The sequence below is a fragment of the Helianthus annuus genome, chromosome 12 (assembly GCF_002127325.2).
Source record: "Helianthus annuus cultivar XRQ/B chromosome 12, HanXRQr2.0-SUNRISE, whole genome shotgun sequence".
Lineage (NCBI taxonomy): Eukaryota > Viridiplantae > Streptophyta > Magnoliopsida > Asterales > Asteraceae > Helianthus > Helianthus annuus.
The window spans coordinates 40409919-40482007 of record NC_035444.2 but is presented as its reverse complement, the minus strand read 5'-3'; the positions used below and the strand labels follow the sequence as shown (position 1 = coordinate 40482007).

The following is a 72089-nucleotide window of genomic DNA, read 5'->3' as shown; positions in this document are numbered from 1 at the left end:
TCGGCAGATACACAGAAAGTACAAGTAGCAAGTAAATGGTCACTCACGTCCTATCATGGTTATATACGAGTCAGGTTCGTATGTAGCACGTATATAGTAATCACGTATAGTCATGGCAAACACGTATGCACGTAAGCAGATAAGGCATAGCATGCGTGATTCAATTGTCTAAGTCCAATCATACCCGGCCCAATGACATAAGCAGCCCAATAACAAAACGGTTCAGATTCTCAATCGGCCCAATTAGTAAACGCATACAAGTCCATTAATAAACAGTTCACAATTCAAATCGTTGGGCTCAATAGATTGGGCCCGTGACAGTGAAGGCCCAACAGTGTGCGTGTAAACGATGGTCTCGAGTCGCAACGGAGATCTCGAGTCGCAACCGGAGATTACGAGTCGCAACAGCTGGTTGCGAGTCGCAATGGAGATCTCGGTTCATCATGGTCTGGTTACGAGTCGCAACGGGACTCGCAACCGTGGTTGCGGTTCGTGCGGTTTGGTCTCGAGTGGGGTTCCGACTCGCAACTGGTGATGCCGAGTCGCAACCGTGCGCATGTAACAGCCTTCCATAATTCTAGTCAATTAACCCCGTGATTTCAGCTAACATCCTTGGCAGTTTCGAATTCAGATCAAACATGACAATTATCATCAATTACCAACCTTTATCAGTTTCATAATATGGTAATTATCGATCAAACAAGGGAAAGCAACATCAATTTTCATGAACCCTAATACCAAACGTAATCAAGAACACTTGTCCAAAACAATACATAACGGCCGATTCTTATGAACATCATTATTATAATTCGAACTAAATAATCATCACGGCAGTTTAGCAAGCATCATCAAATCAATTTCCAAGTTATTGACATGCAAACCGATCCACAAGATCGTCTATATACGGTTCATATTGTTTGACATAACAATCAATCATACTCGTTCAAACCAAAGCATGTAATAACAACAACATTCAATTACTAAAACACAATCAAACACTAACCGATTGGATTGAAGGTAGAGGATCGATTCGTTTCAAAAGCTTCAAAGTGTGTGTGTGTGCCGTCGAGTTCCAAGCAAGCCGAGAGAGAGAGAGGAAAGCTTCTAGGGTTTGTGTGTGTTTGTGATTTGCAAAAGTGGTAAAACAAAACCCCTAACTCGGTTTTGTGTGTTGCGAATGGGGAGTGGGCCGAGCCCAACTCGGGTATCAAGTGGAGTCCGATTTCAAGTGTGGCCCAAAGGGCTTGTGTGACCATTAAACCTTGTGCGATCGGGTTTAGTGTTTGGTTTGGGCTCGATAAAAATAAACATAACATACACACATAAGGCACATAACATCATAACATTTATTAATTCAATGTCACATAAGCACGTAACGTTACATCAAGCAAGCCTAAAGTTCGAGTTGTCACATAACCCCCTTACCACTACACCCTATTTTGATATAACGCCCCATAAAGCCACTCTCTTACGCATTTCGTCACGTGTCGTATAACGCCCTCAAATGGGGCTTGACTACACAAGGTCTTAGGCCATGGGTATACTTTCACGCCTCTTAACTACACGTAGGTGTCACATCACTCACTTGACCCTTTTCACATCACCTCGCACCAAGGAAATGTTTTAACCTTCATTAACGCCCCATAAATTAATTAAATACATATATATAACATGTTCTGTGTGTGCAAATTTTCCAATGTTTGATTTCCTCTCTCTCTTGTAGTTAACTTTTTAACACGTGAAGCTTTTAATGCTCCTTAACACCCTTAAGGCCATGGGGTATGGGGCTTGGGTTGGGGCGTGGCCCCATTGGCGTGGGTTTGAAGCCGGACGTGGGGCGGGCTAGTAAGTGACATGGCAGGCTCTCAATGGCCAAACCAAACTCATGCCCCCAACCCAAGCCCCACCATACCCCATGGGCGTGGGTTTGAGTGGTGGTGAGGGGGGGGGGGGGGCTCCCATTCCACGTGTCAACAAATGCCTCAACCTAAACCCCACCATACCCTATGGTCTAAAGAGCGATATAACAGGTCTTAACAAATGCCAGCTAGGATTAATACGTAACAAATTATAACCAAGGACCTATTTCAACGGCTCTAAAGATATTATCCTATCCATCAACAAAAAAAAAAACAACAATCGATCCATTGAAGAATAACCATCTAGTGGTGGGACCGGACCGGACCGTGGTTGGTCACCGTCAACGACGTCATACCGCAGCCTCGTTCGTATCTTCTTCTTCTTGTTCTCCTCCAATCGCAATCATATACTTTGAATTCAATTTTATTCGTAAAGAATTGTATTTGTGGATGATTTTTCCCAATTGTCTTGTTGCTATTTTATTATTATTTTCTTGACCAGTTGTTACCTTGTTCGATTCGATTCATTTAATTCCATATTCGTACGCCTTTTAAGTTTTTAGCATTGAGATTTCCGTACATTCGCAAGAACCCTAGATCGGTTGTTGTTTGATCGATGGTGAAGGAGACGGAGTATTACGATATTCTTGGGGTTAAACCTACCGCAACGGAATCTGAGATTAAGAAAGCTTATTATATCAAGGTTATTATTATTATTATACATCTTTCATTAATTCTTGTAATAATTATGCGATTTTGTTTGATTTCTTATTTTACCTGCTATTTGTGCCCTAATTTAATGAAATTTCAATTTCAATTAACTTTAAGTAATTTATATAAGTTTGGGTATAAGACCTGTGTTGATAAGAAATCAAGCCAATTGCAGCACATTTTGTTTGTAAGAGAACATTAGGCGTTCCAAGGCGTTTAGGTCTCGAAAGCCGAGGTGAGGGCTGCAAGGTGTTAGTGCAACAAATAAGCTTTATAGCCTTTATGTATAACCAAAAGTTGCATCTATCTCGTCGCTTTTATGTATAGGTCATTTGATGAAGTAAATGTTCGTAATATCTTCGTCGTTTTGGTCAGTTTTACATATCAACCTGGTTCGGTATGACAAAATTCTGACTCAGATATTCACATGTACATGAAGGTGTTATTTTGGTCACCTTGCCTAAGGCGTGCATTTTAAAACCAAGGGCGCGTGAATTTTATTATTTGTTGGCAAGCTCTTATTTCCTTCCCTTGCAACATTTATATAACTGTTCTTAGTAATTGAAGCTATATGTAATCCAAGCTCCAGTTTTGGTATATGCATGATGAAGAACTTGGTGTTCATAAACTGTTGAAACCGACCAAACCTTTTGTGATTTTGTACGGTCTGTTCACGGTTCAGTTTTGGTGGTTTAACGGTCCGGTTACGGTTTCTAACTTGGAGTCAAACCGAACTAGTCATCTAGCCCTTTTTAAATTTATTTGGATTTACAGTTATGTATATGCATTAAATTCATGAACCATCTTTATTGTTTTATATTTTTTAATACAAACTAATAATTTTTTTTTTAAAAAAAAAAGTTCAAACTCTCAAACCGCCAAAGTGGTCGATTTGGCTGACCCGGTATATAGCGGTTCAGCTCAGACAGATGGGACCGTGAACACCCCTAGCTTCATGTACTTCAAACTAGGCTGTATATAGTTATGCATAGACTGTTAGACCTAACATTACATGAAATCAGGCAGGATAATAAGTCCTTATTGGGATCTTATACTTGTATATATACAAATAAGTGATTTATGATGATTGTATGATTGCCTGTGTATTCTTTTCCTAATTAGCTTGTTTACAAAAATAGCTTCTAGATTCTTGCGAGTAAATACGTGTGAGCATAGTTTAATTATTGTCGTCCACTCGTTGTTAACTTGCTATACTTGGAGAATTGCAGGCGCGCCAGGTCCATCCAGACAAAAATCCAAATGATCCTCTTGCAGCACAAAATTTTCAGGCAACACTCCCGTCTAACTCTTATTGAATATGTTTTCTTCAATATATTATTTTAGTTAAAGATTTTGTATTCTATAACAGGTTTTAGGAGAAGCTTACCAAGTATTGAGTAATCCTGATCAAAGACAGGTTTACGATGTTCACGGGAAATCAGGAATCTCAACGTTAGTTTTGTGGTTTTTAATTATAGATTATGGTACCTTGTGCTGTATAAATGCGTACATTCATATGTTATTTGATCAGTGCTGAAATATTTTTTGTCTGTTAATTATAGCGAGGCAATCATTGACCCAGCCGCTATCTTTGCAATGCTTTTCGGGAGTGAACTATTTGAAGACTACATTGGCCAGCTTGCGATGGCATCCATGGCTTCTTTGGATATTTTCACCGAAGGGGAGCAGATTGATACTAAAAAGTTGCAAGAAAAGATGAGGGTACGTGTGAATATAGAATCAGGATCAACTATGAACTTAAATGTTGGTAAGAACTGATCAAAATTCACAAGTTGAATCATATAGGTACAAATTCACAAACTTGACGAGATTGTATTTGTATCTTGTTGTTGAAGTGTTTGGCATAATTTTGTAACTTTGTAAATGACAGATCTACATTTTTCGGTTGTTGCAACAGACTGCAAAATCAGATGCATATTTGAATTTGTTTATTTTTTAAAAGAAAATGCTTTAAAACTCTTGTAAAACACTTCAACAGAGGTATGAAACTATGAATTATGAATCGAAATTTCAACTTGTATCTTGTATGTTTCAGATTCAATATTTTGATTAGTTTATATGGTTTTTTTTTTTTACCATTATTTGAGTTCTTATAGGAACTGTCCCCTGTTGTGAACACACACACATATATATGGAATGGTTAAAATGAGAACTAGTTTGAGTTGTGAGAACTCGTGAGAACCCTACTTCCAAAAGTGTTTTGAAAAAAAATTTTGACGATTTTTTTATGAAGCTTACATGTACATATCGAAAAAAAGCTGGCTCGTAATTTTTTTTTCCGGTTTTTATTTATAGGTGTGCTAGTTAGATGTTAATTTACTTTTGTGCAAAATTTGGTTGCAAAACTCACACGGGAAGTAAAATTCTTGCAAGTTCTCACAACTAGGAGGAGTTCTCACATGAACTCTTCCCTATATATATAGAGAGAGAGAGAGTTTAAAATACAATAGTCCTTAACGTGCGATGCGTACGTTAACCTTACCCTATATATATATAAAGAAGGGGGGGGGGTGGTTTACTATATAACCAATTTTAAGTAGAGAATTGCGAAAACGGCAAAAACACGTGTCGATTGCTTTAACTGTGATACGTAAGGCACTTATGTAACCGCATAACCGTCTCTCTCTCTCCCACTGCTGCGGTACGTACAAGCACTTAACTAGTTCTTTACTTAAAATTGATCCTCTATTGACCACACTCTTATTATACACACACACACACACATATATACATATATATATTATATCTATATATATTATCCTATTCAGTAGCATACATCAAGCAGTAATATATTTTTTAAAATTTATCTTGTGGCTATGTAAATTTGAATCAGTTAAGTGTGTGTATCACAGATTGTGCAAACGGAAAGAGAAGAAAAGTTAATTACATTACTTAAAGATCGTCTCCATGAATATGTGCAAGGAAATAAAGATGATTTTATCCGTCATGCTGAAGCTGAAGTATCAAGGCTCTCCAATGCAGGTATATTATAAATCATTTAACTAAAAAATTAATGCCAAGTTTTTGTATATTTCTAACTGTAAGTTATGCCCGCCTTTTGTAGCTTATGGTGTGGACATGCTCAACACAATTGGATATATTTATACTCACCAAGCTGCCAAAGAGCTTGGTAAAAAGGCTATTTATCTCGGTTTACCGTTTATCGCTGAGTGGTTTAGGAACAAAGGCCACTTTATAAAATCACAAGTTACAGCCGCGACAGGTACATCTGGTCTATACTCTATATGTTATCATATGTTTGTTTTATTATATTTGTATAATAGTATTAAACTAGAAATTTTACCCTGCACATTGCGATGGGAGTTTGATTATCAGTACATTACCAACACTGGGTGTAGCAACTGAAAGAGATAACGTAAAACCATGGGGAAACGAACATCGAAACGTCAACATACGTATTCAGAAATATCACTGAAAGTAGAAACAGTAAAAGCAAAAAAATAAAAAAAAATACTGGTTCTCATAATAGGGATTCCGGTAACGATATTGTTCGGTTGGAGTCGGTTTGTTTGGCACGTCAGCAAGGGAAAAACACTAAAAGACAAAATACGAAAAGGAATAAGGAATAAAAGTAACGGGACTGAAGATGTATATTAGCAAAGTTAAAGTAGGGGTCTAAACATGTATATAAGCAAAGTTAATTTACGAAGGAAAAAACTTTATTAAAGTAGAGGGGCTAAACTTGCATATTAGGAAAGTTAAGTTAAAGGGTTGTATAGTAAAAATAATAAAGAGCGGGGGGTGTAATTAGAAAAATTCACTAAAAGACAAAACCCTTAGCTACTCTAAGGGTGGGTTGTGTTTTAGTATAATAATCATTAATCTTTATGCCAATTAGGTACTTTTTATTTTTTATTGTTGCGCTTTTCTTGTGCCGGGCATGCGCTTCTTTTGCGCCTTTGATTTCCTAGTCTGGCTTATTACCATTATGTAACATTATATATTTTTCATTTTGTGTCACCTTTTGCGATTTTAGGCGCAATCGCTTTAGTTCAGCTTCAAGAAGACATGAAACGACAGTTGAGTCAAGAAGGGAAGTACACAGAAGAGCAACTCGAAGAATACATGGAGTCACACAAGAAGATAATGATTGATTCTCTTTGGAAGCTTAATGTGGCAGATATTGAAGCCACGGTTTCTCGTGTCTGTCAGATGGTTGTATCCATTTTCCCTCATTTTTTTGGTTTATATAAATACGCAGATGGTACTCATATTTATATCATTTTATGTCTGTTTCAGGTTCTTCAAGATCATACCGTGAAAAAAGAGGAGCTTCGTGCGAGAGCTAAGGGATTGAGGATCCTTGGTCGGATCTTTCAGGTGTTATTATGTGTACATTGTCGTTATGGCAAAACGGGTTAGCTGGATGGGTCGGGTCAAACAATTTTTACCATTCATAAGTAATGTACTTGAGATGGCTGATGTATAAACAATTATTTTGATTTCAGAAGGCAAAACCAGCCGTTAATGGGCATGAAAGTGAACCAATGTTACACTCTGGTATGCATAATCTGAATGTTGAGGATACAGATGATGCTTCAAAAGCTGCAGAATCTGGTCAAAGTTCTCAACCCACCATGGTACCACAGGTATATTATTCACTTCTTTAACTGTTAAAAACATGTTTTTTTTTCTTCCTATTTTTACATTATAAGTTATTATATTATGTTTTTATTTTTATTCTAGAGTCCATATGTGGAAGCTCCCCAATTTCCTGGTGTAGAAAATTATGATTTTCCTATGCCAACAGTACCCCCTGGGGCCCAGAGATCTTAGTGAAGTTGCATGGTTGAATTGGGATGGTATGTCATGTGTTTTGTATGTATAATTTTGGTAATGAAGTTGAATTTGCATGTATTTAACTGAACACATAACTTTCATATGATTTTTAATTTGTTTATTATAAGAACAGAATGTATTTTCTTTTCCCCCGGACTATGCCTCACAATAAAGCCATGTAAAATTGTACAGTATAATCTGGACAAATAAACATCTTGAGAACCATAAAAGAATATTCGTTTAGTGAGATTATTTATTTATCAAGAAAAGGTATTTAGTTTTGGAGAAGATGAGATCATTCATTTACATGGTTATACCGTATATTTTGAATGAACGGCAAATTTGCGTGTCACGAGCGGAACCACCCGATTATATTTATCTTTACTAGGCAATAATGTCTATACATCAATTCAGAAGAAAACCCAATAAATCTGGGAAAAAACTCTCTGATTGAACCAGTGCCTAATGGTTTCTAAGTCTTATCCCACACTCAATATGCTAGTATGCTATAATGCCTTAGACAATATTTTTCCATTTTAAATGATATTAATATTACAATAAGCTTTTAAACAATTTTCTTTGAACGGCAAGTTTCATTTATACTTGTGAGACTTGAACCCATGACCATCTCCAATTCAGGTGCTCTTTAAAAGTTTTGCTTCTCCCGACCACCAACCCATGGTAACTTTTAAACCTAAGGTGGTAAAGATTGTTGATATTAAATTTCATTCGGGTCTTTCCGACTTAATTTTTTTTTTTGGAAAGGAGTGGATCAACCGGTTACCTTGGTCGCCTCTAGGCGTACCCGCTGGCCCGGGATCGAACTCGTGACCTATGGGTAAACCTTCACACCTCTTACCCATTGGCTCTGACTTAAGTAATTGATCAGGTCGTTGGGAGGGACTGCCGTCCGATCGGACAGCCATCCGATCGGCTTGCACTTGGTTTCACACTTAAACATTTTTCCAAATTTCAAAGGACTGGACGTCGAACGGACTGCCGTCCGATCGGATTGCCATCCGATGGAACGACTATCCGATCATGTGACGTTGGGGACTTTGGTACTTGATCAATGTCAAAGAACAGTAGTTCCAACGGATTGCTACCCGATCGGATTACCATCCGATCGAGTGACAACCCTGCTGTGAACTTGTTCTCACTAAGTGTCCTGCCAATCGGGTCGCTATCCGATCGGACTGCCGTCCGATCGATCGACCTGAAGGGTAGAGATACTTCTCTGTTTTCAAAATGCTACAACGAAAACTTCAAAGCCATCATACACAAACACATCCTTACCAAACAAGATGTCAATCCAAGAACGGATTGACATCCGATCGGATTGCCATTCGATCGGATTGCCATCCGATACTTGGTACTTTTGCACCGTTTTACGCGTCGCTCATCGTTTATGCTATCGTTAACTGTTCAGGCTAATCTCTCAAGTGCTTACTTCAATCCAAGGCAATGTTTATTAAGTTAAACGCTATCTGTGAGTATACTCGATCCCTTTTTGCTTTATGCACTTTTGGGTGTTACATACGTTACTTATTCTAAATCACATCGATCACACAACGCAAACACTATTTATATGTTGACCACTAATGCATGTTATACATGACTCGATGAATGCCTGTTTGTTATGTTTACACGTTGATTGCTGTCTACCTGCCTTAGCAACGATAGTACTATAGTTTGGACTCAGCACCTGTCGTGGACAGGGGTTGTTAAGGACAATACTTCACGTGTTCGCACTGGTGAACATGTGATGTGCACTCGCTACTCGCAGTCAAATCGCAGTCATTGGTATTGATAGGATCTTTGTCGATAACTTACATGCTTCACATTATGCGTTGTACATGCTGGTTATGCGTAAACGATTTCGAACCCTATTATACTATTAAACTTGTATGCTCACCTTTACACTATGTGTATTGATCTCTATTTTAACGTATGTGACAGGTGTTTAGGATGCTACTTTCTAGGATGCTTGCTATGTGGAATCGAGTTAGGAAGAGTCTAGAAACAAACAAACAATTTATTTAAATCTGAGTTGTCGAAACATGTTATTTGTTTTTGAGATATCGTTGTCTGTAATAACTTAATTTGCTTGATGGGTTATGGTATGAGACATAATATTAACTATCTGGTAATGTAGTTGTTATGGAATTTCTCTTGAACAATCTGTTTCGCTCAGTGCCGCGCCCCGATGTTTCCGTCATCGGTTGGGGTGTGACACGCGCACACATGTTGATTCACAGCTATATGGCACAACTATCTAGCTTCCTGAGAAGGTTTCCTTTGTTTTGCGCGGCAAAACTTCGAAGTTTGAAAAAGACCATCTTCTGACAGGTTGGTGGCGAAAGCGACGGTTGATGTGATCGCTAACACAATGGTAAATTTCCATCAAATTTTAAGATGACATATGAAGGGTCAAGTTAAAATGCCTAATTTTTTTTTGTCATTCTCTTCCATTCATACCTCTTTTCCCTTGATCAATGACATTTATGTATAATAAATCTATATTATATATTAGATTATTTATAAATAATAAAAATATAAGCTTATGGATAATAAACTTACCACTTTCATCAAGAATATATATTCAAAAATACATTCTATTGTATTTGTTTATTTGAACCAAAATTAATCAAATTTAACATAAAATGTGTTGTGTAACTTTAGAGAAGTTAGTTAATAATTTAGATGTAAATTGTCGACCGCGCTGCAACATACGGGTTTCCCACTAAATAAAAAAATGTTGCAGTATACTATATAATGTTTATCATAAGGATTTCCCTATTTATCATAAGGGGTTCCCGTGCGTTGCAGCCGTGAAGCGTGTGTGCTTTTATATATACACACACAACGTATATACGACTTTTTAACATTGTTTCAATTTGAATTATGTTCTCGGCCATATTGTCGACTCCGCCGCAACACTCGAGTTCCCTACTTATACACACACACATCTATAGCTAATAAATCAGGTGATATATGAGACCAAGATTATTTTTCCCCTCTTATTTAATAATTAGATTCAAACAAACAAATAAATTTTTTTACCTTTTTTTGAACGAAAAAGGTTATGTAATCACCAGTCACCACTCCTAAATTATACCAAGTTTATCACATGCCAGGAATTAAATACCGGTCTACATAGCCTCTAAATCCTCATTTTGAATTTAATCAAACTAGGATTTTTTTCCGTCCGCGCTTCGCGGCGGGGTTAATCGGCCTTTAATATGAAGGCATCTACTTAGGCTATGGGGTATGGTGATGGTCCCTCCTTGGAGGATGATCCACCACGTAGATGCCACGTAAATCGGGTTTGAGAATAGAGGTAAGGAAATGGGGGATGAGCCGTGTGTGAGGGGAGTTTGTCCTGTAGTGGACTGGCTTGAACGGCAAGATCCCGACGATTTGGACGCTGCCGCGGGGGGGGGGGGGGGGCGGTCCAAGGCCGAAGCCCACACTGTGATAGTTGTACCCATGCATGATAATCAAACTATGAGCTCATAAATGACCATCAGAACTTGGTCATGTCATGATAATCAATCAAACAAACCACATGTTGTGTGGATCATCTCAAGGTAATCAACCAAAACATGAATTTATCTACACAAATATGGAATTTAAAGGAAGAAACATTTTGTAAATTAAATCTTTCTTCACATACACATACTATTTACTTGAACTGTTTGTCTACAAAAAGCAAATCAATGCGTGGGATAAAGTGGAACGATACCTGCTTGTATTAACACACGGGTCAGTACCTTGCAATCAAATAGTGTTTTTTATCTACCATTCTTTCATTCTTCTTTCCTTGCTGCAAGAGTTTGGAGGCTGAGTCAAGTTGGGTGATTCTGTTTCGAGTGGAGAAGGGAAATAATCAGAGATGGGTTCTCAAGATCCTTTCTGAGTCGTTTTGACCATTTCCACCTTCCATGTTATAACATTGATACAATCTCTAGCATTGGTGGGCTCAAGTTAGCAAGAGGCTGAACAGCCGAATACACAATAGAGCTACCCGAATCGTTTGCATAACATCCCTTTCAACAAAACCATCACTCTTCAATCTTGTATCTATTAGGTCAACCATTCTTGATCTTTCATACAACTTTCATGCCTATTTTCAAAAAAAAAAAAAAAAAAAGAATAAAGAAATAAATAAAGATCTCATTTTGTTTCTTTAGATTAAAACTAAATTTGTAAATGGGATTGGGTGCTACATATTTGGGAAGGTATTGCATTTCTAATGGTAAACTACGTTCTGTATTCTCCCTCTAGCTAATGATTTTAAGCACTAAAACCAGAAAACTGAATATCCTATACAGATCACAAAGCAAAGGCATTACGATTATTATAGGTTGATATTTTATTTAGAGTAAATTGCCAAAATCGTCCCGGAGGTTTAGTCACGTTTGCCAATTTCATTCAAAACAACTTTTTTTGAACCATATTGCCCTTCACTTTTGGGCTAAGTTATCATTTTCATCCGAACGTCTAACTTTTTTGTCAAGAAGTAACTTATATGTTCCAGCTAGCTACTATGGTGCTCACATAAGCTTAATCCTTAAGAAAAAATCTGGCCAGCCCAAAATCTCCAATTCTTGGTTGAAATATTGTCATCAAGAAGTATGTTACTGGCTTTATATCTCTGCATAATCCTGATGCGAGAGTCATCATGGATCCGAGTGCTCCGGTTTAATACATGTTTTCCCTGTTTACAAATTCACAAAAAGTTATAAAGTATGTTGGTATTTTGATAATCATGTCTAATACATTTACTCTCTATAACTTCGATAAAAAGGACAAAGAAAATGCCACCGGTTATAAACCAATTTTCCCTTGTATTAAAAATTAACTTTCCAAACCCAAAACTATTTTGATAAGTTACCTAATCCGCCTATTTTCCACCTTTAGAAATGTGTTTTAAAGTCATGTACCATATATAGTGACTTATCATGATTCATGAACTCACATTGAGACATTTTATTCAAACACATATGGGTCAAAATACATCAAGTATTGCATTACCAATAAAACAATGCCTCCGATTGAACACATAATCCCTTTTATATATTTTTTTTTCTTTTTTAGTATAAAGTGTGTTTCATTCTAAAATGAAATTTTTACACATTAAAAATAATGTTCTCTGTCTTATAAATTTCCTATTCACTTATTAGTGTATCATTCCACACAATATCATCTCAACGAATACATAGTTAAGCAATCAATATCACCACAACATACTTCTGTTAATGTTAGTCACTCTGTAAGCATAAATAGGCTAACTATATTACCATATAAACTACATTGCATATATATGCAAAATAGAAACGGTAGTGAACAACTAACCTGATCCAGGAGAAATCACTAAATTTGTCATTCATTTGCATTTCATGACATACCTGTTGCCCATAAATGCCAAATAAATCATTAGCCATTGAACTATTCATGTTTTCCCGTAACAAATCTCAAGAAAATAGAATAATCTATTTAATATATTAATAAATAACCAAATGTAAGTGTGATGTCATAAAAAACAAATATACATAAGAATAAGATGAACAAAACATATAACCTGTACGTATGTATTTCAACCTTCTAAATAAATAACTTATTGATGGGTAAAAAAGCGAAAAAAACTTGTAGAAAACGGAAACTACAAAACCATTCGACTCATGACAAAGCGAAAAGGCTCAGAATGGCACTTCATCATCGCCAAATACGGCTCAGCGCTGGTACGAGCGCAAACAGAGTTGCCACGCCAAGTAGCAAGCAACCATCATCATCGAACAATGTTTCAAATCCCCATCAAATAGACATATACACAGTCTGTAACCACCAATATCACGACCAACAACAACATGACCAACACTACTAACACAATAATCTAATCTCTCTCAGAAAGATAAAACGAAAATACCAACACAAATCGACTCAGATCTGAGAAGATCATCATCGTCGTTGAACCATCTCAGTGGCGCGACGGTTGCAACCGGAGTTGCCATACCAGGTAGCAAGCCAACATCATCGCAGGGTTTAAAAATCGTCGTCGCCAAGACAGACTTAATCCACCGGTGGTCAGTGGCGCGACGGTTGCAACCGGAGTTGCCATACCAGGTAGCAAGCCAACATCATCGCAGGGTTTAAAATTCGTCGTCGCCAAGACGGACTTAATCCACCGGTGGTGACCCTCCGGTCACCGCCCTGACATTTTCTTTAAGAGGGCTAAGGTATAAAGGAGGAAAACATGTTTCAAGAGAGGATTATTGCCCAAATAGTTCAATCGGAACCAATCACGAACAAAAACTGTGGTGGCCGTGGTAGTGACCCTTTGGTCACCGCTCCTCTCTCTTCTCTCTCCCCTTCTTTCTCTCTCTTCACGTTCTCTCTCTACTTAGGCAAAAAAACCCCAAACAACAAAACACCACTGCAACATGGCGACAACAGCGGCGGTGACCCTTTCCCTCCCTCTCCTCTTCCCTTCCCCTCTATTTTCTCGTTCTCTCTCCTCTTAAGGGTTTTCAAGGGGCAAAAGGCAGAAGCCACATGTCTCAAGGGGAGGATGACCACCTAAATAGGTGAATCAGAAAACAACAGAGAGGATGACCGACCATATATGGCAATTAGAAGAAACCACAAAGTAAAAAAGTACTATTCATTCACTTCTCTTATTAATAGATTTAGATTTAGATTAGATTTAGATTAGATTGAACCAAACGTGGTTTCCTTCTTGGTCGTAACAAGCCATCAGATATTTTGGGATTTGCGAATCACTCCAACAAACGGCTATCGACTTGGCTGAAAAGCTTGACGAACCATAATTTAATCTCACAAACCTCACTACCTCTCGAAAATTTCCTGTATTTAACTCGTGTAATACACAAGTATCTAATCTAGTGTACATATACAATGGCGGGTCTAGGTGTGATGATGTGGAAATCTAAAGATTTGTAAGGATCGATGTTTATTAGATCGATGACACAATATATGTTTTTTAAAAGAAAATATGATGTTACATCCAAATTGTAACGTTTTTGGATGTTCTCCACCCTTTGCGGTGTTAACAAGTGAAGAAGAGAGGTGGGACAGATTAGTTTACAAAGTCGAATGGAAAACTATGAAGGGAGAAAAACCCAAATTCAACACGGACATATGAGTGAAGGACAAGAAATACGTAATAGGTCTTCTAGAATAAGTTTTGGTGAGAGGACTAAATCATTCCACTTGTCACCAGTTTAATAATTCAAAATATATGTTAAAATGGATATTATATTTTTTTATTGAAGAAAGTATCTTATTTTTCTTTTTTATTAGAAGTTGACGTATTTTTATTGGATTGATAAATATTTAGTTATTGGGTGACGCATATAACACACTTTTAAGTATTTCCAGCTTAAGTTTATTTTCTTTTACTTATCCTCAAATGTTATGGTTCGATTCGGTATTTACAACACTTTTGAGCAAATCGATAACTAGTGGCAGAACCAGAACACCGTTAACTATTAGTATTGTCACTACTCTACAAATCATGAACATCAGTGATAGATCTTGCTTAAAAATTCAGAAATATCCCAATTTTTTTTTAATCAGGGGTATCCTTTGTATAAAACCGATTTTTTTTACACTACGTAGACGGAGTTGAGTGCTATTTTTTACACTATGGAGATAGAATTGAGAGGTAGCCCGTACTATCTCTGCTTCTACACTACCTCCACTCCTGATGCATATATGATATATTTAAGTCCCGTCATTCCTTTCATGTGTACATCCAAAATTGCTTCTATATCGACTAGTACCCATTACTTGAAGCACCAAAATATCTACACACAATAAGTAGATTGCAAACTTAAACATCCACTAAAGTACACAATTTTCTCACGATGAGAGTGAAACACTCATCACTTTAGGAGAAGGATATCATTTCAGCACCTTGATTTCGTTCGGCTTAATTCGCTCAGATTTAAAAACAAAACTTACACATAAACAAAAATATAAACGTAAACAAACCTATCCAAGATTCCAAGATTCTTTAGTTTATTGATAGTCTAATCCAACACTAAATAAATGCTCCCCATAAAACCTAGTGTACCGTTCACACAATAGTCATGTGAAGTGAAGTGTGGAGGGCTTGTCATGTAAAACATTAAAAACACATGGATGATAACCATCAACCACTCAAACCATAAGGAGGTTAAATGAACACCACCCCAATAATAAATAGTACCCTCGATTATTCTCATTCTCAAAAGATCAATTATTTTGTTTTCTTTTAACCCCCCGGCCATGGATATCACTACACTTTCTTGTGTTCTTGGAGTAGCTGTAGCATCAATCTTCTTGTATTTTATATGGAGGTTTTTGAATTTGTTATGGTTTAAACCAAAGAAAATCGACAAGTTTTTAAGAGATCAAGGAATCAAGGGTACCCCGTATAGATTCTTGTATGGAGATCTTAAAGAGACGGTGGAGATGATGAACGAAGCCAAATCTAAACCCATGACTCTTACTCACGATGTCGCACCTCGAGTTTCGCCTTTCTTCTACAAATCCATCACCACTCTTGGTATGAAACTTTGCTTCTCTTTTTTTTTTTTTTTTTTTTTTTGATATCTTTAACTAAGTGGAAAAAAAAAATTGCCCAGGTGGTGTATAATTAGTTAGTTAGTAAAAGTTTGATATGTATATGTAAGTATGTGACTGCATAAAATATAAATTTTACATAAAATGAAAATCTTACGAGTAGAGTCCATTCTTTATTAGTTAATAAAATTAAAAATAAAATAATTCGAGAGGGTTTTCAGATAAAAGACTAGCGGTGGTTAAGGGAGGTGGTGATGGTGGCTGCATCGATGACGGTGGTGAGCGGCGATTGGAGAGAATTAGAGTGTGAGAGAGAGAGAGAGTCATGCGAGTGTGACGGATGTTTCTATGTGTAATTACTTGGTAATAAAAAAAAAGAATAAAAAATGAATATTATAAAATAGTGTGAAGTTCAAATAAAAAATAATATATTATATATATAGAAAAAGTGTATCGTACAAAATGCCTAAACATACGAAGCATACGCTATGGCAAGTTCGTATGTTATAACCTCAGAAAGGAAATCTGGCATGTTTAAAAAAAACCAAAGATCGCATGTTAAAAAAAATCGCATGTTGCTGAAAAAAAACCAAAATCGCATATTCAAAAAAACATCGCATGTTGATACTACATCTCGTAAACAGCGTACATTAAGGCAATTTGTACGATAACCGGTCTCTCTCTCTATTATATATAATTAATAAAGTGTAATGTACAATATGCCTTATCGTACGAGCGTACGAGATTTGAAGTTCGCACGTTATAAACTTTATAACCAAAAAGTCGCATATTGTAAAATATAAAAAATCGCATGTTGAAAAAAAAAAATCGCATGTTGAAACTGAAAAAATATCATGTTGTATAAATGAAAAAATAGCATGTTATAAAATAAAATTGCATGTGAAAATGAAGTTCACATGCTGTAACTTAGTCTCGTACTCAATCTCGTGTGCAGTGTACGTTAATACAAATTGTACGTTAACCAACCCCTATATATATACACACACACATACATATAGTGTGAGGTTTAGTGGGAACACGAAAAATGCGAGAAAGTGGGAAACTATGTATTTAACATTTACATATATTATAAGATTCCAATTTTAAATGCTAAAAAATTATTTTTGAAGCTTTTGCATATAAAAATGTGTAGAAACTATTTAAATAAAAAAAATGTAAAAAAATAGTTTTTTTTTACCTTTTGAAGCTTTTGCATTTAAAAATGTGTAGAAACTATTTTTTTTCTTATTAATAAAGCTTTTACAAGTATTTATATATGCAAAAGTTTCCAAAAAAATTGGAAAAAAATTAATTTTTAACAAATCAAATTGAATTTTTAACATGTTAAATTGATTTTTTAACATGTTATGCATGGTTTTTTGGTTCCCTACTTTTTTAATGTTTCACATTGAACCCAACCCTATGTATGTGTATATATTTTAATGAATTAAAAATAAAAATGCAATAAGAAAGTTAGCGAACTAAGCGGAGCTGGGCCAGAGCTAGCTCAAGCTTGACTCATTTACATACTTCTAATTTTGAGCAAGCTTTGAGCCATGGTCTATTTGAACATCTTTGTTTTAGGATGTATCTCTTTTGTTACCAGTGATGATAAGAGTGATCAATTCATTGATATCATGGAAATGCAATTTACTTAAATGTGGACACACATATGCTATGAATTAATCTATACTCTTTAGCCAAAGGGTGTCTATAATTTATGTTTATCGGGTATTAGGGGAGGAGGGGTGGTTCACTAGTGATAGTTTTTATCACTCCCACTATCCAATCAAATCATGCCATGTCATCAACCATTTTCCATCACTCACAACCTTTTTTAGTAGGGGTGGTCATCACTCACCACCACACCCAATAATTTCCCCACAACCAACAATTACACTCACAAAACAAAACTATCACGCGTTGAAAATATCACGAAAATGGATTGCATTGAAATTATAACGTGTGGAACTTGTGTTGGCGGGGTGGTAAAATGATAATATAACGCGTGATGGAAATTTCCGTTATAAAATAACGTAACCGCCCCGGGCGGCCTTATAGTAATTGGGCTTTTGTGTTGATTATATAGGTAAGACTTGTTTTACATGGATGGGAACAAGACCTATGGTACACATATCTGAACCTGATATGATACGAGAAGTCTTGGCTAATTATAATACATATCAAAAGCAAAGGGGTGGTAATCCATTAACAAAGTTGCTAGTTAGAGGATTAGTAGATCTTGAGGGAGAACAATGGGTTAAACATAGAAAAATCATTAATCCAGCATTCCACATGGAGAAGCTCAAGGTTACTTTCTTACAATTCATTTTTTTTACAAGATCATTTACCCTTAATTTATCATGCCCTAAAAACCATTACATGGATGTCCATAACTCTTTTGCAGCATATGATACCAGCCTTTTATGTGAGCTGTAGTGAGATGATCGGCAAATGGGAGAAACTTTTAACCCAAGAAAGTTCATGTGAAGTGGATGTGTGGCCTCATCTTCAAACTTTTTCAAGTGATGTAATTTCACGTACAGCTTTTGGTAGCAGTTTTGAGGAAGGAAGAAAGATATTTGAACTTCAAAGAGAACAAGCAAGGCTAGTTATAAAGGCTGCAAATTCAGTTTACATTCCCGGATCACGGTAAGTTAGTTTTAAAATATTAATTTCCATGTCTATTGGAAGCTTAAATTGGTATCACTATAATTTTGTGCTAATAAAGTACGATCCGGTAGATTTTTGCCAACAAAAAACAATAAACAGATGAAAGAGATTGACCGACAAGTTAGGGATTCTATAAAGAGCATAATCAATAAACGAGTTGTTGCAATGAAAGCCGGGGATGCTAGCCATGATGACCTTTTAGGTATACTTCTTGATTCAAATTACAAAGAAATTAAACAAAAAGGGAATAGCAATTTCGGATTAAGCATTGACGACGTTATTGAAGAATGCAAACTTTTCTACTTTGCGGGGCAAGAGACCACAGGAAATATGCTTGTTTGGACTATGACTTTATTAGGTCAACACTCGGAATGGCAGACCCGTGCTAGAGAGGAAGTTTTAGATGTCTTCGGAGATAAGAAACCAGATATCGATGGCTTGAGTCATCTAAAAGTTGTAAGTTTTCGTACTTTTATAACTAGATATTTATGACTTCTGAATATTTTGATATTAGAATTTCTTTTGTATCTCATTTTGTAGATGAACATTATCTTCAATGAGGTTCTCAGACTATATCCACCTGCCATATTTCTTAGACGACTAATACACGAAGAATCCAAATTAGGTAACCTAACCTTACCAGAAGGAACCCTTATCCAAATAAACGCATTGATTTTGCATCATGACAAAGATATGTGGGGTGAAGATGTGAACGAGTTTAAGCCCCAAAGATTTTCCAAAGGTGTTTCAAAGGTTACCAAGGGACAAGTTGCTTACATTCCATTTGGTGGTGGCCCACGTATCTGCATTGGCCAAAATTTTGCCTTACTAGAAGCAAAAATGGCTCTTGCAATGATTTTGCAGCGCTTTTCTTTTGAGCTATCTCCATCGTACTCGCATGCCCCACACGGAATGCCTACTCTACAACCTCAATTTGGGGCTCACTTGATTCTACGTAAAATTTAAACCGTGTATCACCTATATTATAGTTAACTTTAAGTATATGTTTTGTCATATATAAAGGGTTGTACTCCATATGTTTCATATTATTAGTAATACATAAATTTCAAAATTCTATAGTTAAAACATTCATCCCTTAAATTTAAAAATGTTAAAGTAGGGCTGTAAACGAACTGAACGTTCAGCTAGCTAACTGTTCGTGAACCGTTCGGCGGAAAGTTCGTTTATGTTCGTTCGTTTAGTAAATGAACGAACACGAACAAGAAATTTCGTTTGTTAAGTTAAACGAACGAACATGAACAGAGGTTGCGTTCGTTCGTTTATGTTCGTGAACGTTCGGTAATGTGTTCGTTTATGTTCGTGAGCGTTCGGTAATGAGTTCATTTATGTTTGCTTGTTAATATTTATTTGTGTTCGTTCATTAAAGGTTTTTATATGTTGTATTTTGTTTTATTATTTCTAGTTTTTAAAAATTTGGAACCATAGTTATCTTATATGCCTCTCACGACATCCCTCATTCACTATTTCAATTTTAGTTTGTGTTAAGGCTTAACAAACTCTTAATTTTCTGTTTATCATGTTTTTGATAATCACGCCAACTCTGTTCGGATAATTATGTTAAGTGTTTATTTATTTTTTTTTGTGGATTATGCAGATTTTATTCTAAAATGAATATTGTGTTCATAAACGTTGTTTTTGTTTATTTATGTTCATGAACATTTGTTAGAGTTCATTAGCATATGGTAAGTGTTCGTGAACAGTTCACAAACATGTTTGTTTCCTTAATGAACGAACATGAACAAGAAATCTCGTTCGGTAAGCGTTCGTGAACAGTTCATGAACAAGCTTGTTCCTTAACGAACGAACACGAACATGGCCTTGTTCGTGTTCGTTCGGTTCGTTTACAGCCCTATGTTAAAGATAAAATGACCCTTCCTTAAAAAGTTTTCTTACACTAAAACTATTTAGATAGAACCACGGGCTTATATCCATATTAATAAAAATGAATCTCAATTAAATCATGTCACATCCCCGTCTCGGCGGGTCATAATGTGATCGATCATATTGAGCAACTACGCAGTGGAAATAAGACTTTCACTCATTAACATAAATAGTCTCAAATCATGTGTCAACACAATCTAAAAGCTAGCATGGTATATCCTTTTATAACATCAAAACCATAGTCTTAATAGTAGGATTTCATCACATCCTAACTGCCACTGGGAATCAAGATGTCTATCACAATGGGGATTCATCAAGTCCTAAAGTTCCACTATTGCTCCAGTTAGTCAAATCTCCTATCCACCATCAATGTGATCCTTACGATCTTCATGCTTTGGCATATGGTATATCTATCGTAACATCAACATTAAAACTTGTATGTGTAGAATCACTCCTTATCAACTTAAAGCTTGTATGTGTAGAATCACTCCCTAATATCTTCTTGACTTGTCCCAAATATGTGATGTCAAACTTGGCCGTTAGAGACCTTTTGGTAGTCTTAATCCCTTGCAAATCCTTGCATGGTACTAGTATATCATCCACATACAACAAGTATACCTACTTTCATATTTGCTCTTTTAAAATCCATGATTAACCATATACTCATCAAACGTTTTATAAGCATCGTCACATAGGGACTATTTGAGACCATATAAAGACTTATTAAATGTCAAACACTGTTTTCTATGCTCTCAATCTCAAACCGTTGTGGCTGCTTTATATAAATATGTTCTCCAAGTTCTCTATGTACAGTTGCAGTTTTTTACATCAAGTTGCTGAAATTCTAAATCACTAGCTAATGTTAAGGACATCACTCTAAGGGTGAGTTTTTAACCACATGTGAAAATGTCTCATCACAAACCCATGCTCTTTGTGTAAACCCCTTAGGCACAAGCCTAGCTTTGAATCTTGAACCTTCAACTCCTTGAATTCCCTCCTCCAACTTGTATATCCATTTGCATCCAACATTCTTGTGATCCTTTGATATATAAACTAGAACCCATGTTTTCTTCTTGTGTAAAGAAACAAGTTCATCCTCTATCATCTTTATTAATAGAAGTCATCACATCAGTTTGTGTTTACAACATAAGAGGAAGAAGACATTCTTGAAACTCTCTTATACAATGTTATCCCTAAATCTTGCTTGATCCTTGAGTGTTGAGGAGGTTCATTTGCACCACATGTCACATTTGATTCAATCTCCACAAATGTTTCGTTACTTATGTTTCCAGTTACATCCTTATACAACTTTTAATAACTTTAGGACGTGCATCATCAAATCTCTAAAGCCTATAACCATTAACACCCTCAGATTATTCTAAAAACATATAGTTTTGTGCATAGGTTCTGCTTTTCCCAATTTTGCTAATTTCTCAGTCCACATTTCCATTGGTTTTTCACACCAAATGTCAAACAAATAACTTTTTTTTAGAATTTAATATGTTCTATGTAAATTAGAATCAGGCATCACGTACAGATTGTGCAAACAGGATGAGAAGAAAAGTTAATTAAATCACTTAAGAATCGTCTCCATGATTATGTGCATGTAAACAAAGATGATTTTCTTCATCATCCTGAAGTAGAAGTGTCAAGGCTGTCTAATGCAGGCATTTGTTTTTTTAAACGAGATTTGTGATTTGTGAACAATTTAGCCTTATATTATAATCACTTTAGTAAGAAAATTTAATCGGAAAGTTATTACATTACTTATTGTAAGTTCTGTCGCCTTTCGTAGCTTCTACCGTGGACATAATAAACATAAGGGTGTGCATATTCACACACCTCACTCCCTACTTCCACACCCTTTAAGACGCCTTGTATAGGCCTAGACGGGGTGTCTAGGGTCTTTAAGACGCCTCGTCTAGGCCTAGACGGAGAGTCTAGGGTTTTTGTCTCAGACCAGACACTGAACCTCGTACAAGGTAAATCAATCACATCAGATGGGGCGACCAGGTCTAGACGAAGGAGCAATACGATAGAGGAAGACACCTCGTCTAGGCCTAGATGGGGCGTCTTGAGGACTGATTTGACTATCTTCCAGGCATGTGACTTAAAGTAATATGGGGCGTCTAGGGCTATACGAGGCATACCTATTGGAAATAAACAGTGACATGCAGAGCATTCTCCATCCATCGTTCTGCCTTATACCCCTCAACTTCTGTGCTTCTTCTTTGCCTTCTTATTTTAATCACTTGTGAGGTGCTGAAATGTCATCATACTGGCATGGTTGTAAAATAAGGTTTCCAAGGCCGAGTACTCCCCGAGTAGTCGCTACAAGGTAGGTTGCCGATGTGACTTTCTCTAACTCCACCTAATTGCTCGGAATCGATCAAACACCGTCAAACTCGGCCAAAATCGGATCTAGTAGGTCAATTCGGGCCGAGTTTGACTTAAAGAATAATAAAACATAATTTATGTGACTATCATATTAAAGAATATATTAAAGAATGAATATCATTTTCACGTATTTTGTTATAAATATTAGTAAACTTATGTTATTAGACATATATTTAATTTCCAGAAACTAATTTCTTTATAATTTAACATGTCCGAGTACTCCCCGAGTACTCTCCGCCTATGCAGAGTACTCCCAACTCCCCGGTCAACCGACTAGGAAACGCCTAGCGACTTTTGCAACCATACATAATACATACTGGGACGACAACTATGTCTTTGGGCCGTATTCTGGCGAGTCATGGGTGCCCAAAAACATTCCGATAACAATTATTAGCTTAACTATTTTAGTTACTTGTTGTATTAATTATTTGCTAATTATGATATCGTGTTTTGGAGGAGACTGGCGTTCCCGATTCTAACGAGCAAGAGGAGGTTGTGTCTAGTGTACAAGGAAAACAAAACAGACCGTTTCTAGATTTAAACACGCATCCCCTTTTTGATGAAACATCCCCTGTAGATGGCTCATACCATGCTATATACCATGCTGATGAACTATGTTATCCGGCGCAAATAGGGTATTCGGATTATGGATATGGGTGTGAATATTCTTACGCGCAACAACACTATCCTGATGGATACGGAGGAGACGGTGGCCATCAGCAATTCATTTCCCCGAGCAATCCTTATGTTCAACAAAACTCTCCGGACGTTGGAGGATATGGTGGTGAGGCACCCCCCATCCCGGGCAATCCGTACTTCACAAAGCAGATATCAAATTTAATTAGTTACGTTAGACAGATTAATAAATATAAAATCTAACCTCACCCTGTCGATGTTACAGGTTTTCAACTCTCTAGATTAACTAAAGAAATGGGCACAAGAAATGGCAAACGCGGATGGTTTCATTATTGTGACGCGTCGATCAAAGAAAATTGGGGGAAGGACCGGGAGGGTATGGCTTGAATGTGACCGTGGTGGTGAGCACCATACTACAACAACGGTTAGAAAATCCGGAAGCAAAAAAATCGGTTGCCCGTTTTACCTGCTGGCGGTGCAAGACCATCCGTATGAAATCTGGGAGATAAAATGGGGAAACATTGAACATAATCACGAACTTTGTGAGGACCTGTCGGCCCACACGTTTATGCGAAGGTTTACTCCAAATGAATAGAGACTGATCGAGCAGCTAACAGCTCAAAATATGGAGCCCCGGCAAAAATTTTCAAACGATAAGGAAGCAGGATCCCCACAGGTTTCATGTTCAGAAAGATGTTTAAAACGCTATACAGAAGATTAGAGCCGAACAAAGAGAAGGATTAACTCCCATGCAGTCACTAGAAACCATCTTGATAAAAAACAAATTTATTTACGAGACACGGGAGGAACCCAGAATAGAGGTCGTAACAGAGATCTTCTTTGTTCATCCCTACTCGAGTGATATGTGGCGTGCATTCCTGCACGTCTTGTTGATCTATTTGACGTAAAAGACAAACATTTACAATATGTCATTTGTCCAGATTGTTAGTATGACGCCTACAAACCATTCGTTTTGTATCGCGCATGCCGTTATCTGTAAAGAACGAAGTGATAACTTTGTATGGGTGCTTGAGAGGATCAAGTCAATGTTGGATGAATGTATGGAGCCATGTGTGATTGTAACGGATAGAGACCTGGCCCTAATGAGCGCGTGTGCTAAAGTATTTTCAAATTCCTCGAGGTATCTGTGCAGGTTTCACATACAACAGAATATTTGTAAGCACTGCAATAGTGCCTTCACAGAAAAAGATTGGCAAAAATATCTATCATTATGGGGGTCATTGTGTGAGTCTCCATCAGTACCCATATACGAGTACCACTTACGCAACCTGCAAAAGCGACTTGTGGAGTGAAAACGTTCAAGTAAGTTTTTGTAATAACAAATGACTCACCTATGTACATTTAATAAATTATTTTTACTCTTTAGGGGTCTTCAAGTATGTGTATGATAACTGGCTGAAAGATTATAAGGAAATGTTCGTCTTTGCGTGAACTGATCAGAGTCGCAACTTTGGTCAGCGTACCACAAACAGAGTTGAGAGCCAACACGCCAACTTAAAGAGATACGTCCAAGATAGGAGCTCGCTGGACCGTATAGTTGGCTATGTCCAGGATATAGTTGAAACACAGTACAGTGAAATAAGGAGGAGTTTTTGAGAAAGCATCGAAAAAAGAATGAACCACCACAACACTTGACTAGTTGAGTGGAAAGCTACTTAGGAAGCTAGACGACTTACAGCGCTTTCATTCATCATGTGGTTGCCAGATGTGGTACAGCTGTGGGTTGTCGTGTGCTTGTAGGCTGAAAAAGTACCTACGTGCAAGTAATAATTGTTAAACATATAACACTTGTGTGATATATGTCCGTTAATCTTGTGGCTTAAGCAGTGCATTGTTTTAACCGTGCAGAGCGTCCGATTCAACTCAAAGACATAGACGTCTTCTGGCAGAAGCTTAACTTTCAACCATGTAAATTGATAGATAATGACGTTGACGTGGTCGAAGAGCTCAATATTGTTAGAAAATAATTAGAGTTGCACCCTACTGCTCAGAAAAAAGCTTGTTGTCAAAGATTAAAGCGGTGTTGGCTCCAACCAAATCTACGAAGAAACCACCGGTTATCCAACAAAGTACTCGTTGCCGACCTTCAAAAAGCAAGTACAACAAAGGTTGGACGAGGCCGCTCGTATAGACGAAGAATTGAGGAGAAGCTCCTTCGGTGATGCATACACGTGCTTTGAAGGTTCCCGACAAAGTAAATACGATGCCCCCCGCCACAGCTCGTACGTTCCGTCACAGGCCTCTCAACAGTCGGTTATAAGGTCTCAAAAACCCAAAGCGGGTCGAAGCTGTTCAACGAGTTCTAAAAAGAAAGATATACGAGATGATAACAGTTTTCCGTTAATAGTTGGGGACGAGAACGTGTCCATCATCAAACAATTTAAGTCTGCCCTTCCGCCAGTGTTTCACCCACACATCTCGTGCATAAAAGATGTGAGGCCGGACGGTCATTGTGGGTTTTGGTCTGTGGTTGTGGGCTTAGGTATGGGAGAACGTTTATGGGGGCACATTCGAAGAGACCTTGTGCAAGAGATGGATCAGAACGAATCAACCTGGTTGCCAATATTTGAAGCATGGGAGGAAGGATATTTTAACATGCATCGTGAGGGCCTAATTGGGGATTCAGTGGAAAGTTGTCCGCCCGATTCACTGGATGGAATTCCCCCACACATGGCTTCTTATTGCACAAAGGTACGATATCGTGGTGCACCTATTAAGCATCGATGGGAGTTCTACTTTCTTCCCGATATTGAGTCCTCCGACTGATCGACAACCACGATTGATAACGCTTGCACATGTTAACGATAACCACTTCATACATGTTTAGCTGGAAGGCCACTATCCAATTGCGACAATAAACAGGCTGTGGTAGACGCACCGAAGACCCGTTGCAGAACAATGACAATATTTGTACATGCCCCTTATAGAATGGTATGCATCGATAATGAATCCGCCACCAAACCGAAGCCTGAGTATTAATTTCATCGACAGTGAATCAAAAGAATGATTTTTGTAATTGATAGGATTTTTTGTATTAATATCTATGATTATAATTATTATTGTTGTAATTAATAAGATTTTTTGTATTAATTTCTATGATTTTTTATAATTACTTGCATAAAACAAGTTAACTACAAAAAAAATATAAACATATATGCCTCACACAGGCCTAGACTGGACGTCTAGGAGAATCAAAAAGACCATTTTACCCCTGAAATTCCCAAGTCTAGTCCTAATTCAGGGGTATAAAAGTAATTTTACCAAAACCAGACGCCTCGTCTACGCCTACACTGGATGTATTTTTTGTGCGGCAAATTTGATTTGATAAAATTTTTGAATATTTAAAAGGGACTTGAAGAATTACCGTTTTACCCCTGAAATGCCCCTAGTACAGGCCTAACTCAAGGGTAAAATGGTAATTAACCATCTCAGCAAAATCTTTTTGAAATGGTTAATTACCATTTCACCCCTGAATTAGGCCTATACTGGGGGAATTTCAGGGGGAAAAAGGTAATTCTGCTCCTTTTTACCCCTGAAATGCCCCCAGTATAGGCCTAATTCAGGGGTGAAATGGCAATTAACCATTTCAAAAAGATTATGCTAAAATGGTTAATTACCATTTTACTCCTGAACGTGGCCAATACTAGGGGCATTTTAGGGGTAAAATGGTAATTCAACTGGTTGTATAGACGGGTCGTCTAGATCTAGACGAGGCGTCTATGCCTCGTATATCAGGGGACAACCTAGACAACCTCTACATATGCCCCCAAAAACACCACACACACATACATACGGACAAGCGTATCTGGACCGAAATTTTCAATTTGAAGCTTCCCTTGTACGTATTTCAACCTATATTTTCGTATTTTTCAATCACTTATACATTAGAACCGTAGGAATGATTGAATTTTTGAATTTTGAGGGTTTGGGGTGGGTTTTAAATGTTGAAAATGAATTTAGGGTAGAACATGACCCCTCGTCTGCCTCTAGACGAGGCATAGACAGGGCAGTTATTTTTTAATTTCTTAGTATTATTGTTATTATTAAAATTGTTATTATTAATGTTATTATTATTTTTATTATTGTTAAAATGTTATTATTATGGTTATTATTGTTAAAATTGTTGTTGTTGTTGTTATTATTATTATTATTATTATTATTATTATAGTTATTATTATCATTAATTGTTATTATTATTAAAATTTGTATTAGTATTATTATAACTTTTATAATAATAAATATTATTATTTTTAGTATCATTATACGTATACGGTATTTTTTTGCAGATTGCTTATGGACGAGGATGAGATTCAGATCCAGGAGGCACCGCATAGTAGGGTCCACAGCGGGCTCCGCCACCGCTGGTGGATCCGTTGCACGGTCACCCATACCTGGAGTTTACTCATGACACCCCCGCCGTCAGTTTTTGTGGGAAGCTTAGGAGGATGCACGTTGGATCGCATGTCGCGGTCAACTGGGATGCACCGGAGGCTATTGGTGAGACGCCTAGACTCCGTTATTTCATTCCTATGGATTTGTTAGCGCACACGCCGAGCTACAAGGAGCTGCTGGTCGAGTTTTTATCGACATTCACATTTCACCCTCCTCGGGCTGACCAGCCGTCTGCACAGCCACATGCTTTTCCCCCTCCGCCTGAGGTTTCTTTCAGGCTTGCTGGTTGTGACATTTGTGCTTGTAATCATTGTAAACAATTCAGTTATCAATGAAATAAAGTTATTTGATCCCAATGTTTGTTTGTTTTTGTTTGATGTTTTTCATGTTTTGACTTTTATTGAATTTCAAACTCTATATCGCTTTCTAGAGAATTATACGCAAACTGGTGCGTAAACGTAATCAGTTAAACACGACAAATACTCCGGGACATCAATATATGCTTAACATACCTTAAATAACCTTTACATAACTTAGAAATAAGTTTTGAAGACTTTGGTATGGCAAAATCTAGTTTATTCGCTTACAGGGACTAAAATTGACAAACTGTGAAAGTATGCCAATTTGAACTGTAATGAACATTCCGGAACATGGCCATAAGTTAAACACACCTTAAACATCTTTTACATAGCTTAGAAATAGGCTTTGAGGGGTTCGGTGTGCTAAAATAAACTTTTGGGTCATTCAGGGACTAAAAGCGTCCAAAAGTGCATAAGTTTGCATTTTCGCGCATAACTTACGTTCTGAATACATCCAGACATCCAAAAACTTATGTAATCATTAAAATATTATGTTTTAGTGATTGGCTTGTCAAAAATCCATTCGTCGCGCAATTTGGACCGTTTTTGCGTCCGTTACAACTTCCGTCGTAATTAACCGAACAACGCAATCGTACGGCCAAACGAACCGACATCCGGCATATTTTTTAGCATGTTTCATGTCCCCTATACTTTAACATCCTTTTAGAGCTTAAAAATGGGTTTGACGGGTGTTAGAAGTGCCAAAACACGACCATATGCGCACAGGGACCTAAACTGTCAAAATTGAAACATAGCTGGTCTGCAGGGTCCTTACGGACCGTATGGGGTTGCTTACGGTCCGTAAGCCATGCCCAGATCAGCAGAAGGTGTTTTCCAGCTATTTCCAGCTTGATCCCACCTTTGCACATGGTTTTGGGGCATTTCTAGGGGCTCCCCTGGTTTTGTAAATCTATGGGCTCGATGTGTAAGGCTAGGATTGAATCTCAGATTACGAGGAACGATCCTAACGGCTCTACCAAGTCTATAAATACCCTTCCTTCTCTTGTGCATAACCCACTTGAATTCTTAGATTTTCTCTAAGTTGAAGTGTAGAACACTTCATACCTGAGAAATACTTGGAATATCAATCTTGCAGGGACCTTCTGTAAGTATTCTTTCGTGCTTTTCTTTCGTTTTAGCGTTAAAATGAAACTGTGTTTGACTTTCAGCATTGACCAGTTTATGGTCAACGCGAAGTTCGTTTGAACTTCATAACGTGAGCGTAATCACGATGGTTATAGTCCCTAGGGACTATACCTACTGATTACCACGTTATCTAGGCCCAGTGACGAGTCGTGGTTTCGGCCAAAATGCGTTTTCTCGCGTATTTTGTAACCAAACTACTCTAGGGTATTAAAACCGTTTGTTTTAATACCAAACCTGTTTTCTAACTTAACTAAACATGTTCTAGCAGTTTAGCTCGTCGCTTTTAGATTTGTGCTTGTCTAGGGTCGTAAAGGTAAGCGATCTAAACAATCGCTAATGCTTTCGAACCCGACCCATTTGGTCGATCTTTAGGATCCGACCAAACACTTTAGTGACCATAGTTGTATAGGGAATAACCTTATGAGGTTATACCTTATGGTCACATCGTTTAAATAGTTGTATGATGAGTAGTTCTTATGCCTTAGGTAAATTACCAAAATGCCCTTTTCACGCTAAAATCCATTTTAAGCCTATGTAACATAACTTTTGACACATAAACTGATTTGGCAACAATATAAAACATGTTAAGGCATATCTTGCTTGTCATAGGACTAGTTAGGCGGTCCGAACGCGTCTTACGCGATCGACGCGTTAAAGTAGCATAAGCTACCTAAACGGGTCGTAACGGGTCAACAACACTTAGGATAAGTTTCGTTTTAGTATGTAGGCTTTGTTAAACCATATTACATAAGTTCCCATACTTATTTGGTTTACGAACCCTCGTACTACCTGATCCTCCGAATAAGTTCGTTTATTAATGTAGATACCTATATTAGGTGCCGTTTGATTCCGTGATCTTCTAGCTTGCTTGGTGGATATCTAAAGTCTATTAAGCAATCTCAAGTGAGTACATAGTACCCCTCTTTTACTGTTTTCCAAACATTTTGGGGTGAAACACATGTGCTTACTTGTTACTTTCATGCTTTCCATGTTTTCACAACTTATGCTTGCTATGTTCATTAGTACACTTATAGTACATGAATTCATTATGTTTTGCGACGTGTGTTTACTTGACATGCTAGCACATTGTTTTACATTACATTTCTTTTGCTATGTATGTTCATTTAACATGCTAGCACATCGATTTACATGACTTTTCTGCTTTGTATGTTTACTTAGCATACTTAGTACATTGTTTTCACATAACTTGTTTACATTTGGTATAACATTTGGTTTGTTTAACGGTTCTTTATTACATTCATTAACACCGATCATGCCGCTCGGTAGTAAGTAATGGTACCATAGGACTTGACAAATCCCGTTCCTGACATCCTAGGTTTGTTTGGGTGACTTGAATAACGAGACACGTGTAATATGATATAAACATGGTGGATACGCCGCTGGTACTTCCTATATATAAGTGCTTGTATGATATTACATATCATAGTGTTATTTAAGCCATTCAGTTTTGACATATTACTTTTACAACACATTTTCACTTAAACATTGTTTTACAAATAACATGGTTTATACAAACTCTTTTTACTTGGTTACTCTTTTAACCATACGTTTTTCTTTTACATATACTTATTATCTGATTTTGCTATCGTTTTTCAAATAATTTATAAATGAAAAACACTCAACAAGGTTCATGACTGATTTTTATTAAACATTTTCTTTAAACCAAAGTCATGAATCCTATTTTCACAAAACCTATGTATCTCACAGGCATTTTTATGCTGACGTACCTATTTTCACATGTGTTTCAGGAGCTAATGCATAGGATGTTCGTGACACGCTAGGGTGGACTTGGGCCTTAGTGACATAAAATGGAGCTAGACTAGTTTAAACATGTTATGTACTCTTTATTTCAGTTGTTTTAAGACAATGTAACTCGTTTGTTTGATCAATAAAATATAACTTTGTATGCCATGGTTGTGGAACAATAATTCTGTTACAACGCTCCCCGACATTTCCCCCACGATTTGATGTTTTACGTGGTCGAGGTGTGACAGAAGAGTTGGTATCAGAGCCAATGGTTATATGGAATTAGGTTATTAGTAATGCTTTGACCTAGACTATAACCTTTCTAGGACCCCAACACAACTTGTCTTGTGTTTAGATCTTAAAACATGCACTTCACCTATCCTTAGGTGATCACCAAAATAAGAACCCAATTTTCTGAAACGATTTTTGAGAAACAATCTTCTGTTTTCAAATAATTTATTATATGGTTTTGAACCCTTTTGATTTTTCAAATTGATTTTGAAAATTTTATCATTTGTTTCTGAATGATTCTTTTTGGCCTTGTGCCTTCCAAGTTTTCAAAATCTCGTCAAAGTTTTGGGTTCTAAATAGTGTGAACACGTGCAAACTGGAAGGGTGAATGCCTGTACCCTGGGTTTTCTGTCTAAGGCTAGAGTGTTCGTACAAATACACATAATCGGACCAGTCACTCTTACCTGGGAACTCTTGGGGTGAGTGTTCACTTATAGGCGAGCATGTCTTCGCTAAGCATTATTTATGGACCCATTTACTTTGATTAGTCACTGTGTGTCATTTGTTTGCTTTGTGATACGGACGAATGACCACCATCCTTGCTTTTGTTGATTTTGTTTCATCTCGTTCTTTTCATCTAATCATCTCACTCGTTTCCTCTCATGTTTTCCTCTTTTTAGCATGCCTCCTCGACGTGGAAACCCATTATCTAATGCCGAAATGGCAGATATTCTGGCACAGCACATGGCTGCCGCACTCCCAAACATTATCGCTCAGGTGAACCAAGCCGACAACAATCAGAATGCTCCTTGTAACTTCAAGAGCTTCAATTCGGCTAAACCACTCAAGTTCAGTGGTATGGAAGGGGCAACTGGGCTCCTTCAATGGTTTGAGAGCATTGAGAGTACATTTCGTCACGTTCTGTGTCATGAGAATCGGAAGGTCGAGTTTGCTTCAAGCGTGTTTCAGAAGAGGGTGCTTACATGGTGGAACGAGGTTATGAGAGACCGTGGTGCAGAAGTTGCTTTTGCACAAACATGGGCTGAACTGAGAACTCTTATGATGAGGGAGTTCTGTCCTCGTCATGAGCTGCGAAAATTGGAGAGGGAATTTGATGATCTGAAGCAGGAAAGTGGTGAGCACCGGGCGTATACTGATAGGTATGAAGAGTTAAGCTTACTTTGCCCAACTATGGTTACCCCACTCGACAAGGCTATCGAGAGGTACATCGATGGTCTACCTGACTCTGTGCAAGACATAGTTACTGGTAGTAATCCTACCACTGTCCGTCAGGCAATCGAGTTATCTGCAACGTTGACTGAATTGCAGATTCGAAAAGGTAAGTTGCACAGAAAGGGTGACAAGAAGGGTAAGAAGCAGGAGTCTGACAAGAAGGATAGCAAGAAGGGTAAAAACAAGCAAGGTAAGGATGCGGGTTCCTCTAAGGGGTCTAGGAAGCGGAAGGCTTCCCAAAATTTTACCGTTACTGCACAGACAAATCAGCCTGTGCAACCGCTTGTCAAGAAACCATACTTTGGCAATGCACCTTTGTGCAATAAGTGTAACGGTCATCATCAACCACATCACCAGTGCCGTCAATGCACTAACTGTGGAAGACCTGGTCATCTTGCTTCTACATGCCGCATTCCTGTCAATCAGAATTGGGCAGCTCAGAACCCGGCTCAACAAGTTGCTCAGCCTCTTGCTCAGCAACAAGGTCAAGCTGCACGACCTCACTACCCACCAGGTTCTTGTTATAACTATGGGGATCTAACCCACTACCGTAACCAATGTCCAAGATTAGTGAATGCGAACCCGGTTCAGGCTTAGGCTCAAGGACGAGCTTTCAACATGAATGCACAAGAGGCGCAAGCAGACAATGATGTGGTGAACGGTACGTTCTTTGTTAATAATCAACCTGCGTTTGTTCTTTTTGATTCAGGGGCCGATAAGAGTTTTGTGTCGTTATCTTTTGAGCCCTTGCTTCGCGTGTCTAGAACGAAACTAGGTAAGCCTTTGACAGTCGAAGTTGCTAGTGGTGAACCCGTTGTTCTTGATTCTGTTCTTCGTAACTGCCAGTTGAACCTTAACGACCATCTTTTTCCTATCGACCTCACGCCTATGAAACTTGGAAGCTTCGACATTATTGTGGGTATGGATTGGTTAGCCAAGCATAGCGCAGAGGTAGTTTGTTTTGAGAAGATCGTTCGTGTGCCGCTTTTGTCAGGTGAGATACTACAGGTTCGTGGTGAAAAACCTGTTAGTAGCCTCAAGCTTATGTCTTGTTTTCAAGCTCGGAAGTGTCTGCGAGAGAACTATGTGGCCTTCTTGGCACATGTTACAGCAGATAAGGGCAAAGGTAAGTCTATTCAAGATATCCCTGTTGTTCGGGATTATCCGGAGCTGTTTCCTGAAGAGTTACCTGGTCTACCTCCAGCACGCCAAGTCGAGTTCCATATTGATCTTGTACCTGGTGCAAATCCTATTGCCAGAGCTCCATATCGTCTTGCACCATCCGAGATGCAAGAGTTGCCTAAACAACTTCAAGAGCTTTCTGACAAAGGCTTTATCCGTCCTAGCTTTTCTCCTTGGGGTGCTCCCGTTCTTTTTGTCAAGAAGAAGGATGGATCTTTCAGAATGTGCATCGATTATCGTGAGCTGAATAAGCTTACTATCAAGAATCGATACCCCCTACCTCGCATTGATGATCTCTTTGACCAGTTACAGGGTGCTACTTGCTTTTCGAAGATCGATCTTCGTTCTGGGTATCATCAACTTCGTGTGCATGAAGAGGATATTCCCAAGACAGCATTCCGCACTCGATATGGGCATTATGAGTTCACAGTCATGCCATTCGGTTTGACCAATGCTCCTGCTGTTTTTATAGACTTAATTAATAGGGTCTGCAAGCCTTATTTGGATAAGGTCATCATCGTTTTTATTGATGACATCTTGATTTATTCTAAGACGCGAGCTGATTACGAGCAACATCTTCGTCTTACCCTGGAACTCCTAAAGAAAGAACAATTTTTTGCCAAATTCTCCAAGTGCGAATTTTGGCTTAAGGAAGTTCAATTTTTGGGACATATTGTCAACGAACAAGGTATTCATGTAGATCCCTCCAAGATCAGTGCGATTAAGGATTGGGATACGCCTACTACTCCTACTGAGGTTCGTTCCTTTCTTGGTCTTGTGGGTTATTACCGCCGCTTCATCGAGAACTTCTCGAAGATTGCAGTTCCTCTAACTGCTCTAACTCAGAAGAACAAACCCTTTGAATGGGGTTCTAAGCAAGAAGAAGCGTTTCAGACCTTGAAGCAGAAGCTTTGTGATGCACCTATTCTGACTTTGCCCGAGGGTAATGATGATTTTGTTGTTTATTGTGATGCATCGAAATTAGGTCTTGGTTGTGTTCTAATGCAAAGGAATAAAGTCATAGCCTACGCATCAAGGCAATTGAAGGTGCATGAGAGAAACTACACCACTCATGATCTTGAGTTGGGTGCAGTTGTTTTCGCTCTCAAAATCTGGAGACACTATTTGTACGGTACAAAATGTGTGGTTTTCACTGACCACAAAAGACTTCAGCATATTTTCAATCAGAAAGAACTCAACATGAGGCAAAGACGTTGGGTCGAACTCCTAAACGACTATGATTGGGAAATTCGCTACCATATTGGTAAAGCAAATGTTGTGGCTGATGCATTAAGTCGTAAGGAACGTACTAAGCTTCATTGTGTTCGTGTTCAATCTGCTATTCAAGCTCGATCTGATATCCAAGCACGCATTACTCAGGCTCAACAGTCTTGTGTTTCACAAGACTTGATGGGTAAGGAATTACCCTATCACATTAAACCTGATCTTGTTCTGAAGGAAGATGGATCGTATTATTTCATGGACCGTTTGTGGGTTCCAAGCCAAGATGATATTCGCGCCTTACTTATGGATGAATCCCATAAGTCTCGTTATTCTATTCATCCTGGCTCAGACAAGATGTATAAGGATCTTTGTACTCGGTATTGGTGGCCTGGTATGAATAAAGACACTGCCTTGTATGTTTCAAAGTGCCTTACTTGTCTTAAGGTTAAGGCTGAACACCAACATCCTTCTAGTCTTTTGGAGCAACCAGAGATTCCAGTTTGGAAATGGGAAAACATCGCTATGGATCTCATTACTAAACTTCCGCGCACTAAGAAAGGTCATGATGCCATCTGGGTAGTCGTTGATCGTCTTACTAAATCAGCGCATTTCTTGCCAATCCGTGAGGATTTTTCTGCTAAAAGGCTGGCTAAAATCTATGTGGATCAAATCGTATCTCGACATGGTGTTCCTCTGAACATTATTTCTGACAGAGATGCTCGCTTCTCTTCTCGTTTTTGGAGAACCATGCAATCTGCTTTGGAGGATATGCTTAGAGCTTGTGTGATCGACTTTGGTGGTAGTTGGGATTCACATCTTCCCTTGATTGAATTCTCCTACAACAACAGTTATCATTCCAGCATTAACATGGCTCCTTTCGAGGCTCTCTATGGTCGAAAATGTTGTTCACCAGTCTGCTGGAATGAAATAGGTGAGGCTCAGCTTACTGGACCTGACCTCATTCTAGAGACAACTGACAAGGTTAAGAAAGTTCGTGATAACCTTCAGACAACTAGAAGCCGTCAAAAGAGTTACGCGGACCAACGACACAAGCCCTTGGAATTTCAAGTCGGTGATCGCGTATTACTTAAGGTCTCACCTTGGAAAGGTGTGATCAGATTTGGAAAGAAAGGAAAACTTGCACCTAGGTACGTTCGACCATTCAAGATCGTCAAAAGAATCGGCAAGGTAGCCTACAGACTTGAATTACCTCCTGAACTTGGAAATGTTCATCCAACCTTCCACGTATCCAATCTCAAAAAGTGCTTAGCTGATGAGAACCTCCACATACCGCTCGACGAAATTCGTGTTGCTAAAACACTACATTTTGTTGTGAAACCTGTGGAAATTATGGATCGTGAAGTCAAATGGCTTAAACGCAAGCACATTACTTTGGTTAAAGTTCGCTGGGAATCTAAACGCGGACCTGAGTTTACTTGGGAATGTGAAGATCAAATGAAGGCGAAGTATCCACATCTTTTTCCACGAGTTTCCTCTAAACAAATTTCGGGATGAAATTTCCGCAAGTAGGGGAGACTGTGACATTTGTGCTTGTAATCATTGTGAACAATTCAGTTATCAAAGAAATAAAATTATTTGATCCCAATGTTTGTTTGTTTTTGTTTGATGTTTTTCATGTTTTGACTTTTATTGAATTTCAAACTCTATATCGCTTTCTGGAGAATTATACACAAACTGGTGCGTAAACGTAATAAGATAAACGTGAAAAATACTCCGGGACATCAATATATGCTTAACATACCTTAAATAACCTTTACATAACTTAGAAATAAGTTTTGAAAGCTTTGGTATGGCAAAATCTAGTTTATTCGCTTACAGGGACTAAAATTGACAAACTGCGAAAGTATGCCAATCTGAACTGTAACGAACATTCCGGAACATGGCCATAAGTTAAACACACCTTAAACATCCTTTACATAGCTTAGAAATAGGCTTTGAGGGGTTCGGTGTGCTAAAATAAACTTTTGGGTCATTTAGGGACTAAAAGCGTCAAAAAGTGCATAAGTTTGCATTTTCGCGCATAACTTATGTTCTGAATACATCCGGACATCCAAAAATTTATGTAATCATTAAAATATTATGTTTTAGTGGTTGGCTTGTCAAAAATCCATTCGTCGCGCAATTTGGACCGTTTTTGCGTCCGTTACGACTTCCGTCGTAATTAACCGAACAACGCAACCGTACGGCCAAACGAACCGACATCCGGCATATTTTTTAGCATGTTTCATGTCCCCTATACTTTAACATCCTTGTAGAGCTTAAAAATGGGTTTGACGGGTGTTAGAAGTGCCAAAACACGACCATACGCGCACAGGGACATAAACAGCCAAAATTGAAACATAGCTGGTCTGCAGGGTCCTTACGGACCGTATGGGGTTGCTTACGGTCCGTAAGCCATGCCCAGATCAGCAAAAAGTGTTTTCCAGCTATTTCCAGCTTGATCCCACCTTTGCACATGGTTTTGGGGCATTTCTAGGGGCTCCCCTGGTTTTGTAAATCTATGGGCTCGATGTGTAAGGCTAGGATTGAATCTCGGATTACGAGGAACGATCCTAACGCCTCTACCAAGTCTATAAATACCCTTCCTTCTCTTGTGCATAACCCACTTGAATTCTGAGATTTTCTCTAAGTTGAAGTGTAGAACACTTCATACCTGAGAAATACTTGGAATATCAATCTTGCGGAGACCTTCTGTAAGTATTCTTTCGTGCTTTTCGTTCGTTTTAGCGTTAAAGTCAAACTGTGTTTGACTTTCAGCATTGACCAGTTTATGGTCAACGCGAAGTTCGTTTGAACTTCATAACGTGAGCGTAATCACGATGGTTATAGTCCCTAGTGACTATACCTACTGATTACCACGTTATCTAGGCTCAGTGACGAGTCGTGGTTTCGGCCAAAATGCGTTTTCTCGCGTATTTTGTAACCAAACTACTCTAGGGTATTAAAACCGTTTGTTTTAATACCAAACCTGTTTTCTAACTTAACTAAACATGTTCTAGCATGTTTAGCTCGTCGCTTTTAGATTTGTGCTTGTCTAGGGTCGTAAAGGTAAGCGATCTAAACAATCGCTTATGCTTTCGAACCCGACCCATTTGGTCGATATTTAGGATCCGACCAAACACTTTAGGTGACCATAGTTGTATAGGGAATAACCTTCCGAGGTTATACCTTATGGTCACATCGTTTAAATAGTTGTATGATGAGTAGTTCTTATGCCTTAGGTAATTACCAAAATGCCCTTTTTCACGCTAAAATCCATTTTAAGCCTATGTAACATAACTTTTGACATATAAACTGATTTGGCAACAATATAAAACATGTTAAGGCATATCTTGCTTGTCATAGGACTAGTAGGCGGTCCGAACACGTCTTACGCGAACGACGCGTTAAAGTAGCATAGGCTACCTAAACGGGTCGTAACAGGTCAACAACACTTAGGATAAGTTTCGTTTTAGTATGTAGGCTTTGTTAAACCATATTACATAAGTTTCCATACTTATTTGGTTTACGAACCCTCGTACTACCCGATCCTCCGAATAAGTCCGTTTATTAATGTAGATACCTATATTAGGTGCCGTTTGATTCCGTGATCTTCTACCTTGCTTGGTGGATATCTAAAGTCTATTAAGCAATCTCAAGTGAGTACATAGTACCCCTCTTTTACTGTTTCCCAAACATTTTGGGGTGAAACACATGTGCCTACTTGTTACTTTCATACTTTCCATGTTTTCATAACTTATGCTTGCTATGTTCATTAGTACACTTATAGTACATGATTTCATTATGTTTTGCGACGTGTGTTTACTTGACATGCTAGCACATTGTTTTACATTACATTTTCTTTGCTATGTATGTTCATTTAACATGCTAGCGCATCGATTTACATGACTTTTCTGCTTTGTATGTTTACTTAGCATACTTAGTACATTGTTTTCACATAACTTGTTTACATTTGGTATAACATTTGGTTTGTTTGACGGTTCTTTATTACATTCATTAACACCGATCATGCCGCTCGGTAGTAAGTAATGGTACCATAGGACTTGACAAATCCCGTTCCTGACATCCTAGGTTTGTTTGGGAGTAAGGAATGACTGAATCCGAAAACATTTTACTTTGATAACCTTTACTCTAAGGTTATCCTGCTGTCTCAAGGCTTGGATGTATGCGTTAACTTACTACATAAATGTCTGTATCAATAAAACATGTAGTTATTTTACAAAACATAACTTTTGATTTATTTCAAATACTTGTTTTGTTCATTTTTACTTATGGTTTAAGTAGTCTCATTTTTACTTACCATACATAACTTTTGTTTACACATTTCATGACTTACACTTAACTTGGGTTATACTATGACATTTGACTATTGGTTTAAACATGAACATTATACATTGGTGGTTTGTTTGGGTGACTTGAATAACGAGACGCGTGTCATATGATATAAGCATGGTGGATACGCCGCTAGTACTTCCTATATATAAGTGCTTGTATGATATTACATATCGTAGCGTTATTTAAGCCATTCAGTTTTGACATATTACTTTTACAACACATTTTCACTTAAACATTGTTTTACAAATAACATGGTTTATACAAACTCTTTTTACTTGGTTACTCTTTTAACGATACGTTTTTCTTTTACATATACTTATTATCTGATTTTTGCTATCGTTTTCAAATAATTTATAAAAGAAAAACACTCAACAAGGTTCATGACTGTTTTTATTAAACATTTTCTTTAAACCCAAGTCATGAATCCTATTTTCACAAAACCTATGTATCTCACAGGCATTTTTATGCTGACGTACCTATTTTCATATGTGTTTCAGGAGCTAATGCATAGGATGTTCGTGACACGCTAGGGTGGACTTGGGCCTTAGTGACATAAAAATGGAGCTAGACTAGTTTAAACATGTTATGTACTCTTTATTTCAGTTGTTTTAAGACAATGTAACTCGTTTGTTTGATCAATAAAATATAACTTTGTATGCCATGGTTGTGGAACAATAATTCTGTTACAACACTCCCCGACGTTTCCGCCACGATTTGATGTTTTACGTGGTCGGGGTGTGACACTGGTGTTTGGCGTTTGATGACGCAAGCTCAATTTGCGGTTCATAGCGGTTTATACTTGCAGGAGGAGATCGCTACTGACATATGTACGCAGGGGCTAGTAGTGGTTAATAGACCCACTCTTTTAGGATTTTGGCAGGTGGATGCGGAGACAGGTACTTGGGAGCACGACAAGGCGAACGGGAGGATTTCACATGTTGATGACCCATTGTACGGGTAAGTACGTTTATTACAGTACTTATTGTGATTATTGTTATTTATTAATTTCCGTATTTCGCTAACACTATCTACATGTATCTACATACGATGCTCTCTACTTCTATTACAGCTCGCGACCACAGCCGTGAGTGGTGTACGAGCACCGACATCTTTTCTTTTATTGTTTGTTGTTCAGGAGGCCGTGCACACTTGCACACGGTCTAGCCTAGTACTTCGCCTCCACCCATCACCGGCAGGAGCGCGGATTTTTCTATGGCGGCACGTCCGTGACCGTCATTGCACGTTCATTGGGCCATTTACCGGAGGCGGACCCACAATTAGTGCCGCCCAACGCCGACGTGGATGGGTTTTCAGATGTTGTGGGGGATGAAGCTGATTAAAAGGTTCGACGTCCTCGGCGATTGGTTTAAAACCCGCGGAGGTCTCATATAGGTTCTGCAGGACCTACCGTAGCAGTTTCATCTAGTCTATCCTCCGCTAGATGCTGCAGCGGTCGTGTTGGACCCTCCGTCGGATCTAGACGGACCAGCGATGCCACAACCACCACCGCCTCCCTGGGCGCCCCAGTTTCCACGGCACGTTATTCCATGTCATGCCCCGGGAGCTGTAGCAGATCCGCATTTACGAGCTGACATTGACAGGCTTATGGATTTGGTGGGTTGGTTGATTCGGGAAGTGCATGATAGATGAGAGAGAGAGGAGTTACCTGCCATACCGCTCCCACCACCTCGAGCACCACATAATCAGCAGCAGCCAGATTCAGACACGGACCTAGAGGCATAGACTAGCTGCATGTACATATTTTGGTATTTAGTATTCAGTTGTAATTTATATTTTTGTTATGGATGTACAAACTTATCTTATATATGTCATAGTTAAGTTTGTTTTCAATTGGTTATTTAATGGTTGTTTGTCTTAAATTGATATTTCGTAATAAATGTTGAGAATATAATACGGAAACCATATAATTTTCAAAATGTTTAATAATATTTAAACGATATAATATTTAAACGATATAATATTTGAATTCGGTTACTAAAATGTTGAAAACAGTATAACATTTAAATAATATAATATTTTAATGGTAGGGTAATATTTGAAATAATAAAATGTTAAAAACAATATAATATTTAAACCATCGAATATATTTAAAGGGCCGGTCTTGAAAACGATAAAATATTTTTATACAAAAAATAAAACATTTCTTAAAAAACACACATTTTTATCACTAAGAAAGACATCACTCTCCAAAAACCATCAAATTACCCCACCAAAACACTCATTTTTCAACTAAAAAAACATCCAACTCCTAGATGCCTCGTCTAGACCTAGACGGGCATCTAGTCCCCTCAAACTTTGTGCCTGACATCCCACTCAGAGTCTCTTGAATTCAGTGCCTAGACGAGGCGTCTAGGCCACCAAAAGTGTCCAAATAGCCCGGCAGGGTGTCCGAATAGATTGAGCCTAAACATAATTAGCTATATTAATGGCCACCAGTTTGCCAAGAAGCTTGGTAAAAAGGCTATTTATCTTAGTTTACCATTTAATGCTTAACCGGTGTTACTCATTGCCGCGTGTTGCGCGATTTACAATATGTATTGTGTTATTCATTTTCGTGCTTTGCGTGATTTACAATATGTAATTTGCCGTGTTATCATGATATAGGGCCCAAATTTTTTATTTCACACAAGGCCAAAATTTTATTTGTGATTTTCGGAGACGCCCTGAAGTATTCACACCCATATTTTATTATGTTTTTATTATTAAATATGCAGATAAGTGTGCTTTGCCTTTGACTATCTAGTCTGGCTTTTTAAAATTATGTAGCATTATTGTTGTGTTACTTTTTATGTTTTCAGGCGCGATTGCTTTGAATTCGGCTTCAAGAGGATATGAAACGCCAGTTGAGCACAGAAGGGAAGTACTTGTATTTATATATGTTTGCTTTAGGTTCTTCGTTATCATACTGAGAAAAAAGAGTAGCTTCGCGTATGACCTAAGGATCTTGGTTGGATATATCTTTCAGGTGTTATTATGTGTGCTTTGGTACATTGTCAGTATGGAAAAATGTGTTAGCTAGATGGGCAGGGTTAAACAATTTTTACCATTTATCGTGCTCCAAGAGCAAAAGCTGGTCCAAGTTCTCAAACCACCATGGCACCTCTGGTATATTATTCATTTTTGTCACTGTATGTTAAAATTTAAGAACGTATTTTACCATTTTTCTATGATAATGTGTATTATATATTTTTATTCTAGAGTCCATATTTGGAAGCCCCCCAATTTTATTTATTAAGCCATGTACAATATAATCTCGATAAATAAATATCACGAGAACCACAAAAGAATATTCGTTGTATAAGATTATTTATTTATCAATATGATATTTGAGTCTTGGAGAAAATTGATCTTAAGAAATTGACCTCTCCAATGGTAACGTTGTTAACGTTAATAGCATTGGGTCTTTCAGATTTAGTAACACTTAAAAAATTGTCGATGTCAGCTTATGGTATGGTGTCATTGGTAATTGTCCATGTACAAGTACAGATTAATTATGTGGCATTTGGATGTAAAAAAAAATGTTCAAACCTATCCATAGCGGATGATCTCTCTCTAGCTTAACCATGATGAACTGGTTAGTCAAAACATGACAAAACGATATGACCTGATTGTTAGAGAACATGTTCAGACCTATTCATAGCGGGAAAAAGTTCCACTGTTGTTGCTTAAAAAAGCTAACAATAACACCAAAGCTTTGCGCAATCAAGAGTCCCGTGTAAGGCATCCACATCCAGTGATCAGGTGGTGCAGGTCCCACTCCTTGCCAATTTACGGTGTGACATAGTTCATCATATTGTCCACCGACCATTATGTCAAAAATACCTCTCCATGCTTGTTAGTGATTGTCTATCTGCGTAAGAAGCTATTTCCGAATAAATTACCAATGCCTTTCATGATGTCTTAAAGCCACAGCTATTGACCAAAAACCACAATTGCCATCGCGTCGGACATTTTCAATCTATGAGATGTACCTGTAAACTGGAAACCACATGATACTTTTGATGTCCACAATATAGCTAACTTTGTTTTCTCGACTGCTAACAAGTCAAGACCCTTATGAGAAACATTAAGACGTAGATAACAAAAAAATCCAGTCTATGGTTGCTCATTGTCTTGATCAAGCTTGTTTCAAAACTGTGATTTAATTATTTCACCTAGGATTCTATAATTTCATCTACAAACCTCTCAAGTGTTTAAGGAAACTCTTTAAGATAACATGCTGGCTCTCGACTCTATCGGTTGTGTGCTGACCAAAGTTGCGTTTTCTTGGTCTAGGCCTAAACAAACTTTTTTTTATAATCCTTCAACCAGGTTTGATACAAATAGTCCATGACTTCTAAAAAAAATATAACCAAGGTTGGGGTGTGTGTGTGTATATATGTATGTACGTAGGTACGTACGTACTTACATACTTACTTCCATGTTAGGAATCATTCAGTTGTTTAAATAGTCAGTTATAGTTATACTCGTATATATCCAGCGCTAGAGACTCACACAATCAAGACCATGATTTCTTAAATATTTTCCGGTCTTCATTTGTAAACACTACTTTGTAATGTCTAGAGTTATTTTGGTGGATGTGCCACCTGCATAGACTCTTCAAAGCGTCTGTGAATACCTTATCACGCGCATTCATGAGAGAGAGATTTCTGCTTGTGACTATGACACATAGCTCCATGCATTCTTACAACATATGTTTTATCCTCTATAGCACCCGTATGAAATTGTCCTCTTGTTCTTTCGATATGAATGCATGAGCAACACAAAACGTTTGATTTGTCGAGGCTACGCCCACAACCTAAACAAATAGAAGTTATAGGTGTTTGTTTTGTACGCCATGTCAATCACCAATACATGCGGGAATACACATGCACCACATGGTATGAATTACGATAAACAAAGAAAAACTTCTCAACAACTTCTGTAGAGGGATCCTCCTGAGTGTAATATATACATAGTGTTCTTTATGTTGTAAGTCCACCAATACCTGCATCGGAGTGTTGCCGAACTTTTGTACTAAGGGTGAAGGGGGCACCCCCCTAATTAGGTGAGTGAAAACTTTTTTTAACCCAATCATACGTTGCCATGTCATTTCCTCTCTATAACTTCCCTCTTGTCCAAAAACGTACGGGGTGCACCCCTCTTAGGGGAATTGTTTTTTTATTCAAAAAAAAAAAATAAAAAGAAAAAATTTCATTGGTTGAAATAAAGGCTGGCCCACCTTCTCTCTCCTTCCCTCTTCGATACCTCCTCCCCGAAATTCTTCCCCGATTTCACTCCCCGCCTTAATGGCGGCACCTCCAATCGGCAAAAATGGTCCCCGAAGGGACTCCCGAAGGTGCCCCGGTCCCCTAATTTAGTCTTCTTGATCACAATGTATATGTCTTATATAATAGCCACGTTTCTGGGTTTAGTTGCCTTATGGTGGCTAAAATGTCATGTGTCTCCAGGTTTTGCTAGTAATGTTTATCATAAGGTTTTCCATGTGTTGCAGCCGTGAAGCGCGTGTGCTTTTATATATACACACACAACATATATACGATTTTTAACATTTTCAATTTGAATTATGTTCTCGGCCAATATTGTCGACTCCGCTGCTATACGCGAGTACCTTACTTATATAACACACACATCTATAGCTAATAAAGCAGGTGATATATGAGACCAAGATTATTGTTATTTAATAATTAGATTCAAACAAATAAATAAAATCTTTTATCTTTTTTTTTGAACGAAAAAGGTTATATAATCACTTGTAACGTCTCACTTTTTGAAACTTTACTTATTTAGAAAGTTTGTTAGTATTCCTATTGAAACTTGTAATCTCTTTGTATTCGTATTTCATTTCCAAACATTGTAATCCGAAGCTTTGATCATAATGAAACTTGATTATTTTACATCACTTATACACCGTGTTGTACATACTTGTTATACATTCGTTACATGCTCATTATACATGCAAATTCAATACATGTTCTTACACGCAAACTCATACTTGTTTTACATACAATCAGTCGTTTAAATACATGTTTCGATACTCGTTATACATGCAAATACTTACATATGCATACACGATACTAGAATTATAGTTACGTACATGTTACATACTTAAAAACCTGCTAAAAATGGAAGTTATGGCATAAAATAATAAAAAAAGGAAGTTAAGGGGCCAAATTGTTACAAAGAAACTTGGGACGGACAAGGGTAGCGCCGCGCTACGCCAAGGCCATCCCCATTCCTGACCGCGCGACCCCAAGGCTATCAATTCGTAGAAGATGGTTTCTTGGCTGCGGGTTGGCCAAATTTCTAACACCTTTTTACTCCCCAATCATCTTTAATCTTCATTAAATACTAAACCCTACTAACCCACTATATAAACAAGCTTCTTATCACCCATTTTCACTTTCCAAACTCATCTGTACTCTCGAATCTCTCAAATCAGTTGCAAACTCAAGAAAAGGTAGATTATCCTAAGTGTAAAAGTAAGCACTTTCTTCACTTTTCTTCGTCTTTTCTTCCATTACAAAGCTTGGAACACCTCTAGGAGTGTATCCACAAGTTTACCATGGTAAACTAAGGTGGAACATCACCATTTTGGGTTCCAAACTTTCTGTTTTGGAAGATTATCTTGTTAACTTTTATAAAACTTATGATTTCTATTAACTTATACAATCTTGAACCTACCTTCCTTCTAATCAAGCCTATGGTTAGTGAGCTTGTATATGGTTGATTCTTATGAGTTTAGAGGTGCAAACACTCTCTAAACTTTTTGTTTTGATAGGGTTTGGACAACCCACAAGTGTTGAAACAATCCAAGTCTACCATAGTTCATATGGTAAGATTTGTGTTTTGGTGAAGGTGTGAACCTTGGAAGCCATGGCTATCCTAACCTGTTCCACCACCTAACTTGATGTTTTGTTATTCCAAGTAGTTTACTAGTCCTAAAGTAACACAACCCCGTCACAACTTCAACATTTTCCATGATGGGTACGAAACACCCGGGTTGATCTTACTTGGCTACTTGATGAAATGTTAGATAGTTGTATTTTTCTTTTTCATTCATGACCATCCGAATCATCCTAGTGATGATTTGTGCATTGGTGAATTCATACAATGAGGTTAATCTTACCTCTATGCTTGACTTATATGATATCTATGACAATCATGATGGACTTCGTTTTAAGATATATATATATATACATAGCTGAACTCATGAGGCTAATCGGTTGATGATTATGTGTCATGAACTTGTATTATTTTATCTATGGTTCTAAGTTCCTCGTTTTCGATTCTAATGGGCAAGTTAGGACCCATGAAATCACAAACAAACTTAGTGTCGAAACGAGTACTTAGACAAGATATATTTTAGAGTTAATTGGCAAAATCGTCCCTGAGTTTTGGGCATGTTTGCCATTTTCGTCCAAAATGACACTTTTGTACCAAATTGCCCCTAACGTTTGTAACTTTTTGCCATTTTCATCCAAACCACTAACTTAGTTTATTTTTTCTGTTAAGTTTAGGATATTTGGATGAAACTGTCAAATATAAAACCACATGGACGATTTTGGCAATTTGCTCAAACCCTTTTTAATTTCTTTTAGAGTAAACTGACATTTTGGTCCCTGTGATTTGGGCACTTTTGCCATTTTAGTCCAAATCTCAAACTTTTTAAATTTGGGTCCCTGTGGTTTCACTTTTATTGCCATTTTAGTCCAAAATTCAAAAACTCTCATTTTTTACTGTTACCACCTGTCTATTTTGTCTTTTTGTGCATGAGTATTTTTGTCCAACTGCTTTAAATTTAACATTTTCTTAATTAAAAAACTAAAAGTAAATAAATTATTAATTCATTTAAATACCCTTATTAGTAATCATATCCCCATTTACATCATCTTCCCCATCACACATTACAAATACAGTCTTCTACATCATCATCCAGCCGCCATCACCACCAACCCCCACAACTCAACCACCAACACTAGCCACCATCATCTCCCTCACTCCCTCTCTCTACCTTTTGCCCACCACCATCAGACCCCTCCACCACCAGACCTCTCCACGACCAGACACCGCCACCAGCTTCACCACCACAATTAGACACCACCCCTACCCACCAACCCTCGCCACCACCGCCATTACCATCCCTACCCACCAGCCCCCGTCGCCGCCGCCGCCACCACCACCACCACCACCATCAAGTCTGGGGTTTCGTGATAACGACCAAGAGACGAAATGACGGGGATGAAGGTTGTTAGGGCCATGAAGAAAACAGCAATGTTGTTTCGGAGACCTAGTCACCGCCTCCGACGACAGTGGCTAGGGTTCCGGTTAGATTTCAGTAAGGCGTTTCAAGATGATTGTTCTTCTTTTGTCCAGATCGGGAGTGACAAGTGTCAGATTTAGCGGTGGTTCTGAAACTTGCGGCTAGGATTCCGGTTAAAGAGATGGATTTGAATACAGATGGATCTGAAACTTGTGGCTTTTGGTTTTTGGCTCTTAGTCTGAACTGGTCAGAAAAAGAGAAAAAAAAGTGGTGGTTGTGGTGGCATGTGATGATGTCTGGGGTGAGAAAGAAAGAAGAAGAGGGGTGGTGTTGCTGGGCTGAGAAAGAAAGAAAGAAGAAACAGATGCAGATGTTGGGATGGTGATGATGATGACTATATATAATCAAATTGGGTTTTGAGGATTTTCTATTATATATATATATATATATATTAATGTTTAAAATGACAAAAATACCCCTAAGCAAAAGGACAAAACATGGGGTTTAATTTGAGGATTCTGGTCAAATTTCACTTTTGGATTAAAATGGCAAGAAAAGTGAAACCATATGGACACAGATTTAAAAAGTTTGAGATTTAGACTAAAATGGCAAAAATGTCCAAACCACAGGGACCAAAATGGCAGTTTACTCTTTCTTTTATTTAATTATTTTTGTTACATATATAATAAAAAAGAATATACATGGAGTTTTTAGAAAAAAAATAATAATTTTGTCACATATTTTTTATAAATTTTCATCTAAATCACTAACTCAGTTTATTTTTCCTGTTAAGGTGAAGGATGTTTTAAATTTTATAAATTAAGACAGAATTAATTTATAGCTTCTTTATATAAATCAGTTTTATAAAGAGAAAACGTCATTGATGTGAACACATAACAATCGACTACAACTTTTAGTATTTATCAATTGTAAAGATAAAAAAATATATAAAACGTTACATATTTTTTAAATATGTTGAGCACCTAGGAAATATGTTGGTAGAAATAAAATATTTATTTAATTAAGATTATGAGGGTAACTAACTAATACTTATTCCGTGTGGCTTGAGTAAAGGAACTTTTGGTTCATAGCATTATAATTACAATTTGGTGGGTAATTTTAAGGTTTGGTAACGATACGTTGTTTGATAGAGGGAGGGGGCACTGGCTTCTGTTTTTCCTTAGGAGCGAATTTAAAAGAGTAGAAGATGAATTACAAACTTCGTACATATGATGTCACCAGCATTTTAGTTTTATAAAATTTAGAGGTTTAAGTAGATTTTATTTTTATAAAATTGATCTATATAAAAAATTAGAAATTAATTTTTGTCTTAGTTTATAAAAGAAATTTATAAAAATTATGTGACAAAGCTATTATTTTTTTCATATAAAAATTGCATGCATATTCTTTTTTATTATATGTGTAACAAAATTAATTAAATAAAAGAAATTTAAAAGAGTTTGATGAAATTGCCAAAATTGTCCATGTGGTTTTATATTTGCCAGTTTCATCCAAATATCCTCAACTTAACAGAAAAAATAAACTAAGTTAGTGGTTTGGATGAAAATGGCAAAAAGTTACAAACGTTGGGGGCAATTTGGTACAAAAGTGTCATTTTGGACGAAAATGGCAAACCTGCCCAAACCTCAGGGACGATTTTGGCAATTAACTCTATATTTTATGAATACATGTTAAATTCCAATTTGAATCCTTCGTCAAAAATCCGAATACTCACACACCTTTGTTTACCCCATGTAGGGTGACCTCGATGTTCCAACCTCCAACTCATCGACTCGCAGGATTAATAAAGGAAAGCTTTGCAAAACCGTGAGTATACTCGAACGCCGTTTTTACTTTTAACACTTTCGGGTGCAATATGTGTACCTTATCAGAATCCACGAAATCCCTTATACCTTATGCAATCACACAAAGAATCATTCATACATGCTTATACGTTATTCTTTGATTCATAAAAGTTGGAACATACTTATTTGATATACTTGTCATTAACTTCGTACCAACATCTCCTTAACATGTATAGCGCTATAGGAGTAACGCACCTCCCGTAGTCTTATGGTCATGTTAAGTTAAAACAGAAGTCCTATCGTTGCTACGATAGGATTACGCTAGCGGTAATCTTTGGGTTGACATTTATAGACGTATGCCAATCGTATGTTAATTTAGATAACTATTTGCCATGTTGATTGTTAAATTCTTTTTATACTTATGTTATTATTTAAACTTGTATACTCGCCAATACATTTTTGTATTGAACTATACTTTAAACATATTGCAGATTGATGATATTGATGGACATGGAATCTAGTAGGGATGACTAGAAACACACTTAGACTTCTAGATTATGTTGTTGTATTTTGTTTGAACTATGTTGTAATTTGTTTCTTGTTGTACTTGATTTTCCCAATGTTGTACTTAACAAATTGATATGAAATGAATTCGGCTTAATTTGATTAAATATTGTCATAAATAGTGTTATAAAGTCTCGAGTAATCTGGTTTTCGTCTCACTCCAATGTTTCTGCCATCGGTTGGGGTGTGACATCACTATTCCTAAATTACACCACATTTATCACATACCAGAAATTAAACCCCGCTCTCTCTCCAAGAGACAAAGCCTCTAAATCATCACTTTGACCTTAATCAAATTGAACCAAATTTGGTTTCCTTCTTGGTCGTAACAACCCATCAGATATTTTGGGATTTGCGAATCACTCCATCGAACGGCTACCGACTTGGCTGAAAAGCTCGACGAACCATAATTTTACTCTCACAAACCTCACTACCTCTCGAAAATTTCCTGTATTTAACTCGTGTAATACACAAGTAGCTAATCTAGTGTAGATATACAATGGCGGGTCTAGGAGTGATGATGTGGAAATCTAAAGATTTGTAAGGATGTTTATTAGATCAAAGAGACAGTACATGTTTTTTAAAAGAAAATATGATGTTACATCTAACTTGTAACGTTTTTGGATGTTCTCAACCTTTTTTGGTGTTAACAAGTGAGGAACAAGAAAGGTGGGACAGATTAGTTTACAAAGTCAAATAAAATAAAAACCTATAAAGGGTGAAAACCCCAAATACAACATGGACATATGAGTGAAGGACAAGAAACACATAATAGGTCTTCTAGAATAGGTTTTGGTGAGAGGACTAAATCATTGCACTCGTCACCAGTTTAATAATTCATAATATATATGTTGAAATGGATACTATATTTTCTATTGAAGAAAGTATATTTTTTCTTTTTTATTAGAAGTTGACTATTTTTATTGGATTTTTCTATTGAAGAAAGTATTTTTTTTTCTTTTTTTATTAGAAGTTGATGTATTTTTATTGGATTGATAAATGGTGTTAATATTCACACACCCTTTCTCTCTATCTCTCTCTATATATACATAAATATTTAGAGAGAGATAGAGTTAAAATGATGTGGTAATAAGAATTTAGCGTTGTAGGAATAGAACAAGCCTTGATAAATTCTTTTTTTATTAGAAGTTGACTAATTTTTATTAGATTGATAAATATCTAGTTACTTGTTGGCGCATATAACACTCTTTTAAGTATTTCCAACTTAACTTTATATATCGACTATATATTACCCACTATTTGAAGCACCATAATATCCACACACAATAAGCAGATTACAAAATTACAGATACCTATAACTATATAAAAATTACACTATTTGTTCACGATGAGAGTTAAACACTCATCAGTGTAGGAGAAATATATCATTTTAGCACCTTGATTCCTTCGCTTGGTTTGACTTAAAAACAAATCATACACATAAACAAAAATATAAACATAAACAAACATATCCTCGTTCCAAGATTCCAAGATTTTTTTAGTTTATTGATAGTCTAATCCAACACTAATTTAATGCTCCCCATAAAACCTAGTGTACCGTTCACACAATAGCCATGTGAAGTGAAGGAACTGTGGAGGGCTTGTCATGGAAAACATTAAAAACACATGGATGATAACCATCAACCACTCAAACCATAAGGAGGTTAAATGAACAACACCCCAACGATAAATACCCTCGATCATTCTCATTTTCAAAAGATCAATTTATTTTGTTTAATTTTAACTCGCCGGCCATGGATATCACTACACTTTCTTGTGTTGTTGGAGTAGCATCAATCTTCTTGTATTTTATATGGAGGTTTTTGAATTGGTTATGGTTGAAACCAAAGAAAATCGAGAAGTTTTTAAGAGATCAAGGAATCAAGGGTACCCCGTATAGATTTTTGTATGGGGATCTCAAAGAGATGGTGCAAATGATGAACGAAGCCAAATCTAAACCCATGAGTCTTACTCACGATGTCGCACCTCGAGCTTCGCCTTTCTTCTGCAAAGCCATCACCACTCTTGGTATGAAACTTTGGTATTTATAGCATATTTGAAGGTTTATTATGATGCTAATGAACTTATACTGTATTTCATTGAATTTTAGAATTTATTTTGTTTTGTTGAACTTGATTTTGGCTTGTAATTTGTTAGGTTGAGTTTATTTTGGATAGGTTCATTTAAACTATTGAAAAACGTGAACAGCCCTAACCGGGGAACGATGCATTTAACGTTACATATATCATAAAAAAATTAACTTAAAAGGTTAAAATTAATTTTTTTTTTCAAATTTTTTTAGAGTTTTGCATATAAAGATGTGTATAAACTACTGCAATAAAAAGTTTTAAAAAAATAAGAATTTTTTACCTTTTAAACTGTTTTTTAAACGTTTTTCTATATTTTTTTTAATTTTTTTTTTGCATTTTTCTTATTAAAAAAGCTTTTATATGTATTTATATGCAAAAGCCTTGAAAAAATGGAAAGAAATAATTTTTAACATGTTAAATGCATGGCTCCTTGATTTCCTACTTTTTTAGTGTTCTACATTGAACTCAACCTAATGTGGCTACGTGTGCGTATATATATTAATGAATTAAAAATAAAATAATTCGAGTAATGAGAAAGTTAATGGACTGGAGCTGAGCCAGGGCTAGCTCAAGCTTGACTCATTTACATACCGCTAATTTTGAGCGAGCTTTGAGCCATGGTCTATTAGAACATCTTTGTTTTAGGATGTAACTCTTTTGTTACCAGTGATTATAAGAGTGGCATCAATTCACTGATATCATGGAAATGCAATTTAGTTAAATGTGGACACACATATGCTATGAATTAATCTATACTCTTTAGACAAAGGGTGTCTATAATTTATGTTTATTGGGTATTATGATAATTGGGCTTTTGTGTTGATTATATAGGTAAGACTTGTTTTACATGGATGGGAACAAAACCTGTGGTACATGTATCTGAACCTGCTATGATACGAGAGGTACTGACTAATTATAATACATATCAAAAGCCAAGAGGAGGTAATCCATTAACTAAGATGCTAGCTAGAGGATTGATAGATGTTGAGGGTGATCAGTGGGTTAAACACAGAAAAATCATCAATCCTGCATTCCACATGGAGAAGCTCAAGGTTACTTTCTTGCTTTTGTTTTTTTACTTTTTGTTACCATACCGATTTGCACTTAATTTATTATGACCTAAAACCATTATATGGATGTCTTTTGCAGCATATGATACCAGCCTTTTTTGTGAGCTGTAGTGAGATGATCGGCAAATGGGAGAAACTTTTAACCCAAGAAAGTTCATGTGAAGTGGATGTGTGGCCTTATCTTCAAACTTTTACAAGTGATGTAATTTCACATACAGCTTTTGGTAGCAGTTTTGAGGAAGGAAGAAAGATATTTGAACTTCAAAGAGAACAAGCAAGGCTAGTTATAAAGGCTACAAATTCAGTTTACATTCCCGGATCACGGTAAGTTAGTTTTGAAATATTAATTTCCATGTCTATTGGAAGCTTATATTTGTATCACTATAATTTTGTGCTAATAAAGTACGATCCGGTAGATTTTTGCCAACAAAAAACAATAAACAGATGAAAGAGATTAACCGACAAGTGAGGGATACTATAAAGAGCATAATCAACAAACGAGATGTTGAAATGAAAGCGGGGGATGCTAGCCATGATGACCTTTTAGGCATACTTCTTGATTCAAATTACAAAGAAATTAAACAAAAGGGGAATAGCAATTTCGGATTAAGCATTGACGACATTATTGAAGAATGCAAACTTTTCTACTTTGCGGGGCAAGAGACCACAGGAAATATGCTTGTTTGGACTATGATTTTATTAGGTCAACACTCGGAATGGCAGACCCGTGCTAGAGAGGAAGTTTTAGATGTCTTCGGAGATAAGAAACCAGATATCGAAGGCTTGAGTCATCTAAAAGTTGTAAGTTTTCGTACTTTTAAAACTATATATTTATGACTTCTGAATATTTTGATATTAGAATTTCTTTTGTATCTCATTTTGTAGATTAGCATTATCTTCAATGAGGTTCTCAGACTATATCCACCTGGCATATTACTTAGACGACTAATACACCAAGAATCCAAATTAGGTAACTTAACTTTACCGGAAGGAACCCTTGTCCAAATAAACGCATTGATTTTGCATCATGACAAAGATATGTGGGGTGAAGATGTGAACGAGTTTAAGCCTCAAAGATTTTCTGAAGGTGTTTCAAAGGTTACCAAGGGACAGGTTGCTTACGTTCCATTTGGTGGTGGCCCACGTATCTGCATTGGCCAAAATTTTGCCTTACTGGAAGCAAAAATGGCTCTTGCATTGATTCTGCAACGCTTTTCTTTTAAGCTATCTCCATCGTACTCGCATGCCCCACACGGAATGCCTACTCTACAACCTCAATTTGGGGCTCACTTGATTCTACACAAACTTTAAACCGTGTATCACCTATATTATAGTTAACTTTAAGATAAATGTTTTGTCATATATAAAGGGTTGTACTCCATGTGTTTCATATTATTAATAATACATAAATTTCAAAATTCTATAGTTAAAACGTTCATCCCTTTAATTTAAAAATGTTAAAGATAAAATAACCATTCCTTAAAAAGTTTTCTTACACTAAAACTATTTAGATAGAACCATGGGTTTATACAAGTTTTCTTACACTAAAACTATTTAGATAGAAGCATGGGCTTATATCAATATTAATAAAAAATGAATCTCAATTAAATCATGTCACATACCCGTCTCGGCGGGTCATCTGAAAAAACCCAGAGGTTATTTGTATTCCTCGGAAGCCCCCGCCCACATGATCGATCATATCGAGCAACTACGCATGTGGAAATAAGACTTTCACTCATTAACATAAATATATAGTCTCAAATCATGGAACATAATCTAAAAGCTAACATGGTACATCCTTTTATAACATCAAAACCATAGTCTTAATAGTAGTGGAAATAAGACCTTCACTCATCATATCCTAACTGGGAATCAAAACACATTGGGGAGTCCCGAAAGTTCCACTATTGCTCCAGTTAGTCAAACCTCCTATCCACCATCAATGTGATCCTTACGATCCTCATGCTTTGGCATATGGTATATCTATCGTATCATCAACATTAAAACTTGTATGTGTAGAGAATCACTCCTTATCAACTTGAAACATTAACCAATTGGAGATGTCACAACTTTGCTTTAATCCATAAACAAGTTCAACCACACCTTTATATAAGTTGTTTGAGGCAACATAAGCTTACAAGTTCTCTTTCCTTATCAATATCCATCCCTAATATCTTCTTGACTTATCCCAAATATGTGATGTCAAACTAGACTTTTTGGTAGTCTCAATCCCTTGCAAATCCTTGCATGGTACTAGTATATCATCCACATACAACAAGTATACTACTTCCATATTTGCTCTTTTAAAATCCATGATTGACCATATACTCATCAAATCTTTTATAAGTACCATCGGATAGGGACTATTTGAGACCATATAAAGACCTATTAAATGTGCACACATTATTTTCTATGCTCTAAATCTCAATCCACTGTGGCCGCTTCATATAAATATGGTCTCCAAGTTCTCTATGTAAAGTTGCAGCTTTTTACATTAAGTTGTTGAAATTCTAAATCACTAGCTAATGTTAAGGACATCACTCTAAGGGTGAGTTTTTAACCACATGTGAAAATGTCTCATCACAAAACATATTGAAATAATAATAAGGGTAAATTACCTTTTGAGTCCCTGTGTTTTATGGGTTTTAATCACTTGAATCCAAAAGCAAAAAGTTTAACGACCTGAGTCCCTATAAGCATTTTCTTTAACCATTTGAGTCCAAATTTCTAACACTGTTAGAAATTTTTGGTTAAGTATTGTTAAATGACCAAAATACCCTTATCTTTAAAAAATAAAAAATAAACTATCATCAGCAAACAGTCAGATCAAACATTCAAACACTCTAAAAGTAAGAACCCTAATTTTCTAACTACAAACTGCAACCTCCAATCAATAACGATTCCCAGAAATCAAAACCCTCCCAATCTCAAAACTCAAAAACCCATCAATAGCCGCATACTGCACCTGAACCAGAATAAGACACTTATTATCTCAACCACTCATCGTAACCCCATTCACAAACGCTCCAGTGGTTTCCGACGCACAGAACCAGAACCTGTAAAACCTCAAAAATTAGGGCTAAATCATCAACTAACGAACCAGAAGCTGTAAAACCTCAAAATCACCCGACATTTTCCAACTAATTTCAACACAAGCTAACACAATTACCGTGAGGATTCAAGACACTCGTTCTTTCTAGCTCTATTCGTCTTCAATTTGAGCGATTCGTCTTCAATTTGAGCGATTCGATGTCTTCTTCAACAGCTCTATTCGTCTTCAATTTGAGCGATTCAAGACACTCGTTCTTTCTAGCTCTATTCGAACCTTCTTCAACAGCTCTATTCGTCTTCAATTTGAGCGATTCGATGTCTTCTAGGGTTTTGAATCTCGTTTCCGTCATAATAGGACACACTGCATTCATAACCGTAGTAATCCGAGGTGATCCGATCAAATATTCGATGCTGATTCGGATCTGAACTTTGGTATTCTGATAATACGTCGTCGTTTTCCAGATTCATCTTTTTTTTTGCGTTTGGTATCGAGCAATTTGTCAGCGATTATGCTTTGAAACTCGATCTGGAGCCGTAATCGGATTCTCTAATGATTTTGTTGGAGGTGAAAGGTAGGTGGTGGTGGTTATGACAGAGGTGGTGGTGACGGTAGTTGTGATGTAGAAGAAGAAGAATTTATTTAGGTTTTTATAAGGGTAAAGTACTTTGTGGTTAAATGACCAAATTACCCTTATAGTTAATAGATTTGGTGGATGGAGTTAGAAATTTGGACTCAAATGGTTAAAGAAAATGCTTATAGGGACTCAGGTCGTTAAACTTTTTGCTTTTGAACTCAAGTGGTTAAAACCCATAAAACACAGGGACTCAAAAAGTAATTTACCCTAATAATAATAATAATAATAATAATAATAATAATAATAATAATAATAATAATAATAATAATATAAGAAAATTAAGCTTTGACTTACCTTTCTTTTCTTTATCATAAATTTCATCAGGGTCCTCTTCAGCAAGCTTGTGAATCATGTCAAATGCCTTCCTAATAAGGGCATGTGTAGTCATAAAGCCCTCAAAGGGGCGTTATGCGCCATGTGGCATGCCACGTCAGCAAAGGGGCTTTATGGGGCTTTATGCAATTTGGGGCCGTAGTCATAAAGCCCCTGTGTAATCATTACTCAATTAATTTAATTTTCTATTTTTTAAATAATTTATAAGATTTATAAAATAAAAAAACATTTCATTAAATAAAAAACACTACATTAAAAAAAAAGTTACACTAAAAAAAAAAAATTACACCTAAAAAATAAATTTATTCTTCGGTGTCATCTTCGTTCTCTCCTTCTTCCTCTTCGTTTTCTCCAGCATCTAAACCTACGTCTTCAAAGTTCCCGTCTTCGAATTCCTCCCCCACTTCTTCCTCGGAATCTTCGTCGTGATCATTGTTTGATCGAATTGGGCGAATCGCCCAAGCATGCTCAACCAAATCCGCCTTCAACGTGTTATGTATTTCTCTAGATCGCAGTAGTTGAGCATTTGCGAGTCTCTCTTCCGTTGTCGCTTGGGGTAGTTCGACCAAATCTTCGGGAATATAGTTTTGGCATATCGCTTTTCCATCATCCTCAATGATCATATTATGCAAAATGATGCAAGCATACATGGCCATTCGTATTTTATCCTTATGCCACATGCGACAAGGATTCCTGATAAAATGCCATCGTTGCTGTAGAACCCCAAAACACCTCTCGATGTCCTTTCTCGAAGACTCTTGTAATTTTTTAAAATACTTTCTTTTTTCATCGAAAGTTTCAGAAAACGTTTTAACAATAATCGAATACTCGGGGTAGATACCATCGCCCAAGTAGTAGCCATGCTCGTAATCGTTCCCGTTTGCATGGAAACCGGCCTTTGGTATAGTTCCAGAAATGTAGCCCTCGATTAATGGTGAAGCCTCTAACGTATTAATATCGTTAAAACACCCGGCTACACCAAAGAAGGCCGACCAAACCCAAAGGTCGTATGACGCAACACCTTGTAATACCAAAGTTGGCCCTTTTTGATCACCCCGCGTATGTTGACCTCGCCATGCGGTTGGACAATTATACCAACGCCATTGACGACAATCCAAGCTACCAATCATGCCGGGTATTCCATGCTTTTCTAGATGCACCTGATATATTTTTTGAAGGTCGTTCCAAGTGGGGTTTCTCAAATAACGTTTTCCATATAACTGGCATATTCCTAAAATATAATTTAAAAGTTACGAAAAAATAAATGTATAAAAGTAAATAAATAAAAGACAATTAAAAAATTACCATAGCAAAAATGTTCCAAGGTATCTCGGGTTGTTTTCTCCGCCATCTTCAAATACTCGTCGTTGATGTCGTACGTGTTTCCGTATGCTAATACGCGTAAGGCGGATGTGACCTTTTGAATTGAGGTGAAGCCTAGATATCCTCGTGCGTCCATTCTTTGCTTAAAGAAATCGTACGTATTTTCCAAGTCATTGTTAATGCGCAAAAATAACCTTTGGCTCATCCGAAAACGTCGTCTAAAAACATTCGGTCCGTGAACCGGTGCCGCGTCAAAATAGTCTTTCATCAAACGCTCGTTCGCGGCTTCACGATCTCGCAAGATATAGGTGCGTCGCAAGATGGGTCGTGGAGGGGGTGGTGGCCGAATGTGCTCAAATGTTTGTAGCACAAAAGTACATGCACTCGTAACCGCTTCTTCCTCGGCCGCGTCTTCGTCGGGCGAAAAATATCTTCGGTAAATTTCGGTGAAAGACTCTTCCGACGGGGAACCCATTTTTTATAAAGTGAGACTAGCTTTTTTAAAAATATATGGAGAATGAGTATGGAGAATGAGTATGAGGTTTGAGTTGTAAAAAAAGTGGAAGAATATGAGGTTTTATAGTGTGAAAAATAAAAAAAATTGAATTTTTTTTTTTTTTAAATATATGACCGTTATCAAACGGTCAAAATCATAAAATATCATCTCCTCGCGCCGCGAAAAACAACACGCCCATTCTTTTTTTTTTTCTCATAGCGCCCCGGGGGGCGGTGTTGTGGGCGCCGTCTCGGCGCTATGCCATCTCCTCGCGCCCCATTACATATGTCCTAAGTTTCTTTTTATCGTCTTCAAGTTGCTGTGTTGTTGAAGCATTTCTCAATATACAATTAACTGGCAATGTGTCAGAATCAACGCGGCCCTGATGAAACAAACAACTATTGGTTGTTAGCAACCATGTATTAAAAACAGTAATAAAATGTTTGCAATATAATAATAGATATAACACATTTGTGAATTCATATTATCGACTAAATCTTCAAAGGCCTTGCAAAAATCAAAATAGTGTCACTTATATGATGGCCTGGTTCTATTGTCTCCAGGATTTCCTTTAGATGCCATGATTGACCTGCCATATTTATATTTACTACAAATATAAAAAATAAAAGTGTAACCTAAAGTTATGATCTTTATATGTAAACGAAAAATCAAACAAAATGAAGTCGTTTAGATTATGGGCAATAGGCATTTAGTAAAATGATAAGGAGTTTCTGATTTAATTTGTTTAATAGGAAAATAAGTCAAGTATTGAATGAAAATTTTCATTAAAATGCCAAAGTAACAAGTTACAAACAAGTGGCAGGTAAACGGGCAACAAGCTGCGCCGCAACCCCCTTTTGAATTTGCTAGAGATATGTAGATTTGAAACCACCATCAGCCACCAGTAGCTAGAGATATGCAGATTTGAAACCACCATCAGCCACCAGTAGCCCCGTGTTCTGAAACCCTAACCAAGTTGTCGGAAACCGAACAGACACAAAGCAACCACCGCGTTACTTTACAGGTTAGCTTCAAGGTCATTGTTTTTTCTTCACAAAACAGTATAAAAACATACCATCAACATTTCATATCTTATAAAAGATGGGCACACTCTGAGCACCAGATGTAGTGAATAACCTGCAGATAATGATTGTCTAATATAGTACCTACAATCATCGAGGAACAAAAATCTCTCTAGTGTTGGCAAAGCTATGGCATCTATCTGCAAAATTTGAGCCAAAATATTATTCATCTTGAATTGATAACATACATTTTATGGATATAACATAAATTAGTGAGCTGATATCCATATTCTGATTATTAGTCAATTATTCACTTGACAAAATGAAGAGGGCAAGCGCTATTTATGCAGAGACAACAAGTACTTTACTTGTTACATTAGAAATACCAACATTTCGGGTCCGAATAGGTAACAACTTAGTTCAAAACAAGTACCCTAATCATATTAGACATGCATGTAACATTGTTTGTGTTACATAATACTTGATGAAAGTTATATGATTTGAGTGTCTTTTACAAGTGTTTTTATCGGGTTAATTTTCATCAAGTTTTATATAACACAAAAAATATATAATTAAAGTCAAAGTTTATAAATAAAGACTTTAAAAATTCAAAATAGGACACTTTTAATGGGACGGAGGTAGTACAAATTGTCATATTTACAACCAGGCTTTGTCCTAAAATTGTTACATTATACAATCACTCTTTATGTTCAAGCATAAAGAAAACCAATCGAAATTAGTGGCTTTGTTCTGTATCAAATCACTATAAGCTTTTTTTTTTTTAAATTAAATTCCAAAAACTGTTACATTATACAATCACTTTTTATGTTCAAGCATGAATAAAACCAATCAAAATTAGTGGCTTCATTCTTATCAAATCACTATATGTCTTTTTTTTTAAATAAAATTTGAGGAATCAAACGAATAAGGTAGTAAACAAAGATATAGTATGATGTGCTAGTTTGTGTAAGAAAGTTTCAGAAATTTGAAGTATTTGAAGTTCCACTGCTCTTCATATGGGGTTTTGCTGCCATTGAAGATGACATATATCAAGAAATAAAGATGCGGCCTTTTTAGGGTGAGTCTTCTTTTTGTTCCACGGCCAAATATTAAAGCATAAAAGAAATGTGTTTATCATATTCTTCTATATATGATGATGCTTTTAGAGTTTTCCTTGAGGCATTAGTACAATCTTTAACAACAAAGTACCTCCAAATGGAACAATTCAGAAATTTAATAAATTATCCAACGTGAGTAATTCAAGTATCAAGTTGCCATCTGCAGATTCTCAACCAAAAGTTACATGTTGATGTGAATTCGTGTTCTGTTTTCACATAACATTACTCGCAATTCGTATGCAGTCACAACCTTTATTTCAATCACAAAACAATGACAATAGTTTTCCACCGTACAACTTATGAAAGCGTAGTATCACTACCCGATGTCCATTATAAAGATCCACCTCTTGTTGGAAAAATAGGTGAAAATAGTATTTTTCACAAATATAGGAAAATGATTTTTTCCTATTTTGGACTAGAAATAAATATAATAAAATGAGCGGATTTTATATATTTATTTGTGGGTTTGTGTTCTATGTTGAAATAGCTTCGCAACGAACTAAACCACGTCCAAAACGGAGCTAAGATGAATGAGATATCGATGCTCAAAGTTGGGTGTTTGAAACATTGAATGCTGAAACAAAAGGGAAAGTAGCATCTTGTCCCACATCAGAGGAGAGATGGAACTTAAATGGGTATTTAAGTGGGAACTCTCCATCCTTATTGTTTCATGGAAGCACACACTAAGGGTACTCGTGAAGGGTTAACTCGCACTCCTTTTGATGGCACACTTTGCACTTCGCACACTCACATCGCCGCTTGAGAGCCGCCTTTGTATTTTTGACCACGTGCGCGTGATGGATTGATGCGCATGTGGTGTTATAGGTTTTTATGTATATTTTTAGCCCTTTTTACACGTTAGTCAAGTTTTAAATTTATAAAACACGATATTTTACTAACACCAAACACACATATGGGCAAGTGCACCCATCGTGAGCGTAGTATAGTGTTGGTAAGATACCGAGGTCGTCCAAGGACACAAGAGCTTTTAATACCGGTTTATCCTCAACGTCTAATCAAATCAAAAGTTTAGAAAAATGTTTTAAACTAGAAAATAAAACTAAAAATGCTGAAAATAAAAAAAAAATAAAACAGATAGACAAGATGAATCACTTGGATCCAACTCGTGTTTAGTGTAACCTTTGATTATTTTTGCACTTTTGCACTTTTTAAGAGATTATCTTAGTTATTGTAGTAGGCCCCTCTTTTGAAGGTGACGCTACCCTCAACCCAGTAGTTTGAGTCAGCAAGGATACAATCCTAAAGGGTTGGATTATTGAAAGATAATTAATTAAGTTATTAATGCATAATGTGGTAGGCCCCTCTTTTGAAGGTGACGTTACCCTCGGCTAAGTAGTCTGAGTCAGCAGTGATACAGTCCTAAATAGCTGGATTAATGTTTTAATAGTAGTTTACATATGAGGGGATCAAGGAGTTCGGACCCCCACCATCCAATACCAGTGGGTATTGAAGGAGGTCCTACTAAAGTTGACTCAGGTCCTTGCAGGATCTATACACTGAACAAGGCAAGACTCTTACCAAACCATTCCCTTAACCCCCGACCAGGTAGCCAACATATCTCCATATAGACCGTAGAGATATGAATGGTGTAAATCTTTTATTTTATATAGACAGTAAAATAACGACAAGACACCACGGACAAATGATAAGGAAGATTCACCTTCAACATAAGAAACTAGTCATTAAAGTCATTAATACATAACCAAATAAAAAGTGCGAAAAGATTAAAAATAAAAAGTATTACACTAAATGCTTGTCTTCACCAAGTGATGTAAAAGACTTAGGCAAACATGGCCTTTGATTGTTAAGAAATCTTTCTATCAATCTTGGATCCCGAGACTACTCACACACTCTATGATGGATGATGGATGATGGTGGTGGATGTGGGTTGTGATGGTGGTAGTAGGTGGGTGAAGTGTGAGAGAGGTGGTTTGCCAAGGGATGGTTTGCAAATGAGCCAAGCACCCCTATTTATAGCCTGCACAGAAGTCCGGACACGGCCCCGTGTCCATTGGGCACGGCCCCGTGTCCACCCATCTTCTCTTTCTTCATTAAATGCAGTTTGTCTGCATTATTTGACCAAGCCCCCGTGTCCGCTGGGCAAGACCCCGTGTGCAGAAGTGTATCTGTACTATCAAGATTTTCCTAGATTCTGCGAATCTTAGAGTTGATCACGGCCCCGTGTCCGCTGGGCACGCCCCCGTGATAGGTGATAGAAGCTTCTACAACTTTGTCTTTTCTGCAGACACTTGGGCACGCCCCCGTGCTCATTGAGCACGGGGCGTGTTCAGCCTTCTGTTCTCTTGTTTTTGCTTGGGAAGATGTTGTCGGGGGGTCGGGCATGCCACGTTTATTCCTTTTCTTGTATTTATGTTTGATTTAGCTGCCTTTTTGCTTCTTTTGTTCATTTGGGCTCATTTAATCCTGAAAATACAAAAGGAAGACAAAAACACACTTTTCCAACATTAGTACTAAAAAAGGGTTAGTTTTATGCCACATTTGATGTAATTTATATGTTGCATTTTACGCACATCAAATACCCTCACACTTGAATCTTTGCTTGTCCTCAAGCAAAACTCTTTATAATGTGGCTTTACACTCCCAAATGGAATGGGTAGAAGAGAAGGTTTTGGGCTTGTCATAGAGTATCGGGATTTCCAAGATTTTTTATTAAGTTTTATTTTTATTCATTTACAATCCTATTCGTCATGATTTATTTAAAACACTACATAAGATAAATTACTTATTAGGGCATAACATGCCTTTTTAAAATTTCATTTATATACAAGTTCACATACCTCACGGGGGATCACTCAACACTCGGCCGAAGATGTATTTTAGTGAATCACTCGAGAGCGGCATGGAATTTACTCCTACCATAAGCTTGCCAAGCAATCAATCCCCCTCCTTTTTAACCTTTGTAAATATCAAGAGGACTTTGGGGAAGGGTTAGGCTTGGGTTGAAGGTAGGTGGTTGGGTTAGTGGTTAGTAGAAAAGGGCGAAAGGCGTAAAACGCGTCGGTTTTCGTAAGACTTTTTATTTTTGTAACTTTTTATTTTGATGAAGCAATTCTCGAAACAAAGTTCTTTTTGATAATCTTGATAGTACAGATACGCTTCTGCACACGGAGTCTTCCCTTGTTCAGTGTATAGATCCTGCAAGGACCTGAGTCAACTTTAGTAGGACCTCCTTCAATACCCACTGGTATTGGATGGCGGGGGTCCGAACTCCTTGACCCCCTCATATGTAAACTACTATTAAAACTTTAACCCGGCTACTTAGGATTGTATCCCTGCTGACTCACACTACTTACCCGAGGGTAACGTCACCTTCAAAAGAGGGGCCTACCACATTACGCATTAATAACTTAATTAATTATCTTTCAATAATCCAACCCTTTAGGATTGTATCCTTGCTGACTCAAACTACTGGGTTGAGGGTAACGTCACCTTCAAAAGAGGGGCCTACTACTATAACTAAGATAATCTCTTAAAAAGTGCAAAAGTGCGGAAATAATCAAAGGTTACACTAAAGGCGAGTCGGATCCAAGTGATTCATCTTGTCTATCTGTTTTTATTTTTATTTTCAGCATTTTTAGTTTTTATTTTCTAAACTTTTGATTTGGTTAGACGTTGAGGATAAACCGGTATTAAAAGCTCTTGTGTCCTTAGACGACCTCGGTATCTTACCAACACATACTACGCTCACGATGGGTGCACTTGCCCATATGTGTGTTTGGTGTTAGTAAAATATCGTGTTTTATAAATTTAAAACTTGACTAAAGTGTAAAAAGGGGCTAACAATATATATAAAATATATAACACACGGCACACACATCAATACCTCCCAACATCTCAAGAAAAATAAAGGAGATGGAGTTGCTCAGTTAGAGTATTCAAGAATTATTGGCAGTCTAATGTATCTAATGACATATACTAGACCCGACTTGGCTTACGCGGTGAGTAGGCTAAGTAGATACACCAGCAATCTGTGCGCGGATCATTGGAAAGCTATCACAAGGGTGCTTAGATATATAAGATACACAAGAGATTATGGACTGCATTATACCCGACAACCAGCATTGATCGAAGGATACACTGATGCAAACTGGATATCGGATAATAAAGATTCCAAATCAACAAGTGGTTACATGTTTGCACTTGGAGGAGCTGCTATTGCTTGGAAGTCTTCTAAGCAAACGGTCATAGCAAGATCCACAATGGAATCCGAATTTATCACCTTGGATAACTCAGGCGAGGAGGCGGAATGGCTACGTCAATTAGTGGAATATATTCCAAGATGGCCAAAGCCTTTACCAGCCATTTGTATACATTGTGATAGCCAATCAGCGATTGGTAGAGCTCAAAGCTTGATGTACAATGGCAGATCAAGGCATATGTGACGTAGACATAACACGGTACGACAACTACTCTCAATGGGTGTTATCACAATTGATTATGTGAGATCAAAGGATAACATTGCAGACCCGTTTACAAAAGGCTTAAGCAGAGAGTTAGTAGAAACGTCGTCAAGAGGAATGGGACTAAAGCCCGTGATAAATGGGAATATGAGGGCAACTTAACTTAGTTGACTGGAGATCCCAAGATCTAAGTTCAATAGGACAACTTGATCATATTACCAAAACGGAGTCACTGTGGGGGAGTACCCCAAACTAAATAAAAGGGAGTTATATATACTTCCTAGTCCATTCCAATCAGTGACATGAAGTGAGGTTAAGCATGTTAAGGTTAAGGATTTTGAGTAAATCCAAATTAACCATGATGCTTTTAATAATCACCTATGTTAGAGAGAAGTGGGGTCGCTTCGAATGGATTTGTGGGGTGCGTAAATCCTAGAGCTCTCGCAGAACCAGGCTAGTGTTCCAGGACCATAATAGGACACGACAATGAGGGGTTGGCCAAACCAGGAAGAGTATTGTGTGAAGTGTATTGTCGTTTACACAAATGGGGGTATGTTCAAGGACATCGCGTCTACAAACCGCTAGTAAGCTAAGTCTGCTTCACAAAAGAAGGTTCAAAGGTAACAACCTACCTATCTTGCAATACTCAACTGTCGAAGTTTATCGTTGAAAAGTGTAAGGAAAAGATAGATTTCCATACATGTGGGGGATTGTTGGAAATTTGATGAAAATTGCATTTTTTTCATGTGGGGGATTGTTAGAAAAATTGGTGAAAATAGCATTTTTCACAAATATAGGAAAATGATTTTTTCCTATTTTGGACTAGAAATAAATATAATAAAATGAGCGGGTTTTATATATTTATTTGTGGGTTTGTGTTCTATGTTGGAATAGCTTCGCAACGAACTAAACCACGTCCAAAACGGAGCTAAGATGAATGAGATATCGATGCTCAAAGTTGGGTGTTTGAAATATTGAATGCTGAAACAAAAGGGAAAGTAGCATCTTGTCCCACATCGAAGGAGAGATGGAACTTAAATGGGTATTTAAGTGGGAACTCTCCATCCTTATTGTTTCATGGAAGCACACACTAAGGGTACTCGTGAAGGGTGCGGAGCACCCTAACTCGCACTCGCACACGCGCGCGTGCGTGGCATGGGCGATGAGGCGCAATGTGGTGCTTTGATGGCGCACTTTGCACTTCACACGCTCACATCGCCGCTTGAGAGCCGCATTTGTATTTTTTACCACGTGAGCATGGTGGATCACAGAGGCTGCAAGGACCAAGTGGTGAAGTGGCGTGCAGGTTCGAGGCGTGTGACGTGGCAGTCCGCGCGCGAGTGCACATGGCATAAAGGCGTGCGGTTACGCATGATGCATGGGGCCTGATGTGACGTGCGCGGCGCACCAGAGTGAGCCAATACGGCGCGACTGTGTGGGATGCTCGTATAGGTCCACAGGTGACGTGGCGCACACGCGCATGGTCCTGAGTCAGTGTGGCGCACGCGCGCATGGCAATGAGCCAAAAGGACGCAGCGCGCATGAGCATATTGACCTGCGCGCGCAAGGACGCGCGCGCACCAGTGTGTCTTGCGCGCGCGCGCAGATGCTTTCAGCATTTAATGACGAAGCAGTTTCAGTTCTGCATTCGAAACTGACGAGTCAAACAGTTATAACTGTGAATTAAATGACGTATTAACTTGCATTGAAGACGTTTAATGCAATTTAAATCTCTCCTTAATTCCTTTTGACCGTTTTGACTTAGGAGCTGTATAAATACAGCTCCATACCCAGCTGCAGTATATAACCAGCAACACAATAGCACTTACAACTTTCTCTTTACATTCTTCTGATCTTTTTCTTGCAGCTTTCAAGGTAGACATCGGGTTCCTGTGCCAATTCCGGCAGTACTTCTGCTCCGGCTGTTGTATCCTGGGAAACAAAACGAGTACTCTTAGGAGACTCGGAATTTGTTTTAAGGGAAGCGTGTTGAACATGTGCCTCACTCAATCTGATTCTACTCCATTCTTTTATTTTGGTTTATTTCAGTTGTAATTGTAATAGTATTTTTTAGCTTTCTCATTTCTGTATTGTAATCAAAATAATAAAATTTGTTTTATTTTATTTAATTACGTGAACGGTTCCTACACCTCTTAGGTGTTGTAGTGAAAAGGAACACAACATAACAAATGTAATCTACCTATAAACCTTGAAAATATGATTATTACTAAGGAAAAAAAAAAGATATCAACGTAGTTGGATTTCACATATTATAAAAAGAATTATTCATCATCGTTTGCCAACCATATATAAGAATAATATATAAAAGAGAAAAAAGCACGGATAGTCCCTGTGGTTTGCCCATTTTTCCCCTTTAGTCCCTAATTTTCTAAAATTACAGCTATAGAACTTTTGCAATTTCGTTCCCGGATAGTCCCTAGCGTGGATGAGGGTTAGTTTTTGGTGTTAAGTGGATGTGAATGACCAAAATATCCCTACTGTTAAAAAATAAAAATAAAAATAAAACATTAAAATAAAAGGAGTTAATATATATAAATTCAAGGGGGGCATGGTTTTTTTTTTCGATTTTAAACCTAAAAGTCTAAAACATCCCAGCACCATCTGCTCCATGACCACACCTCCACCATCGAACTGCCCCTCTACCCACCGCCTCCACCATCAACCTTCACCACCGCCTCCAACCTCCACCTAAAATAGGCTCCAACCACCCACTCCATCCTCCACTGTCATAACCACCACCACCCAGCCGACGGAGGTGGTGTAGCAGTCGGGTGGTGAGGTGTAACACCCCGAAAACGGGTTTGGTAATCAAACCACGTTAATACTAAAAGACGGGTAAATTACCGTTAGTGGTAAAATTAATCCGGTGAATATTAGGATTTTAAATAAATAAACCTAATATTAAATAAAAGTTATATAAAGGCTTTTGTGGAAATAAAGTTTATAGAAGGCCCGAGTTAACGGGACTTAAAATAAATTTAGTCATAGATTTCCCAAACCCATTAATTTAACTAGGAATGTTTAACCTAGTTAATAAGTGGGGAATATTGTTAAAAATAAGTAGGTTGTGCCCTAATTTAATAAACTAACCAAACAATAGGGGCTAAAGTGGATAAACTTGAAAGTTTAATTATAAAAGAAATTTAAAAACCTAAAACACACATTGAGTGTGTGTTGAAGGTGTTCTGGATCGATCAGAACAAGCTCTCATGAGCTAAAACCCTAGTTCACAATAGATCATCAAATTGAAGGTCAAATTGATGCTCAAATTCACAATTGAACGTGAATTAACGATCACCCAAGCTAGGGGATCATATGGTATGTCAAATTTTGATGATTTGTGAAGTTGTGAAGTTTAGATAATCGTCATAATCGTGAATTATGAATGAATTATTGAAGTTATGATTAAATTAGTGATGTATACATGCTTAGGAACCAAACCCTGAGTGAAAATCATACATAACATGCTATGAATTGAATGATTGAATGATTTACGACACTAGATTAAGTGGGTTTTAATCATATGACGAAATTGATGATATAACTATGATTAGAACCATCATACGTGATTGTAATAAGGAAATACTTGAACAAATTATGTGTTTGAGTATGTACTCATACTTACTAGGATATGGGTTTAGTATGATATGATAAGAATTGATGATATGTTCATGTTAATGATGTTTAATATCATCAAGCATTAAGTCGGTAACTTACAGTTACAAGAACTTGGTAATTAAGTGAATAAAACGGTAACAAAGGAATGATGTTTACCGGATGATTGGCTAATTAATTAAACGAGTAGTTGAGCTACTTCGTGTAATTAATTATGTCAATAGGCAGTTGACTTTCAAAAGTCAAACTGACATTCTATATGACCGAATGATAATTTCGACATAAAGATCGTAGGATGGAATAGTCGTGAATGATTATGACTAGTCTAACCATCTTACAACTTACCCTGAAAATTTGACGCTTGACAAGCTAGGTGAAAGCTTGGGAAGGAAGCGGGTCAAACAAATCAAGAATGAAGGAAAGCATAATCTGGATGCTAGGTAAGTACAGCTTACACTCTTTGTATTAAATACCTATTGGTTTTATAGGTTATGAATAATATAAAGTCTTGTTTGAATTATGATGTTCCGACACGACATGTGCGGTTCGGAACAAAATACAATGATAACGAACCATGTTTAATGGTTAAAAAGAGCTAATATGGTTATTTAGTCATGAAATGACTAAAAGATAATGAGTTTTTAATGATTACCTTATAAGGTAAACCAATGCAAATAATAAGGGGTAAAATGGTAAATTGGTCACTCGTTGACTAGAACCGTTAGTTTTGAAAGACACTTTATGGAGTAAGTCATAATGGGCCAAAAGAGTTAAGAAAATTGTTTATAAGTAAATTGACCGTACGGTGTAAACCGGTGTGAGTCATGTAGACGAGATGATAATAACTCCATCTCGCAAAGATATATGGTCATTTAGACCAAACGGGTCAAAAGGTGAAATTATCACCCTTTGACAATGTCGACTAATGGTTTGTTGAGTTGTATGATTATAGGAATAAATATCACATGGATGTTTACATCGCTATTACTTAGCGGCCACTAAGGCAAGGTATCGAAACGGGTCAATATATTGATCCAAGCCAGGTATATATAATGGTTCAATTCATCATGTAGAACTTGAGGTTCTATAAGAGTTAGACAAGGTTAAAAAAAATAGATATTCGGTTATCTTTTAGGTAAACCGAATAAATTGAGTTATAATTATGGTGTTTTAGAAACATATTGGTTTCTAAACAAGATTATAGTTAAAAGGTCAGATTTTTGGGTCAAACAAGTATTTAAAAGTCCTTCGTCGTAAAAGAAGGATTAAAATTTACCAAAATGTCCTTGTAAGCTAACTCGAGTGAACGAACCTTAAAGGTGGTTCGGAAACGAGTTTTATTATTAAATAAATACTTAGAATAAGTAGCAAACGAGAAAGATGACAAATCTTGGGTCAATGGACTCTATAAGAGTCATTACCGTAAAATAATGATCCGAGGGATAAAACTCGGAATTTATAATTTTCCACATTAAATCCGACACAACTACAGTTGTGGTGGAAAATTTTATGATAACAAATGTGGTAATGCAATGCTAGAAGTAATTGAAAACGATTTTAAGTTTAAAAGCGCTTAAATACCCTTAACGGGTCAAAATAAGCACTTGAGCGTAAACGGGTTTTAAATACGTAAGAAACCCGTGACTTGAACCTAATATGATAGGAGATATTGAAATTATGAATTTCATAAGTTTAGGGAGCAAACAAACCTGCTTTGTTTGATAAAAACATGAACGGGTCAAAACTTTGAAAAAGGATATTAAGCCGAAGGCTTAAAAGTATAAAAAATTTGTTAATCCGGATGTCGGATGTTAACTCCATGTGATGGAGAATTAAATTACGATCACGTAGGAAGAAACGGATCAATAGCGACCAAGTTATGGCCGTTTTCGTAAAACTGAGTTTGGCTGGGAATTATGCAGACCTGAACCAAACTCGCTGTTGAAATGCCACCCTCGCGCTACGCGACGGGTAACACCAATTGGTGTCGCGGCCTGCGACGGTTGTCGCGTCACGCGACAATGACCCTATATTCCCGTCGCGCCACGCGACGGGTCATATTTGCTGCAACTGTTGCTGTTGATCAGTTTAGCTATAGAAACTTGTATAAATCAGTTTTAAACTAACATAACCGACATTTAGTGAGTGTTTTGACTCACGAACTTGTTCGGACATGTTTCAAATGCTAAAGGACTTAAACATTTCGTGTTTTATGGAATGTAGGTATACAGTAAAAGCACCGGAGGACGATCAAGTTCAACCAAGAACCGAACACGAGCAAGATTCAAGCTTCCGCTACATGTTTCGTCGTCATGTTTTAAACGGCGAATTTACATACAAAACGTTCAAATGTTTTATTCATTAAAATGTTTTAATAAACTCGTATTTGTAAGTGTATGTTTAGTAGTAACTACGCTATATTAATCGAAATGTATATGTAAAATCGTGTCAATAGATTAAGGGTCTTACATGAGGCAGATTCGGAGGTTGCAGGTTCACGATCCGATAGTTGCAATACTTACCGGCAATGGAATAAGGAGCATATGGTTCGGAGGTTGCAAGTTCACGATCCGCCTCTAACCTCCAACCTCAACCTAAAATAGCCCCTGCACCCATCCGCTAGTTCGAGAACAGGAGCATATGTTTCAGCATCGTGAGCAGGAGCATTTGTTTCAGTCGCAGGTGCAGCCATTTCAGGTTGCGTCTCCACCGCATCAGTAG

The 72089-nt window shown here is 37.2% G+C and overlaps 4 protein-coding genes and 1 long non-coding RNA gene across 5 annotated transcripts; 4 read left to right on the top strand and 1 right to left on the bottom strand.

The window, feature by feature from the left end:
- Positions 1–2120: 2120 nt before the first annotated feature.
- On the top strand, positions 2121–7541 carry LOC110869091 (chaperone protein dnaJ 10). Its single transcript, XM_022118386.2, has 10 exons — positions 2121–2562; positions 3800–3859; positions 3940–4022; positions 4133–4292; positions 5444–5573; positions 5656–5814; positions 6589–6767; positions 6852–6932; positions 7061–7201; positions 7299–7541. Exons 1-10 carry the CDS (start codon positions 2476–2478, stop codon positions 7386–7388), a joined length of 1170 nt encoding a protein of 389 aa, XP_021974078.1. The 5' UTR covers positions 2121–2475; the 3' UTR covers positions 7389–7541.
- A 3370-nt stretch (positions 7542–10911) lies between these two features.
- LOC110869090 lies at positions 10912–14514 on the bottom strand. Its single transcript, XR_002552923.2, has 3 exons — positions 12750–14514; positions 11952–12111; positions 10912–11517 (listed from the first exon to the last, which is right to left on the bottom strand). It is a non-coding gene; the product is annotated as an uncharacterized LOC110869090 (long non-coding RNA).
- Positions 14515–15499: 985 nt separating this feature from the next.
- On the top strand, positions 15500–19739 carry LOC110869089 (cytochrome P450 CYP72A219). The gene is made up of 5 exons (XM_022118385.2): positions 15500–15963; positions 18070–18290; positions 18388–18632; positions 18725–19109; positions 19194–19739. Exons 1-5 carry the CDS (start codon positions 15684–15686, stop codon positions 19617–19619), a joined length of 1557 nt encoding a protein of 518 aa, XP_021974077.1. The 5' UTR covers positions 15500–15683; the 3' UTR covers positions 19620–19739.
- A 20520-nt stretch (positions 19740–40259) lies between these two features.
- Positions 40260–47756, top strand: LOC110867139 (extensin-like). Its single transcript, XM_022116276.1, has 3 exons — positions 40260–40395; positions 42319–42380; positions 47460–47756. Exons 1-3 carry the CDS (start codon positions 40260–40262, stop codon positions 47754–47756), a joined length of 495 nt encoding a protein of 164 aa, XP_021971968.1.
- A 4122-nt stretch (positions 47757–51878) lies between these two features.
- On the top strand, positions 51879–54737 carry LOC110869088 (cytochrome P450 CYP72A219). The gene is made up of 5 exons (XM_022118384.2): positions 51879–52180; positions 53074–53294; positions 53392–53636; positions 53729–54113; positions 54198–54737. Exons 1-5 carry the CDS (start codon positions 51907–51909, stop codon positions 54621–54623), a joined length of 1551 nt encoding a protein of 516 aa, XP_021974076.1. The 5' UTR covers positions 51879–51906; the 3' UTR covers positions 54624–54737.
- Positions 54738–72089: the final 17352 nt, after the last annotated feature.

Excerpts from the sequence above, each read along its gene's own strand:
- LOC110867139 (XM_022116276.1), top strand. The coding sequence starts at position 40,260 with ATGACGCAAGCTCAATTTGCGGTTCATAGCGGTTTATACTTGCAGGAG. Across the intron at positions 40,396-42,318 it reads GCAGGTGGATGCGGAGACAG|GCGCGATTGCTTTGAATTCG; the intron begins GTACTTGGGAGC and ends TTATGTTTTCAG. Across the intron at positions 42,381-47,459 it reads CAGTTGAGCACAGAAGGGAA|CCGCCATCACCACCAACCCC; the intron begins GTACTTGTATTT and ends ATCATCATCCAG.
- LOC110869088 (XM_022118384.2), top strand. The coding sequence starts at position 51,907 with ATGGATATCACTACACTTTCTTGTGTTGTTGGAGTAGCATCAATCTTC. Across the intron at positions 53,295-53,391 it reads TCCACATGGAGAAGCTCAAG|CATATGATACCAGCCTTTTT; the intron begins GTTACTTTCTTG and ends TGTCTTTTGCAG. Across the intron at positions 53,637-53,728 it reads GTTTACATTCCCGGATCACG|ATTTTTGCCAACAAAAAACA; the intron begins GTAAGTTAGTTT and ends ACGATCCGGTAG.
- LOC110869089 (XM_022118385.2), top strand. The coding sequence starts at position 15,684 with ATGGATATCACTACACTTTCTTGTGTTCTTGGAGTAGCTGTAGCATCA. Across the intron at positions 15,964-18,069 it reads CAAATCCATCACCACTCTTG|GTAAGACTTGTTTTACATGG; the intron begins GTATGAAACTTT and ends TTGATTATATAG. Across the intron at positions 18,291-18,387 it reads TCCACATGGAGAAGCTCAAG|CATATGATACCAGCCTTTTA; the intron begins GTTACTTTCTTA and ends ACTCTTTTGCAG.
- LOC110869091 (XM_022118386.2), top strand. The coding sequence starts at position 2,476 with ATGGTGAAGGAGACGGAGTATTACGATATTCTTGGGGTTAAACCTACC. Across the intron at positions 2,563-3,799 it reads AGAAAGCTTATTATATCAAG|GCGCGCCAGGTCCATCCAGA; the intron begins GTTATTATTATT and ends GGAGAATTGCAG. Across the intron at positions 4,023-4,132 it reads GGGAAATCAGGAATCTCAAC|CGAGGCAATCATTGACCCAG; the intron begins GTTAGTTTTGTG and ends TGTTAATTATAG.